At 43.6% G+C, this 72,089-nt stretch overlaps 1 protein-coding gene and 1 long non-coding RNA gene across 2 annotated transcripts in view; one reads left to right on the forward strand and one right to left on the reverse strand.

Annotated features, from left to right (window-relative positions):
* Window positions 1-7,594: 7,594 nt before the first annotated feature.
* LOC143768821 (uncharacterized) lies at window positions 7,595-22,540 on the reverse strand. The gene is made up of 3 exons (XR_013214050.1): window positions 22,449-22,540; window positions 10,964-11,035; window positions 7,595-8,733 (listed from the first exon to the last, which is right to left on the reverse strand). It is a non-coding gene; the product is annotated as an uncharacterized LOC143768821 (long non-coding RNA).
* A 44,523-nt stretch (window positions 22,541-67,063) lies between these two features.
* The window catches only part of TNFRSF18 (TNF receptor superfamily member 18), a 21,870-nt gene continuing 16,844 nt past the window's right edge, over window positions 67,064-72,089 (forward strand). The window contains exons 1-2 of the mRNA XM_077257452.1: window positions 67,064-67,330; window positions 70,911-71,054. Of these exons, the coding sequence (XP_077113567.1) occupies window positions 67,171-67,330; window positions 70,911-71,054 (304 nt within the window). The 5' untranslated portion in view covers window positions 67,064-67,170. The remainder of the gene's footprint in view (window positions 67,331-70,910; window positions 71,055-72,089) is intronic.

Consider the following 72,089-nt stretch of genomic DNA (forward strand, 5'->3'; position numbering starts at 1 on the left):
TAAGTGAATGCTGCTGGGCGTGTTGTAGGGCATGGGGGATCGGACAGGTTCCCTTTAAATACTTATTAGAAAGCAGCAAAAATATTTCTCTGTATCTTTCTGCCTTTCTTTCTCTCACCGTACTAACCCCACCTCCCTAACCCTTCTCTCTCAATAGGTTTCCCTAGGCAGCTTTAATCTGAGGACTCATCACTCATCAAAAATATTTTAGTAGTATTTCTACATTCACAAGGCAGGGTGGAGGAGAAGCAGTTGTTGTAAGTGGAGAGTGAATCATATTTCTCTGATAAGATATAATACAAAGTTTCTTATATTTGTTTGTACTATAGGTTTTCAGAAACAACAGTGACCATTTAAATATCCATTAATAAAATAAATACCAATTATGGATTAAAATTGCTTACTGTGGTTTCCACCTTTTTACTTGAGTATTAAAGGGGTCTTCCAGTTTAAGCATATATTACTTTTTTGCATAAAAAAGTAATACATTTCTTAAGTTTATTTTCTGCACTAACAATTTCAAAATCTCTGTCTATTAAAGGGAACTTTCATTATTCATTCCAAGTATATATGTATGTACATCACATGACAACTACAAATTCTACAGTCATAGTACAATTATCTGAGAACTGGAGATGAGCGAATTTTTGTGATTGCAATTTATATGTAATTCTGCTCAAATTTTACAAATATGTGGATTCTGAAGAATAATAATACAGTCTGCACAAATTCAGCAAAATGATGGCCAATTGGCTTTTCCATCTTGCTGAACAGTAGAGGGCCAGCAAAAGGTTATAAAATAAACATACCTTACAACTCACCTCTCCAGATGCCCGCACTTCTCCCTGTCTGCTGTCAGGTTCTCCACACCTCTGTTAAGCCACATCTCCTACCCGGTATTCACCCTGGGCCAGCAGTTTTAACCATGAGTAGGCAATGGCAGACACTGCGCATGTGCAGTGACGTTTGGAACAAGTTCTGGCTTGGTGTTCACTCTAGGCTGGGAATTTCAGCACTTTTGGCCAGAAATTTCGGCAGCAAACAGACCCCGAGAGGTCACTGCGCATGTCAATGACTGTGATGCTGATTCATTTCTCATGGGCAAGCTATTAGGTGGGGAAGTCAAGGAGTCCGAGGTCAAAAGCCGGAAGGGTAAGTCAAGGACAAAGGGATAAGACAAATGGATAGTCAGAGGCAAAGTCCAGGGTCATGTAACTAAGGTCAGAGTGCGTCAAAGGCAAAAGGAGCAATACAAACAAGTAGTCAAAAGACAAATCCAAGGTCCTGCAACAAAGTACAAGAAATCAGAATATAGAGTACACAACAACACACTACTGGGCAAAGCTATAACTGGCAATGGTTTGACTTATTCCAGCCAGCTAAGTAGCAAGGTAATCACCCTGAATCATACTGACAGCCAAGCATACCCCTGCCCCAGATTGGATGACTGGGCAGTCACTTACAATTTGTTACAGACCAGCTCGCCCTTGATACCATAGGGCAGCTGAGCTGTCACTCACAACATCATTAGGACAACAAGCCAATGTGGCATGATGGAGGTGCAGAAAATAGAACAGCAGACAGGGGGCAGTTGGGGCAGCCGGAGGTGAGTAATGAGGTTAACATGTTATGTTAATTAGAGAAACCCTAGAGAATAAAATTGAACATTCAATTAAAGTAGAGTATCTTTTCTGTGTATTACATTTCCTTGGAAAATACTCACCACTTGTTGGATTCAAATTTTATCATATCTGCTCATCTCTACTGAGCACCTCAGTGTCCATAACATGAACTGTAGTCAATGAGATAGGTGATAATTGCAAGGTGAGAGGTGGTTTGACCCCTCTCAGTTACTATTAGGGGGATCCTATTGTCAGGACTCTGAACATTTTTTATTACCTTTTGTGCATTACTGCCCTTTTCCAAGATGTCATCTTTGGTCTCATGTGCACTGTGTCTTCCTGCTATAAAACTCCACCCTAGCCTTCAGTCTGTGCTAGAGTATTCTGTCTAGCATCCAGCTCCTGACCCCTGGTTACTCCCTGGCTCTATACCTGCTCCTGTGAACCTGTTATCCTGCTACTCTGCTCTGAGTTCCTGCTGCATACACCAGTTCCAGTAATCCTCCTTCACCTGCTGCTCGTGTTTACTTCCATCTGCATTTGCTGGACATGTAAGCTGTTGCTGCTCTGCAAGAACCTGAGACTATTAACCAGGCCTCCATGGTTGAGCTAAGATATTAATTGAACTGCCTTACAAGCATATCTATCTGTGTTTTGGACTAAGCAAGGACTTATTCGTGTCAAGTATCCTCAAGCATAAATGTGCTTCATAGACTTTCTGCGTGATTGCATTTTCCTCTGACGTTTCCTATAGACTGCTAAGCTGCATTTAATATTTACTCCAAGTGTTGTGGACTTGAGTTTCTCTCTGCACCTGTTTGAATCACCGTGTGATAATATAGACTTTACCACTTATAAAACTGTGTCCTGTAGTTGTCTTGTTCTACGCAAAGAATCTCCTGAGTTATCCCCTATAATTATTACACCTATGTGCTCCCTTTTAAATGGGGCTTCAGTCTTACCACTTCATTCAAAGTTTATGAGACTAAAAAATAAATCAGCTGTACCAGCCATGTCTCACTATCACATGGAGATTGAATGAACTGGCAGGCTTGGGGGGATAGGGGGGTTCTCAGCCTTTAGACTACCACTAATTTAGCAGTTGTCACCTATCCTGTTATTACCAAAATACCCTTTTGAAGTGACTATTGGCTCACAGAAAACAGAGATTTTCACTCTAAACTCTCCAGGATAGCAGTGATTTGTGCTTCTAATTGATAAGGAAAAATAAATTAAAACATTCCCTGTACTATGAGTACTATGATTGTGATAAGAATGAGGTGGATCCGAGTCCCATTTACCGTACATAGCAACCAAAAACAGATTAAACACGGAAAATTTACACAAGTAAAAAAAAAATAGCAAAAAAGTGTTAAACTCAATTCTATGCAACTCATCAAAGTAAAGTAGTAAAGATAGTGGCGTCACAAATGTATCACCCACACAGCTCTACACATTGTAAAATGTAGGCACTGCTGGTTCCCACCCAGATAATTCAGCTTTCTTACAACAGAGATACTGTAGTTACTGCGGCACATTCATGTATACGATGGAAAGGATTAGAAAGATAGCAATAAACCCTTTAAACAGGATCATTGCCAGATAGATCAATGCCACGTAAAAAATTCCCAGTGTTGGACTGCTGGGCACCACTAATTACCCAGGTAATAAAAGATAGGTGCAGAGTGCTGGCAAATTTCTGCAATTTTATTGTCTCATTTATAATCCTAAACTGTTAAGAAAACCATTTATCACTGCAAATAGCCATTTTATCAAAATCATCCAGCGTGTGACATTACGACACCTATCCACATGGTGTACTCAAAAGATCCAAATAGCTAGGACTGTCCTGAACTGTTAGGCTGGTTTGGTTGATCCATATGGTAGCTCTTCACCTGAAGTTTAAAGGGGTTATCCAGGACTATTACTTTTTTTTTACTATGGGTCTAAGAACTAATAGGCAGTTAGCTGCTATCTACCTACCTGTTGTGCCCAGCACCCATCTCTGCTGACAACAAGCGGTCACAGACCACTCTAGTCAGTGATTTTGTGACTTCCTCTGATGTCACGTTGCTAGAGCAAGACTTCTCTTTCACTCTGTTCTGTTGATGGGGCATGACTGCTGACATCATGTTAATTGACAGTCAGCTCCCCACTGCCTAACTGCGGGGAGCTGGCTGTCACTCAGCATAACATAGGCAGACACGCCCCATCCACAGAGCATCCCAAAAGAAGTGTTGACTTGGAGCGGCTTGTTCATCGGCAAGAGCACCAGGTAGGACAGGCAGATAGAAGCCTCTGTTAGCAGCTACCTGCCTGTCTGTTTTTTAGATCCATTAAAAAAATAAAAAAATAATACTGGACAATCCCTCTAAACAGTCATAATCTTCTTATTTTTTCTATAGCGCTATCATATTACGCAGCGCTTTACATACATTATCATCACTGTCCCCAAGGTGGCTCACAATCTACATTCCCCATCAGTATGTCTTTGGAATGTTGGAGGAAACTGGAGAATCCGGAGGAAACCTACACAAGCACGGGGAGAACATACAAACTCCTTGCAGATGTTGTCCTTGGTGGGATTTCAACCCAGGACCCCAGCGCTGCAAGGCTGCAGTGCTAACCACTGAGCCACCGTGGTGCCCTGTCATAAGCCAAAATGGCAACCTGGAGGGGTCAACAAGGCTTGACAACACAAGGAGTTGAAGCAGGGCAGATCTCAGAGTGGTGCTCAACCTTAAAGCGTGTTCTTACCCACTCATACAATTATTAGGCTATCCGCCCAGGAGAAGATTCATATTAGGTTAGGTACCCAGCAAAGAAGGTCACCTAGTCGATGGCTGTTGGGTATACATGAATTGGCCAATTTATGCGCTAAGTATCTTTATTTTAATTATTTTTCTAGAGCAACAATGCAATTCCAATTTCATATATTCCATATCTGCCTGCTATCGTGTTACAGAGTGCAGCTTTAATTTGTTAGTTACAACCTTGCACTGAGACATTAACTAGTAAAGAGAAGAAGTTAGACAGCATCCAAGCTGATGATGGAAAAAATCAAGTCTTTATTCTGACATAAAAATACAATGTTTTGACCTGTTATAGGTCATTTTCAAGCTTAACAAAGATCTATAACAGGTTAAAAAGTATTTGTATTTGAAACATTGAATCTGCATCGATCCTCTTTCAGGCTGCTCTGCTTCCTCAACCTCTCGTTCTTCTGTCTCTTACTCTGTGGCATGCCCACTTCCTGACTGCTGTCTTGCCCCATGCCACGTTTTGCTGCCTATGCCCTCTTTGATGGTCTTATTTGATGTGGTAAAGAGAACAATATTGTTGAATCATCAAAGTGTGAGTGATTTGGGAAAAAGTTTATCAACTACGTAACTATAAAACAACAGTGCATTGCTCTTTATTTTATCTTTACGATTGCATTATTTTTTTATTACCTTAACGAGCACTACGCATTTACAGTGAGGGTAGAAATGCTTAGAATATCTAAGATTATCTCTATTGATAATAACCAAATGAACTACTGATTATAAAACAATAAAATGCCAAATACAGAAACCATTTATTACGCAAAAAAAACTAAGGCAATTTGTGTCCGACATTTCAAAAAGATCAGATAGGGAGGTCTAATGACTCACGCAAGATGTTCTTTCCAAAGATCGTCAAGAATGATCATGAATAAAAAAAAGATTGGAAATAAATATTATTATCCAGAATGACAAAGCTTCAAGTAGTATAAAATATGATGCCCTTGAGGACAGGCCTTTCAGATGTAAGCCAAGGGTCTAAAGAGCAATTCTGGGAGTAGAAAGAGAATGGTCTCGATTACATGGTGGGTTGACGAGACTGATTTCTCCATATCCAAGAAAAAAGGTCCAATTATTCTGAGTGTCATCAGTTTTTCTCAAACATGTAGAGAAAAAAAAAGTCTCCATCTTCTATATTTGGTCAGTTAGATTTTTTTCACAGACCCATAGACAATGCATTGCCGATTTTTATCCGAAACACGGGTCAAAATTGGACATGTAACAATTTTTTTTCTAAGGAGCACTTGTTCTGAGGAAAAAATTGGACATGTGCATAGCCCCATAAAATCACATAGATACGAGTGCTATCTGTAGAAACCATGGACAGCACTCGTATGAGAAAATTGGTCATGTGCGCGAGCCCTTAGGCTTATGACAAAGAGACTCTTGACATGTGGTAGGAACTGTGATGAGGTGGGAGACTGATCGGTGACGGTGTGAGTGCTGTCTTTGTGAAAAAAAAGCAGAAGTGCTTATTTGGACCAGTTTGTTTGATCTGCAACGTTCAAGTACAATCCCTCATTTGAGAGCTGGAACGATGAAGCATGATATGCCTGTTAAAGCAACAGAAACATATTGCATTGTGTGCTTTTGTAATATTTCGAGAAGTGTCGAGATCTGTACTCACTCTGCTGTGGTTGAGGTAGGCACAGGAAGCGGTTTTGTTGAAATGTCCAAGCAAGTTTATTAAAATGGCATACACTGCTCTGGATAGAAAACAAACGAACAGCCCTTTCCAGCACAAAGTGACACAAACAGAAAATAAACAGTCCATTTAGTACTGCAAGTCTGCCCGGCTCAGGTCAGTGTCATTAGCAACACACACTGGAGGTCTCCACGCCTCCAGTCACAGACACTGAATGAGAGACTCGGCTTCCATTTTATCTGCCAAAACACACCCCTGGGTTGGGATATATGAACAGTCGTTCCCACTCATCTCTTATGGCTGCTCGTAAAACCTGACCCTGGAATGGCCAAATAACTCTCTCAGCACTATAGGTGCTGGAGCAAACTTCAGAGCTCACATTACCAAAGCTAATAGCCGCAATGACACATATCTCCCCTCAAGGACTTGTCCGGGGGCCATCTCACAGACGGTAAACTCATAAAATGTACGTGTACTGCAGTTGTCTTGTTTCTGAAAGGCAGAACATTCCTTCTGGTGTGTGTTATGTGGATACATGTTTATAGTAGAGTCATGTGAAATTACAGTCAACCCAATAAGAGTTTAGGCAACTTAAGCAATTACTAATGAGTTTAAATAAACAAAAAGAATGGCTAAAAAAGCAGGGGTAGGTTATATTTACAGTTTCTCATACGTTTCTGCACATTTCTCATTCACATGTTGGGTAATTTTTCAGTACAGAAAGTGACCTACTTAGTGGGATCTATACCAGATATTTCCTGATAACTTCAACTGCGAAGATGTTCAATCGATTTGAAAAATGCCCAGGCAAACACAGTGCCTTGAAAAACTATTCATACCCATGAACTTTTCCACATTTTTTCACTTTACAGCCATAAACATAAATTTATTTTATTGGGATTTTATGTGGTATACCAACTCAAAGTAGCAAGTATTTGTGAAGAGAGTAAAGGAAATGATAGATGGGGGAGGTACGCTCTCTGTCCTGTAGAGTGTAAGCTCTTATGGTCAGTGGGATCCTCTCTTTCCTGTAGAGTGTAAGCTCTTATGGTCAGAGGGGTCCTCTCTTTTTCCTGCAGAGTGTAAGCTCTTATGGTCAGTGGGGTCCTCTCTCCTTTAGTGTAAGCTTTTATGGTCAGTGGGGTCTTCTCTGCCCTGTAGAGTGTAAGCTCTTATGGTCAGCGGGATCCCCTCTGTCCTGTAGAGTGTAAGCTCTTATGGTCAGCGGGGTCCTCTCTGTACTGTAGAGTGTAAGCTCTTATGGTCAGCAGAGTCCTCTCTCTCTCCTGTAGAGTGTAAGCTCTTATGATCAGTGGGATCCTCTCTCTCCTGTAGAGTGTAAGCTCTTACGGTCAGCAGAGTCCTCTCTCTCTCCTGTAGAGTGTAAGCTCTTATGATCAGTGGGGTCCTATCTCTCTCCTGTAGAGTGTAAGCTGTTATGATCAGTGGGGTCCTCTCTCTCCTGTAGAGTGCAAGCTCTTATGTTCAGTGGGATCCTCTCTCTCCTGTAGAGTGTAAGCTCTTATGGTCAGCGGGGTCCTCTCTGTCCTGTAGAGTGTAAGCTCTTATGGTCAGCAGAGTCCTCTCTCTCTCCTGTAGACTGTAAGCTCTTATGATCAGTGGGGCCCTCTCTCTCCTGTAGAGTGTAAGCTCTTATGGTCAGCGGGGTCCTCTCTCTCCTGTAAAATGTAATCTCTTATGGTCAGTGGGGTCCTCTCTCTCCTGTAGAGTGTAAGCTCTTATGGTCAGTGGGGTCCTCTCTCTCCTGTAGAGTGTAAGCTTTTATGGTCAGCGGGGTCCTCTCTCTCCTGTAGAGTGTAAGCTCTTATGGGCAGTGGGGTCCTCTCTCTCCTGTAGAGTGTAAGCTCTTATGGTCAGCGTCAGCGGGGTCCTCTCTTCCATGTAGAGTGTAAGCTCTTATGGTCAGTGGGGTCTTCTCTCTCCTGTAGTGTAAGCTCTTATGGTCAGTGGGGTCTTCTCTCTCCTGTAGTGTAAGCTCTTATGGTCAGTGGGGTCCTCTCTCTCCTTTAGAGTGTAAGCTCTTATGGTCAGTGGGGTCCTCTCTCTCCTGTAGTGTAAGCTCTTATGGTCAGTGGGGTCCTCTCTCTCCTGTAGAGTGTAAGCTCTTATGGTCAGTGGGGTCCTGTCTCTCCTGTAGTGTAAGCTCTTATGGTCAGTGGGGTCCTCTCTCATTTTCCCCTGTAGAATGTAACCTCTTATCATCATTGGGGTCCTCTCTTTCTCTTTGTCTCTCTTTCTTCTCTCCCGCAGGTGTATTTCCAGAACAATTACAAAACTATCTTGTATTGAAGTTTGAGCAAATTTATTCACCATAAATCAATTTTGGGGTTGGAAAATTTGGTAAAGTTTGTGTGTTTGGCTTTCAAAAGATCCACTCATCTTCAGTCCCCACTTCTTATAATTTTCCACTACTTCTTTTAATAGACTTTCTTAGTCATTCCACAGTTTTGCTTGCTGATGCTGATGCATTTTCTGAATATATTTTATAGCTGTGTGCTTCACCTGCCTGTAGATTCTCCTTGTTGTTTGCTTTTCGAGAAGTCACAGCTGGCTGATAATTTGCTTGCTGAGTACCTTTGGCAGCACAGAATAAGTAGACGTCAGGTGGCCGGCATCCAGGAAACTGTGGACAATATCTACATTTCATTCTTGCTTCTTTATATCTGTAGTTACACAGTTAATACGTATATGGGGATCATTAGACTACAGATTGTCATAGATTTTAGCTTGATTACATGTATGTTTTTGACAACCACAAGCAGTTAGTATGTATTAATGTAATCTTAAATGATGTTTAACTTATTGAAATCCGGCAACTTGTTTGTAAACAGAGGCCTTCTCAAAAAATGGCCGTCCAAATAATAAATGAGCAGCGCAAACCTGCTAGAGATGAGTAGAGGCTGGATAGTCGATTGATGGACCCCCCACCATTTACCGTAACAGGGCAAAATAGCAGCGGTTGTCTTACTGACCATTATTGAAAGAGTTAAAAAAAGAAAAACTTTAGACTAAAGGTTATAGCTGGTGGTTGGACTAATTGCATAACTACAGTGCTGTGTTCTTTCCCACGATACTGCCTGTGGCAATAGGTGTTGTATTCTCATTAGCCCAGTATCAGTTTCCTTACTTTTTAGGCTTCTTTTACAAATACAGGGTTTTACGTGGCCCATTACTGTGGGCCTTTTTGGGGGGCCTAAATGCTGCAATTTTCACACTCTGCCGCAATAATGGACCGCAAAAAACTTGCGGATCGACATTTTTCGGGTTTCCAATACTATGTAAATAATATAGGAAAAAATGATGGTGTTCCGCAAAACCAGAAGTAATGGTGCACCGCAAAAGCAAGCTTCCATTGTTTTTGCGGCCCCATTGATCTTCAATGGGGGCCGTGTCTGTAAGCCGTTAAAAAGATCGAGTAGTCACATGGCGCACCGTGAAATTATTGTGGCTCATTTTTGAAGCCCCATAGAAATCTATTGGGGCCGCAAAAATGGGCCACAAAACAAAGGTATGTGTAAAAGAAGCCTTAGAACACAAAACAGAAAAAAATAAGAGAAGAAAAAATATCCTAAAATATTTTTAATGGGCACCTGTCAGCAAATTTTTACCAAAAGGGTGATTTCACATTGCGTTTAGTTATACGGTTGGTGGTTCCGTGGGGGCCGTATGTCCAAACCCCTCTGCAAAATGGCTTATGGACTTTTGCGTTGACGAGGCCATAGATTATAATGGTCACAGAGAGCTGGTGCGCTCTGCAGTGCAATATGTTTGGGTATGTATGTCTAAAGGAGGCGGACCCTCAGACATAGTAGACTGCGTATGGATGTCCGCCTCTAGTAGACGTATACATCGGAAAATGGGGGTGCTGAACGGGTACCTAATGTGAATGTGAAAGCATCCTTAGAAAGTAGTGACTAGAAGTGATTGCAACCACTAAGTTCACTGCCTCTCTGGGAAAATAAATTGATTCTGCATATAGCGTCTATGACATTTTCAATTGGACATAGCTGCCTTCCACTACCAAACTCTGACAACTAACCAGGATGAGTGGGATATTTAAAGGGGTTGTCCAGGCTTGGGGTACAAGCCTGCAGTCAAACAGTGTGATTGTAGACTTGTGAATTCTTACAGCACTGTGTCAGGATCCTGCGGTTCAGTCACCAGGAGCAGGTGGGCACGTGACCGCAAGTATGTGATTTGCATATATGCAGTCACATGCCAACTAGATGTGTACTAGATGTGTACGGCCTCATTCAGTGCAAGTTAAGTGATTGAGGCCACACACGACTAGTCTGAATGTGGCCAGACTTATGCAAACCGCGTACCTGTGGTCACTTTACCAATACCGGATCATCAAATCAGATCGCAAAGTATGCGCTGTGATGATTCACAAATCTGCAGTCGCATACAGTGACTACAGAGTTCTACCCCAAGCCTGTACAACCCCTTTAACAACTAATCCTTCTTAAAGGCAAAGTGAAGAATGCTATACCCATAAAGACATAAATCGTAAAACTTTAATTGCGCTTTGAAAAAACTTCAGTCACAAAGAAATCAAATTTAACCTGAGTCTAACACAGGCTCCAGCGCCAGCAACAACTGCATTTCTCTGACTGTAGTGTATCGCTATGTTAAAGTCAAGAAGGTCAGACACCATATACGAGAGGGAATGTATGAGGAAGTTGTACATTTTATATTTGCAGAATTTCCACATTTTAAAAGCTGGTTTCTGTAATAATTACTAGAGTTTTGCAATATTTGCAGCTACATAGGTGAGTCCAGAACCAGTAGCATGTCATACATACTATGAACATACAGCGTATTAGCACATGACCTCATAGTATTGTTCTTACCCATTATCGATCCTGACTAATCCAGCTGATATGTACATGAGGTCAGAGCTAGTATGTGAACAATGAGCTCAGCTGCAGACAAGGACAAGGGGAAAAGGTCACGAGAAAATGGTTTTGGTTAACATTTTAAAATTCAAATCAATTTTATAAATGTTCATTTTATTTTACTTTTCCACAAAATTATATTTATTTTAAATAAAAGCTGAAATCTTCTAATTCTCTCAATGGCCACTAAACCTTCCACTAGATTCATACGTTCTGTTCTCTAGTGATGTCAGCAGTCTTATTATAATAACACACTGATAACACCTCTATATACAGTAGATAACACAGGATCCACCATTCACAATAGGTGATGTCACAGCTCACCTCCTCCTCCCGTACAATGACTGATAACACCTCTATATACAGTAGATAACACAGGATCCACCATTCACAATAAATGATGTCACAGCTCACCTCCTCCTGTACAATGACTGATAACACCTCTGTATACAGTAGATAACACAGGATCCACCATTCACAAAAAGTGATGTCACAGCTCACCTCCTACTCCTGTACAATGACTGATAACACTTCTACATACAGTAGATAACATAGGATCCACCATTCACAATAGGTGATGTCACAGCTCACCTCCTCCACCTGTACAATGACTGATACCACCTCTATATACAGTAGATAACACAGGATCCACCATTCACAATAGGTGATGTCACAGCTCACTTCCTCCTCCTCTTGTACAATGACTGATACCACCTCTATATACAGTAGATAACACTGGATCCACCATTCACAATAGGTGATGTAACAGCTCACCTCCTCCACCTGTACAATGACTGATACCACCTCTATATACAGTAGATAACACATGATCCACCACTCACAATAGGTGATGTCACAGCTCACCTCCTCCACCTGTACAATGACTGATACCACCTCTATATACAGTAGATAACACATGATCCACCACTCACAATAGGTGATGTCACAGCTCACCTCCTCCACCTGTACAATGACTGATACCACCTCTATTTACAGTAGATAACACAGGATCCACCACTCACAATAGGTGATGTCACAGCTCACGTCCTCCTCCTTTACAATGACTGATAACACCTCTATATACAGTAGATAACACTGGATCCACCATTCACAATAGGTGATGTAACAGCTCACCTCCTCCACCTGTACAATGACTGATATCACCTCTATATACAGTAGATAACACAGGATCCACCACTCACAATAGGTGATGTCACAGCTCACGTCCTCCTCCTTTACAATGACTGATAACACCTCTACATACAGTAGATAACACAGGATCCACCATTCACAATAGGTGATGTCACACAGCTCACCTCCTCCTCCTGTACAATGACTGATAACACCTCTATATACAGTAGATAACACAGGATCCACCATTCACAATAGGTGATGTCATGGCTCTCCTCCTCCTCCTGTACAATGACTGATAGCACCTCTATATACAGTAGATAACACATGATCCACCATACACAATAGGTGATGTCACAGCTCACCTCCTCCTCCTGTACAATGACTGATAACACCTCTATATACAGTAGAAAACACAGGATACACCTTTCACAATAGGTGATATCACAGCTCACCTTCTCCTCCTGTATAATGACTGGTAACACCTCTATACTGTATACAGTATATAACACAGGATCCACCATTCACAATAGGGGATGTCACAGCTCACCTCCTCCTCCTGTATAATGACAGATAGCACCTCTATATACAGTAGATAACTCAGGATTCACCATTCACAATAGGTGATATCACAGCTCTCCTCCTGTACAATGACTGATAACTCCTCTATATACAGTAGATAACACAGGATCCACCATTCACAAAAAGGTGGTGTCACAGCTCTCCTCCTCCTCCTGTACAATGACTGATAACACCTCTATATACAGTAGATAACGCAGGATCCACCATTCGCTATAGCTGATGTCACAGCTCACCTCCTCCTCCTGTACAATGACTGATAACATCTCTATATACAGTAGATAACACAGGATCCACCATTCACAATAGATGATATCACAGCTCACCTCCTCCTCCTGTACAATGACTGATAACACCTCTATATACAGTAGATAACACAGGATTCACCATTCACAATAGGTGATATCACAGCTCACCTCCTCCTCCTGTACAATGACTGATAACTCCTCTATATACAGTAGATAACACAGGATCCACCATTCACAATAGGTGATGTCACAGCTCACCTCCTCCTCCTGTACAATGACTGATAACACCTCTATATACAGTAGATAACACAGGATCCACCATTCACTATAGGTGATATCACAGCTCACCTCTTCCTCCTCTACAGTGACTGATAACACCTCTATATACAGTAGATAACACAGGATCCACCATTCACAATAGGTGATGTCACAGCTCACCTCCTCCTCCTATACAATGAATGATAACACCTCTATATACAGATGAGAACACAGGATCCACTGTTCACAATAGGTGATGTCACAGCTCACCTCCTCCTCCTGTACAATGACAGATAACACCTCTCTATACAGTAGATAACACAGAATCCACCATTCACAATAGGTGATGTCACAGCTCACCTCATCCTCCTGTACACTGACTGATAGCACCTCTATATACAATAGATAACACAGGATCCACCATTCACAATAGGTGATATCACAGTTCACCTCCTCCTCCTGTACAATGACTGATAACACCTCTATATACAGTAGATAACACAGAATCCACCATTCACAATAGGTGATGTCACAGCTCACCTCATCCTCCTGTATAATGACTGATAACACCTCTATATACAGTGGATAACACAGGATCCACCATTCACAATAGGTGATGTCACAGCTCACCTCATCCTCCTGTACAATGACTGATAACACCTCTATATACAGTAGATAACACAGAATCCACCATTCACAATAGGTGATGTCGCAGCTCACCTCATCCTCCTGTACAATGACTGATAACACCTCTATATACAGTAGATAACACAGGATCCACCATTCACAATAGGTGATATCACAGCTCACCTCTGCAGCGCCCCCACACCGCCGCAGGGCCGAGGGGTACCCGGAGCCGGGCCTCTAGGTCTCAGTCCTGGGGTTGTCACGGTGGCTAGACCCGGTCCGTGGCCCTGTCTGTCAGTGGGGGACGTCTGGTGCAATAAGTGGTGTTGTAACGGTGCAGTTGTGAGGTGCAGGTCGCGGTAAATAACAAGGACACCAGGTTGCAGTCTCTTTACCTCTTTACTGAAGGTTTTTGGAGACCTCAGTCCAGAGCGCTGTTAACTGGGTTGTCAGAGACCGGCCGGTCCAAAGGCACATCAGGAGTTCTCTTTACAGGTGGGAATCAGTGTCTACCTGCTAGCGCTGGGTGTTGTAGTTCTTCCCTGCTGAGCTCCCGGGATAGTCCTCACAACTGTTTCTGTCTGTCTCTGATGTTCGTTTTCTCCGTCCTCCAGATGATATGGTAGGACGCACCCGTATGACGGGGTAGGCCTGGAGTTCTTCTGGGACCCTAGAGTCGCCCCTCTCCCACAGCTGCCTCCGTTGTCTGCTTAGGTGTTAAGTGAGACAGCCAACCTATAATTGGCTGTCCGGCCGTGGTTTGCAGTGTACTTAAAGTCTCTTACTTGCTCGGCGTTCCGGCCACCGACTGTTTGCGCCTCAGAAGGATGTTGCCTCGGTCTAACAGCACGACTCCTTCTGGTATTAATTCCTCTTTGCTGTATTCCCGTTGTTCACTGGTTTGTTCTGCTCTGAGGAGTCTGCCAGGATCCCATCCCTGACAGGTCCTCTCACTAGCTCTTCCCAGCTACTTCTCCCTGTCTTCCTGTCCAACCCCCAGTTTTACCAGAGTTGTGAGGAGTGGCCTACTAAATAGGACCACCCCCCCTGGTGGCCGGAGTGTGAAGTGTGGTGTGAGTGTACCTGGTCAGAGAAACTCCTTAGTGCAATCAGACGTACCATAGCTCCCCATAGTGGCGGAGCCACAGTACTGCAACAACCAGGACTCTGGGGTGCTGCACTCCCCCCCGGTTAAATCCAGTACTCCGGGACTGGGAAAACAAGAACAATAATACATGTTAACAGGAAACACACAAATTTTTGAAATAGCATAACAATTGAACATAACTATGCTTCCCTTTACGGGAGGTGAGGATTCTTGAACGTTGCAAAAGTTAGGTCATGCACAGTTTATGACTCTCAGTTCAGTGGTTGAAACAGCGGGGACCCCGGGTAAACAAAGGGGTCCCCCGTATGAAAGTTTTTTGAGCAATTCACCGTCCATTACTCTAGTGTCCATTTAAAAACCTGTAACAAAATATATGCATACAAACATTTTCAATTAAATAGCAGCCCTTATCAATACCTCCAAGTTTTGTAGCGGAGGGGAGTTTGATTTTGAGTGCTGCGTGTGGACCTTCACAGCGCAGGGGTTGCTATTGGCCTAACAGGGCCCGCTATGCTTGCTACTGCTGGTGTAGTGCACTGTCTTCTAACTACACTTCTAGTGAGTCTGGGTAGCACTGGCAGGTTGGGGCTCTCAGAGCTGCGGTTATCAACAGTGGGTACAGCAGATTCACTGATAGCAGAGGGAGGATTTGCCGGCTCAATGGTTGGCATGGCTTCATCAGGTAAGGCTTGTTGAGGTAGCGGGGCCAGATGATCTGGTACCACCATTGGTTCTGGTGGGTCCGGCTGTTGAAACATTAGAACAGGCACCGCGATGGCTTGGTTTATCTGAGTCCAGGATTGGGGAAAGTCACCAAGGACGGTATGGAACATCTTCTCCTTTTCCACCGGCGGGGAGATTTCTGGGGCCGTGCCCCTCTCTTTCAACTTATCGGGGCAGACCTTAAGGTGATCCCTGGATACCGCTGTCGAGGTCTCCCCTCTGTCCTTGCTGATGAGACAGACCTTTGTGTTGTCGAAGTCGGATGGCAGGATGGTATACGGTTCCGCTTCCCATTGGTCATCGAGCTTATGTAATCTCCTCTTTCGTTTAAGTACCTGCTCACCAGGTGACAGGGGAATCGCAGGAGCGTGTTGATTGTAGTCCTTTTCTTGTTTCTGCCTAGCCTGGGCGAGACTTCTCTCTACACACTCCTGTACTTCGCGGTATCTTTGCTGCCTTTCTGTATCCCAATCTGCCTCCGGCGAGGTATCTTCGGGTACTAGGACCCCCATGTCCAGATCAACGGGTAATCGACTAGACCTTCCTCGCATCAGGTACGCTGGAGTACAGTTGGTGGAACTTACTGGGATGTGGTTGTACATATCCACCAGGTCAGGCAACTTTGTCGGCCACAGGTTCCGTTCCTCCACAGGCAAGGTCTTCAATAAATCGATCACTACCTGGTTCATCTTCTCGCACATCCCGTTGGTTTGAGGGTGGTACGGGGTGGTTCTGATCTTCTTACACCCGTACAGCTGGCAGAATTCTTGGAACACTTCTGCTTCAAAGGCAGGTCCCTGGTCGGTCAGTACCTTCTCTGGGTAGCCATGGGGTCTACAAAAGTGCTGCTGGAAGGCCCTGGCGGCAGTCCTGGCCGTTAGGTCTTTAACAGGCACAACCACCAAAAACCTGGAGTAGTGGTCCACGATGGTAAGGGCGTAGATATAGCCCGACCGGCTAGGTGTCAGCTTCACATGATCCAGCGCGACCAGTTCAAGCGGCCGTTTGGTGATGATAGGCCGCAGGGGAGCCCGTTGACTGTCACGGTCCTTTCTGCGCAGACTACATGGACCACACTCCCGACACCACTTCTCAATGGTTCTCTTCATGCCAATCCAATAGAACCTCCCTCGGAGTAGCTTCTCCAGCTTCTTCCATCCGAAGTGCCCGGCTCCATCATGGTAGGCTCCCAGAACCATGGGCGCATCTCGCCTTGGCACCACTATCTGCCACACCAATTCATGAGTACGTGGGTCGATGCTCCTCCTGCACAGCTTGCCATCATGGATAAACAGCTTGCTTCTCCCCTTCCACAGCTGTTGGGTTTCTTGTGGATCATCTGGGCCAGGGTGCAACCCAGCCTGCGTCAAGAGCTCCTTCACCTGACGGACCGCGGGGTCACTATCCTGGGTTTCTGCCCATCCATGGTGGGGCAGGGGATTCAGCGTGGCATCCGGTTGGTTCTTGTGCCTGTTCTTCACATGGTGAGAGTGCTGAGTGGCTTTGGGGCGATGGAAGGCAGGCAGCTCCACCTCTTCAAGTGCCTCTGGGTCTTCTCCCACTTCTGGTAAATTGGGCATTCGGGACAGAGCATCGGCATTGGCATTCTGGTGTCCTGCCCGGTATTTGATGGTGAAATCATAGTTGGACAGCCGGGCCATCCACCACTGTTCCAAAGCCCCGAGTTTGGCAGTACCCAGATGCGTTAGCGGATTGTTGTCCGTGAAGACGGTGAATTTCGCGGAGGCCAGGTAGTGCTTAAACCTCTCTGTCACTGCCCAGACAAGGGCAAGGAATTCCAGTTTGAAGGAACTGTAGTTATCAGGGTTCCTTTCCGTGGGACGGAGTTTCCTGCTGGCGTAAGCGATCACTCTTTCCTTTCCTTTCTGGACTTGAGACAGCACGGCTCCTAGTCCCACATTACTGGCATCTGTGTACAGCACAAACGGTTGGTCGTATTCGGGGTAAGCCAGTACCTCTTCTCCCGTCAGTGCCGACTTCAAACAGGTGAAGGATTCCTCCAGCTCTTCGTTCCAATCAAAGGGGGTGTTCCTCCCCTTGGTCTTCTTTGGTTGGCCCACCAACAGGTTTTGCAAGGGTGCGGCCTTCTTGGTGAAGTCCTTAATGAACCTCCGGTAATAGCCTACCAGCCCGAGGAACTGCCGGACTTCGTGGAGGTCACTGGGCTTTGGCCAGTCCTTAATCACTGTGACCTTGTCGGGGTCTGGGGCCACTCCTTCAGCGCTCACCACATGGCCCAGGTACTGCACTTTAGGTTTCAGCAGATGACACTTGGACGTTTTCACCTTTAAGCCGAAGTTGGATAGGGCTTCAAACACCTCGGCCAGGTGCTTCAGGTGGTCTTCGTAGGTCTTAGAGAAGACAATGACATCATCCAAATATAGCAGCACGGTTTCAAAGTTCAGGTGTCCCAGGCAGCACTCCATCATCCTCTGGAACGTTCCGGGAGCATTGCACAATCCGAAGGGCATGTAGTTGAACTCACAGAGACCCATTGGCGTCGTGAAGGCCGTCTTCTCCTTGTCCGTCTCCGCTACAGGAACCTGCCAGTACCCACTGGTGAGATCTAAGGTAGAGAAGTAATTAGCAGATTTTAAGGCAGCCAGAGACTCCTCTATCCTAGGCAGTGGGTATGCGTCCTTATGTGTAATGCGATTCAACTGCCTGTAATCAACGCACATCCTCATTGTACCATCTTTCTTTTTAACAAGGACTAACGGAGCTGCCCAGGGGCTACAGCTGTCTCTCACCACCCCAGCCTCCTTCATTTCCCGCAACATGTCCTTGGCACACTGGTAATGAGCTGGGGGTACAGGGCGATATCTCTCTTTTATGGGTCGGTGATCTCCCGTGGGGATGTGATGTTGGATCCCTTTCACCTGCCCAAAATCTGAGGGGTGTTTGCTGAATATCTGCTCGTACTCGTGTACCACCCTGTAGGCCCCCTGTTTCTGATGGGATGGGGTAGAGTCAGTGCCCACATGCAATTCCCGACACCAGTCCTTCGAGGGCTCTGCAGAACCTTTGTTCTCCGCCAAGTTTGACGGGACCAAGGGTTCAGGTGTCTGTATCACATTATTATTAACAGTGAACAATTTGGCGAGCGTGGTATACTTGGTGAGGTGAACCTCTTCCTCCCCACAATTGAGGACACGTACGGGCACTCTCCCCTGACGGACGTCGACCACCCCCCGGGCTGTCAGAACAGTAGGCCTATGGTCTGAATATACGGGTTCTACCAAGGCCTGGTAGTCCCTACCCCTGAGGCCTATGGCTGCTCGACACCATATTAACATTTCACTCTTGGGGGGTATCGCGATGGGGTTTGAATCACTCACAGTGACACGACCAATCTCACCACCAGTCAGCTCTACCTGCTGTCTCTGCATCAGAGCTCTGATTTCCTTCTGCAGGGCACGTTGCTCACTGTGGCCAGCAGTTTCTGCCACCTGTTGCAACAAAACAATCACTTCTGCAAGACAATTTTCTATAACATTAGTACCAAGAGTCATCATGGGATTACATTCTCGACGATCAATATCAACAATCACAATCCCTTGGGCTTTCAATTCCACCCGCCCCACTTTGATGGTGACCTCCTTATACCCCACTTGTGGCAACGGCTGACCATTACTGGCGATTATGGTGAAATCATCGTCAGGGCCACGAGTAATATCAGCGTCCTCCCAATACCGTTTGTAGAGCACGTAAGGTATAGTCGTCACCTGAGAACCGGTGTCCAGCAAAGCATTCAAGGGGATTCCATCAATCACTACAGGGAGAACTGGTCGTCCTCCAATATACTTGGTTCTCCAATGCTGCGGGCCTGACCGTCCTACTCCTGGGGGTTGGCCCTTTGCCCCAGGGGTTGCTCGTTTAAAGGACAGTACCTTGCAAGATGGCCCACCTGGTGACAGCGGCGGCAGATGGGTCGTCCATCCTGGTGGAAGCGATCGTCGGGCCGGCTCCTGGTCGGCGGAGTCCTCCTCTGTCGCATCCAAGGGACATCCTCCGGGCTGGAAGCCAACTGGATCTTCTCTTTGGGGGCCTCCTGTAGGGACTGCACCGTCCGGGCCAGGGCAGCAACGCTCTTGGTTAGCTCTTGCATCTGGAGACGGAGTCCTGCAGGGGAGTCGTCCTCGAAGCTCTGGGCGTCGGCCTCCGCGGCAACTGGGGTATCCGATGCCACCTCCTGGTGGTATGTGAGAGCGGGGCGCCTGGGTGGTACTGCGCGGCTGGGCTGTCGCTCCTGCAATGCCTGGATAGCTTTATCTTTAAACTGCGCAAAAGTCAAGTCTGGATTTTGCATGGCCAGGAAGTGCAATTGGCCCCGCTCGTGACTGCACAGGAGCCCCTCAATGAACCGCTCCTTCAGGATTTTATCCTCATCCTGCATGCTGCCGGGGTCACTCTGCTTAATGGCCCGCATCGCTTCCTGGAGATTAAGGGCATAGTCCCGTAAGCTATCCTGTGGCCTTTGTTTGCATCCATAAAAAGTCAGTTTAATTTCTGTAGCAGTGCGAGTATCAAAGGTGGCTTTAAGCTTGGCAAAAATCTGTTGTGCAGTTTCTTTATCCTCAGCGGGCCAGGATTTCAATTCTCTCAGAGCCGCCCCAAAGAGTTGGCCGGCTATCATATGGACCTTCTGAGGCTCGGTTAGGGGATAGAACTCGAGCAGGCTGCAGAGCCCCTCTTTAAAGTCAGTGAACGTATGCGACTCCCCAGAGTATCGCGGAAGCCAAGCCGCTCCGGGCAGGTACGGCATAGAGAAGGGCATTATGGCTTTTGTGTTAGCGGCAGTGTCCGGCTGGTTGGGAGGAACAGCGGGTTCTGCGGCTACCGGTGGTGATATTAGGGCCGCGGCTCCGTCCGCTGCGGGGACCGGAGCTGCCCCTGCGTCCGCGGCTGTGACCGCCACCTCCTCTCCTCCCGACTCAGACATGGCTGTCCCTTCCTCCCACGAACCTGCTGGAGGTCGGAGTTCCTCTTCCGGGATTGGCGCTTTACCGCGCTTTCCGTTCCGCGCTTCTTTTGGCTGATTCCGCCCACGTAGCTAAGGCTCCTCCCTCCGTGCGCGGCAATGGCGAATTTTTGGCGGTAAATGGCGATACACAGTCTTTTCAGTAAAGTACAATTCAAGCGCAATAAATCACAGTTCCAAGGCACACATGACCTGATTCTTCAGGCTTAAGTAGATCCTGTTCGTGACGCCAAGTTGCAGTGCCCCCACACCGCCGCAGGGCCGAGGGGTACCCGGAGCCGGGCCTCTAGGTCTCAGTCCTGGGGTTGTCACGGTGGCTAGACCCGGTCCGTGGCCCTGTCTGTCAGTGGGGGACGTCTGGTGCAATAAGTGGTGTTGTAACGGTGCAGTTGTGAGGTGCAGGTCGCGGTAAATAACAAGGACACCAGGTTGCAGTCTCTTTACCTCTTTACTGAAGGTTTTTGGAGACCTCAGTCCAGAGCGCTGTTAACTGGGTTGTCAGAGACCGGCCGGTCCAAAGGCACATCAGGAGTTCTCTTTACAGGTGGGAATCAGTGTCTACCTGCTAGCGCTGGGTGTTGTAGTTCTTCCCTGCTGAGCTCCCGGGATAGTCCTCACAACTGTTTCTGTCTGTCTCTGATGTTCGTTTTCTCCGTCCTCCAGATGATATGGTAGGACGCACCCGTATGACGGGGTAGGCCTGGAGTTCTTCCGGGACCCTAGAGTCGCCCCTCTCCCACAGCTGCCTCCGTTGTCTGCTTAGGTGTTAAGTGAGACAGCCAACCTATAATTGGCTGTCCGGCCGTGGTTTGCAGTGTACTTAAAGTCTCTTACTTGCTCGGCGTTCCGGCCACCGACTGTTTGCGCCTCAGAAGGATGTTGCCTCGGTCTAACAGCACGACTCCTTCTGGTATTAATTCCTCTTTGCTGTATTCCCGTTGTTCACTGGTTTGTTCTGCTCTGAGGAGTCTGCCAGGATCCCATCCCTGACAGGTCCTCTCACTAGCTCTTCCCAGCTACTTCTCCCTGTCTTCCTGTCCAACCCCCAGTTTTACCAGAGTTGTGAGGAGTGGCCTACTAAATAGGACCCCCCCCCCTGGTGGCCGGAGTGTGAAGTGTGGTGTGAGTGTACCTGGTCAGAGAAACTCCTTAGTGCAATCAGACGTACCATAGCTCCCCATAGTGGCGGAGCCACAGTACTGCAACAACCAGGACTCTGGGGTGCTGCACCTCCTCCTCCTGTACAATGACTGATAACACCTCTATATACAGTAGATAACACAAGATCCACCATTCACAATAGGTGATATCACAGCTCACCTCATCCTCTTGTACAATGACTGATAACACCTCTATATACAGTAGATAACACAAGATCCACCATTCACAATAGGTGATATCACAGCTCACCTCCTCCTCCTGTACAATGACTGATAACACCTCTATATACAAAAGATAACACAGAATCCACCATTCACAATAGGTGATATCACAGCTCACCTCCTCCTCCTGTACAATGACTGATAACACCTCTATATACAGTAGATAACACAGGATCCACCATACACAATAGGTGATGTCACAGCTTACCTCCTCCTGTACAATGACTGATAACACCTCTATATACAGTAGATAGCACAGGATCCACCATTCACAATAGGTGATGTCACAGCTTACCTCCTCCTGTACAATGACTGATAACACCTCTATATACAGTAGATAACACAGGATCCACCATTCACAATAGGTGATGTCACAGCTCACCTCCTTCTCCTACAGTTGATGTCAACTAACAGCGCCGTCTTTGAAACTTGTGGACCCCAGAGAGCTGCCTGCCACCAGACAGAGTGCTCTCGATATACAGGATTCTTACCAGTTATAGGAAACCTGTTTATCGAGGAATATGATCTTATGAAACCAGAAAACTAATATCGAAACTGAACCGGCTGGTTGGAGCTGCCATTATCCACACGCCATTGTTCTATGAACGGAATTCTATACATTCAGTATACGCTGCATCGCTGCTGTTCATAAACAATCAGATTCCTCAGATGCGCGAATCGCAGGGTTATGTGCTGGCATTTTATCATTAATTTTTCTTCATATATTTTTTTATTTTATGGCTTGACTTTAGACTTTTCTGCAGCGGGACATATTTATGTATCTGTCCTACAGGAAACCAATGACTTTGACCTTTCAGATTTGCACCTTTATCAATCGAAAGGAAAACTACAATGGCCGATTCTGTAATTGTTGCATTATTTGGGTTGTACGGAGCAAAAACAAAATAATAGGCAACTTTTCGTTTTCTTACCGAAAACAGAAGTCTCTGGTCTACTAATCACCATGTGGTATCTCGGCTCAGCTGTCCAGTATCGGACCCTCACTCTTTTCCAGTGACTAACAAAAGGGATAAATGCAAATCCTAATAAGTCCCTTGTCCTGGGCTCTAAAAGTGTATTAACCAATATTTTCTGTAATTATAATAATAATTACAATAATAATAATGGTATTGATTATTGAAAATAACCTGTAATATTTAATATGTTGTGTAGCAATTGACATAAATAAGATTATACATATTACACACTTTTTACAGCCTTTAATGTAAAAATATCCATCATAGAAGTTATAAAAATAAATGTATATGTCGGAATATTTTTGCTACCGTGCAATTTGAGAACAAGGTGGATATAAATGCTAAGTATTGTCCCTTATTTCCCTTTATGGATACCGCGCTCTCAGGGTAAATTTGAGAACCTGCGGTGTTACCTGTAGGCCAGTCCTTTATTATGCCACCACCTTGTGGTTTTGCAGCAAATTACAACTACAGTTCAACAGATTGTTAAGGGCAACCTTAACATTTTGCAAAACAAATTCCACATTTTTCCTCATCATTCAGAGAAAACAGTAGCAGGTATCCAATTACCACTATTAATACTTTATTATCACTTGTTACTGGTGCTGTGGTCGACATATTACATGCTGAAGCCCTGCGTGCAGTGTAACGGATTTATAGCCTCGCGTGCAACAGTGGAAAAAGGTTTTTCCACTTTAATTAAAGTGGTCCCCAAATGCTCTCAAACAGTTTCAGCACCGGACCCTGCTTTATTCTCATATAGACACCTCTAAGTGCTGTGGTCCGCGTCATATTTCTTTAGTAGCCCAGCGAACACCTGAGCCATCATCATCACCCAAGGTCTAATAAGGCCATCTCAGAAAGCTGTGTGCTATTTGACTATTCAGTAAGCTTTGTATTCAGTTGCCATGTCATGAAGTTTGACTCACCATCCATTTCTCTTAGTTGGCATTAATCTCTTCAGAAAATCACTGTCAACTATTTACATGTACTTTATGGCTTAGTCCTGCAGTTAACCGTTTGTCTGCTGTAAGCAGAATAAACTCTTCTCTTAGGCTGTTCTCACTACAGTACAGCTTCAACAGTGTGAATCTTCTCCATAAGCAAGTATTTGGTACGCCTGATCATCACTGCTACCTGCAGCTAATTATTTATATGCTGAATAATTATTTATCTCCTGCAAGTATAATATTTTTTTCTGATGCTGTTCACACTACAGCGCTGCTACAACAGAGTGTATCCTCTCTGTAAGCCAGCATTCATTTAGCCTGTTCAACACTCCTTCCAAAGAAAATGTGACTACAAATAACATACAGCTCTGCCTTTCACTATTTGCTTGCTACAAATACTGGACTGACAATACATCCACCATTCCAATTTATATCTACACTTTATTTCTTCTGGTGTTTCCTGTACCGCTGTCTTCCTGCCATCTTCCATACTCGACTGTTCTGATCTTCGCAGATCCACGTGCCATCTGGCAAGTCCTACCCACTGCACCATTGCCATAATTTGTTTTTCTTACTCTGACCCATGGCTTAGAAAATCCATCTCACCTAATGAGCCCCTAACACCTGGTTACATTAAATATTTATTATGTTCATATAATATTCACTTTCACATTTGCGATTTTAATACTATACATCATGTATTTGTATATTTTTCCTTATGAGTAATAATAATTTGCGCTAGTTCATTTTATCCCCCTTTGCATTGATTTTTTAACATTTTTAATTTGCTTCCTAAATATTTTGCCATTTTTTTGCTGTAGAGTCTGTGCAACTTGTATACATAGCTGGCTACGAAGTTGCTTCTGACATGAATCCAAAAGCAAACTGGCTAAAAAAAAAAAAAATCCCATCGTTCACCTGTCCTGTCGTCTCCAAAACCTCCGTGCCTTCTTTTTTTCACCCATCCCCGATACTCTTTGGCCTCTTCAATCCAGTCCTTGGCTTTCAGCTTAACTAGGCCTTTGCTGTCACTGCGTAACATGCTGTCATGGCTTAACGATACGACGCGCGTCGCCCGAGTGACAGGACTGCGCGCAATAAGATTAGAAACCTAGTCGATCCGGATGCCAATGCCTGGAGTGAAGAGACCGAAAAGGATGTGCCCAATGGGAGAAGGGGAAAAAAAGAGGCGAGGACTACGGGAATGGCAGGACAGGTGAGGGGTTGGATGAGAATGTTTTTTTTTTTCTTTTTTTTACTTCAGTCATTTATTATGTTTTGGGGTCTGGAGAGACCCATAATATAATTAAATAACTTTGCTTCAAATCAAATTTCCTTGTAGAATCCGTGAAATTTGGTGAATTTGACACTCAGCAAATCCAATCAGCTCTAACGCCTCTTTCACACTTGCGTCGGTACGGGTCCGTCGCTAAGCGTCGGCACGCCATATCGACGCACGTTGTGAAATTTCTGCACAACGTGGGCAGCGGATGCAGTTTTTCAATGCATCCGCTGCCCATTCCAAAGTCCGGGGAGGAGGGGGCGGTGTTCCGGCCGCGCATGCGCGGTTGGAAATGGCGGATCCGACGTACGAAAAAACGTTCCCTTGAATGTTTTTTCGTGCCGACGGTCCGCCAAAACACGTCGGATCCAGTGCACGACGAACACAATGTGTGTCCATACTTCGCGATCCGTCGGCAATACAAGTCTTTGGGAAAAAAAACGCATCCTGCAGGCACATTTGCAGATGCGTTTTTTTTCCCAAAACGACGGATTGTGATGGAGCAGCCACAACGCTAGTGTGAAAGTAGCCTAACTGGTACATGAGATCTAGCAAAGTCAGCAGCATCCTGGAGTCACAGACCTCACATCTCCCACATATTACTGGGAAGGACACATCAACAAAAGAAAAGCCAGAAATTAAGAACCGGTAACCAACTTAACATGTCGGGTCTAATAATGAATCAAGAAATGCACGGCGCAGCTCCGTTCAATGTGCAGCGGCCGCTCCTGGGACCAGCAGCTCCTTTATAATAGAATTGGATCTGTTCTGCAGCACTCGGCAGCAGCCACTACACATTCATTAGAGTTCTGTTCAAAGTGTTTACAACCAGCTGCCACTAGAGCAGGGACACAGATCATTATCCCTTAAAGTTAAAGCATCTGTTGGGTGCGGTAAGGTAAACATCTCATATGGAGGTAATTCGATAGCTGGACCGAGTAACCACTTAAAGTGAATGGGACTTAGGCCGGTTTCACACGTTAGTGGCTCCGGTACGTGAGGTGACCGTTTTCTCACGTACCGGAGACACTGACACACGTAGACACATTAAAATCAATGTGTCTCTGCACATGTCAGCGTGTTTTCACAGACCGTGCAAAAAACGGAGACATGTCAGTTTTCGTGGGAGTGCACGGATTACACGGACCCATTAAAGTCAATACAGTAAGCGCTGTCCCTCCAACGTGGTGCTGAAGCCGCCATTCATATCTTCTCTCCAGCAGCGTTCGCTGGAGAGAAGATATGGAAAATCCTTTTTTTTTTTTTTTGTTCGTGTTTAAAATAAAGATCCCTGTCCCCTCCCACCCCCCACCCCCTGTGCGCCCGCCCGCTGTTACTAAAATACTCACCCTGCTCCCTCGCTGCATCCTCTCCTCTCCGCACCTTCTCCTGTATGAGCGGTCACGTGGTGCCGCCCATTACAGTCATGAATATGCGGCACCACGTGACCCCTCATACAGGAGAAGCCAGGGGAGAGGATGCAGCGAGGGAGCCGCGTGAGTATTTTAGTAACAGCGGGCGGGCGCACAGGGGGTGGGGGGTGGGAGGGGACAGGGATCTTTATTTTAAACACGAACAAAAAAAAAAAAAAAAGGATTTTCCATATCTTCTCTCCAGCGAACGCTGCTGGAGAGAAGATATGAATGGCGGCTTCAGCACCAGATGCAGGGGACAGCGCATATCTCTAGCGCTGTCTCCTGCACGCTCCGTGTGGTACCCAGTCGGCACACGGGCGGCACACGTGTGCAACACGTGTGCCACACGGATGGCCTACGTGAGCTCACGGACACACGGACACGGATAACTCCGGTACCGATTTTTCCGGTACCGGAATTATCTGGACGTGTGAGACTGGCCTTACTTAGATTGTTACCTTGGAGTAAGTAATATATCCTATAGGTCTGCGCCCAGATAGAGACCCCCCAACCTTAAAAGATCTAAAATTATTATTTTTTTACACTGTCATTTACTGACAGACTTTTCCCTTTTTGCTATACATGTGACAGGCGGTGTGGGTGCACAAGTCATTTTTTCTACCTCATATCCTCTGAGTAGTTCAGTTGAAAAGCCACAAACCTCATATTCCACAACAGACACTATATATAAGGCTCACGAAGATGATCTGCCAGAGATGGTAGCATCACCTTCCCCCTAAAAGTTCCTCCTGACACACCGATACAATCTGATATCATCAGCTCAATGGAATTCACACAGGAAATAAAATCGTCAGTGTCTTGTAAAAATAATATGAAGGCGCAATGGTAAAGCTGTGCATTTACTATTAAGATTCAAGAATCTAAAATCTATAATATTTTTCTAAAAAAAAACTCAATTTCTCCCAAACGAAAAATTCCTATTCAGAAGTTGTGCATTCCACAAATCATGGGCCACCATCTGAAATTCTGTTTTGTTTTGTTTTTTATCTGATGGCTCTAAGGCTACTTTCACACATCAGGTTTTTTTGTTTCAGGCACAATCCGGCACATTTTTGAAAAAACGGATCCGTCGCGACTCGCAAATAGTGAAAAACTGATGTGACAGATCCGTTTTTCTGCTGGATCCGGTTTTTGTTTTTAACCCGGGGATAACCTCCTGTTCGAGAGAGAGACCCAAGAATGGAAACTGTGCTTGATTTGTAAGGAGAATGCATCTGTTTCATCCATTTATCGCTGGAACCGTCGCTGGGCGTTTTTTCCCCGGACAGAAAAAACATTCCTCTGTATGTTTTCTCCATCCACTGGAAATAGCTTTTTTGACAGATGCGGCAAAAAACTGATCAAACGTGTGGCCATCAGGCGCAATCCGGTGCTAATACAACTCTATGAGAAAAAACTGGATCCCGCAGAAAAAAAAGGATCAGTTTTTTTCAAAACTCGCCAGATTGTGCCTGATGGCAAAAACCTGATGGGTGAAAGTAGCCTAAGAGGTTTATAATTGGCTTAGGAGGTTACAAAACACATTACAGACCATCCCCTGAGGTTCTCCCTGTTTTCTAGTCTCCCTATTGGTGGTTGAACACACATTACAGCCCCACTCCTGAGGTTCTCCTTGATTTTCAGTCATGTGTATTTTGATTGAACACACCTCACAACCCCTCCACTGAGGTTCTCCCTGTTTTCTAGTCATCCCTATTTGTGGTTGAACACACATTACAGCCCCTCTCCTGAGGTTCTCCTTGATTTTTAGTAATCTGTATTTTTGATTGAACACACCTCACAACCCCTCCCCTGAGGTTCTCCCTGTTTTCTAGTCATCCATATTGGTGGTTGAATACACATTACAGCCCCTCTCCTGAGGTTCTCCTTGATTTTTAGTAATCTGTATTGGTGGTTGAACAGAGGTCCTTAGAGAAGGAATAGTGTTTCCCACAAGACTCCCTATAAGGAGCCATGCTGATGGGTGTCTGCTAGCTCCTAGAACATTGTTCCTGTACCTGGCTTCTATGTCACATGGTATGATACATGTCTGAAAAAAGGAGGGATAATTAAATTGATACAACATTACTGTTACGATCCTGGATTCACATTAGTCTCAGATACCTATTGTGAATCCTTTCTAAAGTGGTTAAAATTTAAGGCTGCATTGAGAAATGTCCGATCTATCAAAATATAAAATAAATTAATCCGAACCGTTAATCAGCGTACCGAAGGCACAATTCAAAACACCCGAATTATGTTTTATTGGCCTCCGCAACACTGCAATAAAATGCAATACGAGGCGATCAAAACATTGTATGTACCCAAAATGGTATACCGTAAATAAAATCATAAGCTAAGGGCGCAAAAAGTAAGCCCTCAGCAGCCCCAGATCCCGAAAAATGAAAACGCTATAAGCCTTGGAAAATGGCAACAGAAGCAAAAAATCTTTTTACATAAATGGCCGACTTTTTTTTTCACGACTTAAATAACAAAAAAACCTGTATATATTTTGTATCTGCTTAATTGAACAGGTCTGGAGAATAATATTGCCAGGTCAGTTTTACCATATAGTGAACATGGTAAATGAAAAAAAATATTTAAAAAAACAATTGTGGAATTGCACTTTTTTTCAATTTGACTGCACTTGGATTTTTTTTTCCATTTTCCAGTAGACTATAAGGTAAAATAAATGTATGTTACGATTCCTCCACTCAGTGAGTGATTGCTATGCTGCCAATGGAAACTGTGTCTTGCTGAAGTGTCATTGTTTTGCTTGACAGCTTGGCTGTCCAATCCTGTGACAGACGTGCTGAGCTGTCGACGCTTTGATTAACAGCTCAGCTGTCCAATCTGTGACTGGGAGGTGCGGGACTTTCTCCAGGTGTTTGGTGTTCTGGAAATGCCCAGCTATTTAACTGAGCTGTCTGCCCTGATCCCTGCCAGATGTAGTTTGTGCTTCCTGGTGAGTGTTAGCCTGATTCTGTTGTTCTGATCTTCTGTTACCTGACTTGGACAGTATTGTGACTATTCCTTTGTCTTGTTCTTTGGTTTTGATCTGCTGTCTCTTGATATTGACCCTGAACTGTGACCTGACTTAGTCCTTTCCCTTCATTGTCTATGTGCTCTCTTGGTATTGACCCACGGAACATCTGACTTTTCTGCTTCTCATTTTTTTCCGTGAGTAGTGACTAGCATCACAATGTAGTAATTAAAAAGTATAACTCATGCCATGAAGAAAAAGCCCTTATACAGCTATATTGATGGAAAAAGAAAAAAGTTATTGTTCTTGAAAGAAGAGGAGAGAAAAATGAAAAACTGGAAAATTGCTCAGTGGTGAATGGGTTAATGGGAATTTGGCAGCAGAATTTTGCTATTTAATCTTAGATAAGCATGAAGTAGGGACAGAGAGTCTAATTCAGGTTGTGTTATTCACTGGACTACTTGTTATTGTTTCAATAAAATCAGTGATTTATCAGCAGGAGATTATCACTAGAGGACTAGTTGTCTTGTGCCATGTAGTCCTCCTGCCCCCAACACTGATTGGTAGCTTTCTGCCAATCAGTGGTGTGGGCAGGGTTAAAGAGAGCTCAGCATTCAGAAAACTGTTAGATCTACAGCAGAGAAAACTGTGATTTTATCAAAATTGCCCCCTCAGCTCAGTAAGTGACACATCACAGGATACAAGGTCTCTCTCTATACATAATGCTGTTCTCGCATAACAGTAAAAACCTGGTGACTGATTCCCTTTAACGATGTAGAAATGCTTGATTTTTTTTTTCTACTCTTTAAGGAGAAATGTTGCTAAATTTTGGAAGAGTAAAGACAATGGTTTAAATTGAGCCGGATTATTACATGCAGCCAATATTGACTGAGTTGTGTTCTAACATCAGGTGTCAAAGTAATTGTGGAATTATTGCGAAAATGTCCAGATATGCTTGGCACACTAGGTACATAGAAGAATAAATTAGGTGACACGCCACTTTTATCACTTTGGTATAAACACAACATATTTCCCTTTTATAGTGTCATTAGTAAAAGTATAGCGATCAAGCTTGGACTGGCCCATAGGAGAACCGGGGAATCCTCTGGTGGGCTCTTGTGCAGAAGTGGGCAACTGTTGTGAATTCGGTTTGTGGGCTCCCCCGGTGGTCTGTTATGGTAGTGTCTCTTATGGGCCTTCCTCCATCTCTGATTACCTGTCGCCACCCTCTTGGGGAGTTTCCTATTTAAGGCTGCTTGGCTGTTAGTCACATGCCGGCCAACAATGTGCTAGTAGCATTCTGTTGCATTCACCTGCCTCAAGTTCCAGTTCAGCTAAGTTGAATTTTGTTTCTTGTTTTGCTATTTTTGTCCAGCTATCTGCAATGTGACTCTTCAGTGCTGGAAGCTCTTGTGGACAGAAAATTACTACTCCAGTGGCATGAGTTGTCACTGGAGTTTAAAGTAATTTCTGGATGGTGTTTTTGAATAGTGATTTTTAGGTCGACCGTGAAGTAACTCTTTCCTGTCCTTCTGCTATCTAGTAAGCGGACCTCACTGTGCTAAATCTGCTGTTCATCCTACGTATGTCATTTCCTCTGAACTCACCGTCAATATCTGTGGGGGCCTACTATCATCTTTTGGGGTTCCTCACTGGAGGTAAGGCAGGCCTGTATGTTCCTCTTATAGGGGTAGTTAGATCTCCGGCTGGCGCGTGGTGTCTAGGGCATCGTAGGTACATCCCCCGGCTACTGTAAGTGTTGTGTCAGGTTCAGGTCACGGTCGACCTTAGTTTCCATCACCCGAGAGCTAGTCCGTTTTGTATTTTTTTCCCATGGTCATTGGGGTAACCATAACAGTTTGGCCGGCCTGTAAAAAATCTATGTGTTAAAATATGCACTAAAGTAGGAAGGAGAAGAAAAGGTTTTTTTTTCTGTGTTTAAAAGTGCACCTTAGTTTGATCATTTGTATTCCTTGCTTAAACTGCAGTCTTCAGCCTTTTTTTTTCTCCTCTCCTCTTAACCTCTGAATGCTTGGGTTACACCCATCTGAAACATGGATCCACAGAGTTTAGTTGCGGGTTTGAATAACCTTGCGACAAAAGTACAGAACCTACAAGATTTTGTTATACGTGCTCCAATGTCTGAACCTAAGATTCCTCTGCCTGAATACTTTACCGGAGACAGATCCCGGTTTTTGAGTTTCAGAGAAAATTGCAAATTGTTTTTGTCTCTGAGATCTCACTCTGCTGGTGATCAGACTCAACAAGTTAAAATTGTTATCTCTCTACTACGCGGCGACCCACAAAGTTGGGCATTTGCATTATCGCCAGGGGATCCTGCGTTGTTAAATGTAGATGCGTTTTTTCAGGCTTTGGGGTTGCTTTATGAGGAACCTAATTTGGAGATTTTGGCTGAGAAAGCCTTGATAGCTCTTTCCCAAGGGCAAGATGAAGCTGAGATATACTGCCAGAAATTCCGTAAGTGGTCGGTGCTTACTAAATGGAATGAGTGCGCTTTAGCAGCTAATTTCAGAGAAGGTCTCTCTGATGCCGTGAAGGATGTCATGGTGGGGTTCCCTGTGCCTACAGGTCTGAATGATGCCATGAAATTGGCTATCCAGATTGATCGGCGTTTGCGGGAGCGCAAATCTGTGCACCATATGGCGGGGTCTTCTGAGGAAGAATCTGTGCACCATATGGCGGTATCTTCTGAGCAAAAACCTGTGCACCATATGGCGGTGTCTTCTGAGCAAAGACCTGTGCACCATTTGGCGGTGACCTCTGAAAAGGCATTAGAGCATATGCAATGCGATCGTGTTTTGTCTAGAGGCGAACGTCAAAATTACAGGCGCAAAAATGGATTGTGCTTCTACTGTGGAGATCCAGCTCATGTTATATCAGCATGCTCTAAACGTATAAATAAGGTTGATAAAAAGGTTGATAAATCTTTTTCTACAGGTACCTTGCAGTCAAAATTTCTTTTGTCCGTGACATTGATTTGTACCTTATCATCTGTGACTGTGAATGCTTATGTGGATTCTGGCGCCGCTCTGAGTCTCATGGATTGGTCCTTTGCCAAGCGTTGTGGGTTTGATTTGGAGCCGTTGGAAGTTTCTATTCCCCTGAAGGGTATTGATTCTACACCTTTGGCTAGCAATAAACCACAATATTGGACACAAGTGACTATGCGTCTTACCCCAGACCATCAGGAGATTATTCGTTTCCTTGTATTATATAACCTACATGATGTCTTAGTGCTTGGATTACCATGGTTACAGATTCATAATCCCGTCTTGGACTGGAAATCTATGTCTGTGTTGAGCTGGGGATGTCGGGGTATTCATGGGGATGCACCTTTGGTTCCTATTTCTTCATCTACCCCCTCTGAGATCCCAGCATTTCTGTCAGATTTTTATGATGTCTTTCAAGAGCCTAAAGTTGATTCTCTCCCTCCCCACAGAGAGTGTGATTGCGCTATTGAATTGATCCCCGGTAGTAAGTTTCCTAAGGGTCGCTTGTTTAATTTGTCTGTACCTGAACATACTGCTATGCGGGAGTATATCAGAGAATCCTTGGAAAAGGGTCATATTCGCCCCTCGTTGTCTCCACTAGGGGCAGGATTTTTCTTTGTAGGTAAAAAGGATGGTTCATTGAGACCTTGTATCGACTATCGACTTTTGAATAAGATTACAGTTAAATACCAGTACCCGTTACCTTTACTGACTGATCTGTTTGCTCGCATAAAGGGGGCTAAGTGGTTCACTAAGATCGATCTACGTGGTGCGTATAATTTGGTGCGGATTAAGCAGGGGGATGAGTGGAAGACCGCATTTAATACGCCTGAAGGCCATTTTGAGTATTTGGTAATGCCTTTCGGTCTCGCAAATGCCCCTTCCGTTTTTCAGTCCTTTATGCACGATATTTTCCGTGAATATCTGGATAAGTTTATGATTGTGTATTTGGATGATATTCTTGTTTTTTCGGAGGACTGGGAATCTCACGTGCAACAGGTCAGGAGAGTTTTTCAGGTTTTGCGAGCTAATTCTCTTTTTGTAAAGGGCTCAAAGTGTAGTTTTGGAGTGCAGAGAATTTCCTTTTTGGGATATATTTTTTCCCCTTCATCTATGGAGATGGACCCTGTCAAGGTCCAGGCTATTTGTGATTGGATGCAACCTACTTCTTTGAAGAGTCTGCAAAAGTTCTTGGGTTTTGCTAATTTCTATCGCCGATTTATAGCGGGTTTTTCTGCCATTGCTAAACCTTTGACTGATTTGACCAAAAAGGGTGCTGATGTTGCTAATTGGTCCTCTGCGGCTGTGGAGGCCTTTCAAGAGCTTAAGCGCCGCTTTTCTTCCGCTCCTGTGTTGCGCCAACCTGATGTGTTACTTCCGTTCCAGGTTGAGGTGGATGCTTCGGAGATCGGAGCAGGTGCAGTTTTGTCGCAGAAAGATCCTGACTGCTCAGTAATGAGACCATGTGCGTTTTTCTCCCGAAAGTTTTCGCCCGCTGAGCGAAATTATGATGTGGGAAATCGGGAACTTCTGGCCATGAAGTGGGCGTTTGAGGAGTGGCGTCATTGGCTTGAGGGTGCTAGACACCAGGTGGTGGTCCTCACTGACCACAAGAATCTAATTTATCTTGAGTCGGCCAGGCGTCTGAATCCTAGACAGGCGCGCTGGTCGTTGTTTTTCTCCCGATTTAACTTTGTGGTGTCATATCTGCCTGGGTCCAAGAATGTGAAGGCGGATGCCCTCTCTAGGAGTTTTGAGCCTGACTCGCCTGGTGATTCCGAACCTACCGGCATCCTGAAGGATGGGGTGATATTGTCAGCTGTCTCCCCAGACCTGCGGCGTTCTTTGCAGGAGTTTCAGGTGGATAGGCCTGATCGCTGTCCGCCTGGTAGACTGTTTGTCCCTGATGATTGGACCAGTAGAGTTATCTCGGAGGTTCATTCTTCCGCGTTGACAGGTCATCCTGGAATTTTTGGCACCAGGGATTTGGTGTCTAGGTCCTTCTGGTGGCCTTCTTTGTCTCGAGATGTGCGCATGTTTGTGCAGTCTTGTGATGTTTGTGCTCGGGCCAAGCCCTGCTGTTCTAGGGCCAGTGGGTTGTTGTTGCCCTTGCCTATTCCTAAGAGGCCTTGGACGCACATCTCTATGGACTTTATTTCTGACCTTCCGGTTTCTCGTAGGATGTCTGTCATCTGGGTGATTTGTGACCGTTTTTCCAAGATGGTTCATTTGGTACCTTTACCCAAATTGCCCTCCTCCTCTGAGTTGGTTCCTCTATTTTTTCAGAATGTGGTGCGTTTGCATGGTATTCCTGAGAATATAGTGTCTGACAGGGGTACTCAGTTTGTGTCTAGATTTTGGCGGACGTTCTGTGCCAGGATGGGTATCGATTTGTCTTTTTCGTCTGCATTCCATCCTCAGACTAATGGCCAGACTGAGCGTACTAATCAGACCTTGGAGACTTACTTGAGGTGTTTTGTGTCCGCTGATCAGGATGATTGGCTTGACTTTTTGCCATTGGCAGAGTTTGCCCTTAACAATCGGGCTAGTTCTGCCACATGGTTTCTCCATTTTTTTGTAATTCAGGGTTTCACCCTCGGTTTTCGTCCGGTCAATTGGAGTCTTCGGACTGTCCTGGAGTGGATGCTGTGGTTGATAGGATGCATCAGATTTGGGGACAGGTTGTGGACAATCTGAAGTTGTCCCAGGAGAAGACTCAACAGTTCACTAATCGTCATCGGCGTATTGGTCCTCGTCTTTGTGTTGGGGACCTGGTGTGGCTGTCTTCCCGATTTGTTCCTATGAAGGTCTCGTCTCCTAAGTTTAAGCCTCGGTTTATCGGCCCTTATAGGATTCTGGAGGTTCTTAATCCTGTGTCCTTTCGTTTGGACCTCCCAGCATCTTTTAATATCCATAATGTTTTCCATCGGTCATTATTGCGGAGGTATGAGGTACCGGTTGTTCCTTCTGCTGATCCACCTGCTCCTGTGTTGGTTGAGGGTGAATTGGAGTATGTGGTGGAAAAGATCTTGGACTCCCGTGTTTCCAGACGGAAACTTCAGTATCTGGTTAAGTGGAAAGGTTATGGCCAGGAGGATAATTCTTGGGTGACAGCATCCGATGTTCATGCTCCCGATTTGGTTCGTGCATTTCATAGTGCTCATCCAGGTCGCCCTGGTGGTTCTGGTGAGGGTTCGGTGCCCCCTCCTTAAGGGGGGGGTACTGTTGTGAATTCGGTTTGTGGGCTCCCCCGGTGGTCTGTTATGGTAGTGTCTCTTATGGGCCTTCCTCCATCTCTGATTACCTGTCGCCACCCTCTTGGGGAGTTTCCTATTTAAGGCTGCTTGGCTGTTAGTCACATGCCGGCCAACAATGTGCTAGTAGCATTCTGTTGCATTCACCTGCCTCAAGTTCCAGTTCAGCTAAGTTGAATTTTGTTTCTTGTTTTGCTATTTTTGTCCAGCTATCTGCAATGTGACTCTTCAGTGCTGGAAGCTCTTGTGGACAGAAAATTACTACTCCAGTGGCATGAGTTGTCACTGGAGTTTAAAGTAATTTCTGGATGGTGTTTTTGAATAGTGATTTTTAGGTCGACCGTGAAGTAACTCTTTCCTGTCCTTCTGCTATCTAGTAAGCGGACCTCACTGTGCTAAATCTGCTGTTCATCCTACGTATGTCATTTCCTCTGAACTCACCGTCAATATCTGTGGGGGCCTACTATCATCTTTTGGGGTTCCTCACTGGAGGTAAGGCAGGCCTGTATGTTCCTCTTATAGGGGTAGTTAGATCTCCGGCTGGCGCGTGGTGTCTAGGGCATCGTAGGTACATCCCCCGGCTACTGTAAGTGTTGTGTCAGGTTCAGGTCACGGTCGACCTTAGTTTCCATCACCCGAGAGCTAGTCCGTTTTGTATTTTTTTCCCATGGTCATTGGGGTAACCATAACAGGCAACACTGTATGAGCAGTAGTTAGCACAATATACTTGATCCGCTTTATACAGACAAAGGCAACATCATTCATTTAACAAACTATCCAGGGTATTATATAGAAGAATACTTACATTTGTAAATGAGGCTAATGAACTATTTGCATGGAACTGAACAGCGGCCCCCCCCAGAGTCAAGGTTATTGATGGGCTCTTGGCCCCTCAGTCTGACAATGATAGGGATATATCCTATGCACACATCGCTGATCAGAAAATACCCTGGCAGAATAACTCCGACACTGCATGGAAATCTGTTCTTCCTTTATGGCCACAAAAACCATAAGTGGTTACAGGTTTAGAGAAATTGCTTAGCAGATGATTTCTTACTGGCAGCGATGGGTGGAGTTGACACATTGGTGGGCGATGAATGCTGTACTTATGTGTCTGATAACTCCAACCTTGTGGCACAGCATCACACTGCTGAGACAACCCCTTCTTGTTCCTCATGTTTGGCTACGTTAAAATAAAAATACCTATACTCGCCTCCCGTGTCGGTGCCGTTCCAGCAGTGTCAGAACTCGTGTTCCTGGGGCTCATGTGAGATTATTACGTCACACAATCTCTGCTTCCAATCTGACCCGGCTTCAATTTCTCCACCTTCACACGTATTGAACATCCACATGAAGCCAGGGCAACGACTACTAACAGACTGCCTCTTGATGTTTGATTTGTCCAAAGGTGGGGACAGTGAAACCGGCGCTGATTGGGCTCTGAGCTAACGTGTCATAACAACCTCATGTGAGCCCCAGGAACAAGAGTGTCGACACTTCTAGAACAGCACCAACATCACAGGTGAATGTAATTGTATTTATTCTAACGTTACCAAACAAGGAGGATGAGAAGGGGTTATCTAAGTAGTGGACAACCCCTTGAAGATGAATTAATGGCATAAATGTTTATGGGTTAATTTAATAAGAGTTTGGTTAAAGATGTCGTCCTCCTCCTCCTCTCTCTTAATATAAGGCAGTTATATTATATAGCACTGTGTACTTACAATTGCTCATTTTGCTTTTCTACCCAGTAAATTCTTCTCTTTTCTCTGCTCTATGTAGAAACAGGAAGTCTCTTTTCCCTGCGTGAGTAATCCCCCTCTTCAACTCCTGACCCAGCTATTCCGCACCTCCCCCCCCGCCTCGCCAGGGACTTCTGCAGTGATAACTCATGCATTGAAAATTTACCTCCTGTTAGTTATTAATCATGTGAGGTATACCTAATGGAAAAGAGAGGAATTAACGAGGTAGAAAGGCAAAATGAGCAATTGTAAGTACACAGTGCCATATAATATGATGACTGCAATACATTAAGAAGGTAAAAACTGGGGGTGTGGCTTAGGCACCATCAAGGGAGGAAGCTTCTTCAAGGAGCTCCTGATCTCCAGCCTGGAAATCAACATCCATCGGCCACACTGCTTCTGTAAATCATCTTGTCTTACAATCTAAGGGTATGTGCACACGTCAGGATTTCTTGCAGAAATTTCCTGAAGAAAACCGGAAATTTTCTGCAAGAAATCCACATTTTTTTTTTTTGTCAAACATAGTGCTTGACAAGTGTGACCAACTTTTTACTATAGATGCTGCCTATGCAGCATCAATAGTAAAAGATAGAATGTTTAAAAATAATAAAAAAATTTTAAAAATGGTTATACTCACCTGCAGACAGCCGATCTCAGCGGCGTCCGTTCCTATAGATGGTGTGTGTGTGTGCAGTACCTTCGATGACGTCGCGGTCAAGTGACCGTGACGTGACCGCGACGTCATCGCAGGTCCTTCACACACACCAGCTATAGGAACGGAAGCGGCAGCATGCACCGCTGAGAGGCGGGAAGACTCCGGGGGCCATCGAAGGTGAGTATATGACTATTTTTTATTTTAATTCTTTTTTTTTTTTTACCAATTATATGGTGCCCAGTCCGTGGAGGAGTCTCCTCTCCTCCACCCTGGGTACCAACCGCACATAATCTGCTTACTTCCCGCATGGTGGGCACAGCCCCGTGCGGGAAGTAAGCAGATCAATGCATTCCTAGGTGTGCGGAATCCCCGCAATTCCGCAAATTTAATGAACATGTTGCTTTTTTTTCCGCGATGCGATTTTTTTCGCGGAAAAAAATGCAACATTTGCACAAGAAATGCGGAATACACTGTAAATAATGGGAAGCATATGTAAGCGTTTTTTTTTTGTGTTTTTATAGCAAAAAAACGCGAAAAATACTGAACGTGTGCACATGGCCTAAGCCTCCATGAGTGTGCTGCACCTGGTGGACCACAAGAAAATAGCTTTTACAGACCGTGAAGGGATCTCTGGAGCCTGAGCCTCGAGGCCTGGTGAGTGTAACAGGCCTGTGCTTCCCCTGTGGAGGAGGGCCTGTAATTTTCTCTCTGCACCTCTCCCTTCCCAAACATCTAACAGCAGAAACACCAGCACTTTTATCATCTTCCAGAGGTTTCCTTAATCCTCCGCTCACAGCCAGATCTATTAGGAGATTCCCCCTGAGCAGAGCTGTGATTACAGCCTGCACACACTTGCAATAGCCCTGTTCTCACAGTGGGGGGGCCAGAACAGATCCTCCTTTGCTGAGCAAACACGACTTCAGTGTGAGAGATAAGGGAGGCTGACAATATCCCTTCTATTCAACAGAAGCTGATCTTCTACCACTGTCACTCTCCTCCATAAGAGAAGATAAACTACTTCTTTGGAATCCCATCCCTTTTCCAGCAGCAGCACCCAGGAGAACAATAAGACATATATCAGAGACAGTGTGCTTCCTGTATGTTTTTCCTCTGCTTCTACAACATCATCACTGAGTTATACCCTCAAATACACTGTCCTGGGCTTGTCCCACACCTAACCTTGTCATGCTGGACCTAAAATGAGGTGACAAGCTTTGGCACCACCAGACATAACGCGGCTCACACCGGCTTTCACTGGCTCTCCTGACTGCTGAGGCGCTTACCGCTAGCACCGCAGCATGACTGGGCACATGATGACCCGAGGCAGATCTCATAAGAAGGCCTCTCCTCCTCGCCTGCCAGACTTCTTTTCGCGGACTCAAACCGCACATGCCACAGTGAAAATGGCGGCGGCTTCTCCCTCCAGATCATCACACTCCTCCCGCGGCTCCCGGGATTCAGAAAGAGGGGAGACCTCAGCGGGAGCACAATATAGCAGCTCTGCACCTATGACCAGGGGGGATATGAAAGAATTTCTCACATTTATACGCGCCTCATTAAAAGAGGATATGCAGGACATGTTGAAGGAGATAAGAGGAGATATTAACTCCTTAGGGGCCCGCACGGATCATTTGGAAAACAAAATGTCCGAATATGTCTCTGTAATTAACGCTCTGGTGGATGAAAACCAAGCTATAAAAGGCAAGTTAGCAGGGGCGTTTGATAAATTGCACGACTTAGGGTATGTGTCCACGTTCAGGATGGCCGGCGGTATCGTCGGAGCGGCAAACCCGCTCGGCGCTAAGCCCTGCCCCTTTCTGGGACGCGATGCCGGATGTGTTCATTGCACACATCCGGCATCATCGCACCCCTCGCATAGGGCCATGTGTTATTCCTTGCGGCGATGCAGCGTCGCCGCAAGGAACACGGACATGCTGCGATCTTAAAAGACGTGCAGCATGTCCGGAGTAGCAGGGACGACGGATGCGTGTTTCCACGCATAGTGGACACGGGATTTCATAAAATCCCCTCCACTATGCTGGAACATCTGGATGCTGCGTGTTTGACGCTGCGGCCCCACGCAGCGTCAAACACGCAGCGTTTCCTGAACGTGGACACATACCCTTAGATGACAGATCCAGGAGGAACAATATTCGTGTGAGAGGAATCCCTGAGAATGTTGCAGATAAAGATTTAGCTGCTTTCCTCCAGAATTTTATGCAGGCTGTCCTGTCTTCACTTTCCTCGAGAGATCTACTGGCGGACAGGGTACATAGAACACCCAAGCCCAAGCATCTAGTTCCATCTCTTCCTAGAGACATCCTTGCATGGATTCATTTGTACACTACTAAAGAGACATTTCTGCCTCAGATAAGGAGCCCCCTGACCTACCCCCTGAATTCCGGGATCTCCAGGTCTTCCCGGGTTTGTCAGCTGCTACCCTGGCCAAAAGGAGAGAATACGCCCATGTCTGTAAAGCATTGAGGGACATCAACATACGTTACCGATGGGGGTTTAATCCTGTGCGTTTGATTATCACTTATGAAGGAAGCACGGTCGCCTGCTCCTCGCCTAAACAGGCAGAGGAGAGGCTTACGGCCTGGAAAATACCCTTTGCTCCCAGACCTGCAGATACAGGAAGGAAAATGGCCTCAGACTGGTCTACGGATTGACAGTGCCACACGGACGGTGTCTGGATTGCTGAGCTGTCCTACTGCACCCCTCAGTGGGCCTTTGGATTGTGAACCTCTCACTTCCACCCCTCCACGCAGATTCTGTTCTGTGGACTGTCAGAACTGTTCTGGACATTCCTACGAGGATTCCTCGTATATTGACCTATGTTTTGGGGGGTTTTTTTGCTTTTTTTTTTTTTTCCTTTGTTTTTACTACTTTTTATTTTTTGGTTCTTTTTACTCTGTCTGGCATACATTTAGAGTCTCCTCCCGATGTGACTACATACTTGCCCTTCCCTTTTCTTCCCTCCAGGTTTTTTCTCTCCAAATCCCCGGGCATTCTCTGTCTATATTGATTTTTGATTGTTATTATGGAACTGGCAGTTATTTGTATATAAGTTTCGGTACACCGCCAGTGGGGTCACTGAGTAATACCAGCAGTATAGACTTTAGTATAATGGTACCATGAGTTTACAAATTCTTTCTTTGAATGTCAGGGGTTTAAACTCCCCTGAGAAGAGATCTATGATGTGGAGGGAGGTGAAGCGGTCGAGGGCAGATTTTATTTGTTTGCAGGAGACCCATTTGTTGGTCGAGGATAATTTTAGGCTCCGTCATCCCCTCTTCCCACACATTCTATTTGCTAATGGCCCAACCAAAAAGGCTGGTGTGTGCATCATGGTGAGAAATACAATCGCTTTTAAATTGATAGCACAAAATAATGACCCCACGGGTAGGTGCTTAACTATCACGTGCCTATTGAATGGTGAGTTACACACGTTGACAAATCTTTATGCTCCCAATGAGGGACAAAATTCCTGAGAACAACCCTTCATGAAGTCTCTGCGAATGTGAAGGGCAGCAATATAATATGTGGTGACTTTAATCTCCCCATGCATGTGGACCTTGATTGCTCTTCTGGTAGCAGACGACCTAGAGGGGACTTTACTCTCCTCACAGGCGAATTTCACCTGCATGATTATTGGAGATATTCGCATGCATCTGAGAGGGATTATACCTTTAAGGGTACCGTCACACAGTGCAATTTTGATCGCTACGACGGTACGATTCGTGACGTTCTAGCGATATCGTTACGATATCGCAGTGTCTGACACGCAGCAGCGATCAGGGATCCTGCTGAGAATCGTACGTCATAGCAGATCGTTTGGAACTTTCTTTCGTCGCTTGATCACCCGCTGACATCGCTGGATCGTTGTGTGTGACAGCGATCCAGCGATGCGTTCGCTGGTAACCAGGGTAAACATCGGGTAACTAAGCGCAGGGCCGCGCTTAGTAACCCGATGTTTACTGTGGTTACCAGCGTAAAAGTAAAAAAAAAAAAACCGTACATGCTCACCATCTGATGTCCGTCCGGTCCCTTGCCGTCCGCTTCCCGCTCTGACTGTCTGCCGGCCGGAAAGTGAGAGCAGATCACAGCGGTGACGTCACCGCTGCACTCTGCTCTCACTGTACGGCCGGATCTGTCAGATCAGGAAGCGGACGGCAAGGGACCGGACGGACATCAGATGGTGAGCATGTACGTTTTGTTTTTTTTTACTTTTACGCTGGTAACCACGGTAAACATCGGGTTACTAAGCGCGGCCCTGCGCTTAGTAACCCGATGTTTACCCTGGTTACCCGGGGACTTCGGCATCGCTCCAGCGCCGTGATTGCAACGTGTGACCGCAGTCTACGACGCTGGAGCGATAATCATACGATCGCTGCGACGTCACGGATCGTGCCGTCGTAGCGATCAAAATTGCACTGTGTGACGGTACCCTAACTCTTTCAGGCATTCCACATACTCCCGTATTGATTATTTTCTAATAGATAGTGCAACCTTGTCCAGATGTAGATCCGCAACTATAGGCTTAATAACGTGGTCTGATCACGCTCCCATCACTCTAACTCTTACTTTAGCACACCAAGCTAACCCAGCCTTTAGGTGGCGATTAAACGACGCATTGCTGCTGAATGGGGAGGTGTTAGATAGAGTCTCTTCGGAGTTGGAACATTACTTTCAGATAAATGATAATGGAGAGGTTTCTGATGAGTCCTTATGGTTGGCGCATAAAGTAGTGATTAGAGGTGTGCTTCTCCAACAAGCTTCCTACCTGAAAAGGAAGAGGGAGAGTGGCAGAGAGGTATTACTTTCCCACCTGCAATATTTAGACAATATCAACAAGTCTGCTCCCACGCCTTCTATCTCCGAGGAGATCTATCAGATTAGGTTTAAATTGAGAGAAAATCTCCTGGCCACATATGCACATAACATGAAGAAATTCAAGACTAATCTATATGCCGCAGGTGATAGGGCAGGTGCACTCCTGGCACGCAGAGTACGTAAGAGGGAAGCTAAATCAAGAGTGGACCATATCTTAGATAAAAATGGGAAGGCCCTCAGGAACACTCAGGACATAGTCCAAGCTTTTGCAGAATATTATACCGGCTTGTATAATTCAAAAGATGACCCTTCTACTCCCCAACCGGATCACCAATCCATTTATAAATACAGTTAGGTCCATATATATTTGGACAGACAACGTTTTTCTAATTTTGGTTATAGACATTACCACAATGAATTTTAAACAAAACAATTCAGATTCAGTTGAAGTTCAGACTTTCAGTTTTCATTTGAGGGTATCCACATTAAAATTGGATGAAAGGTTTAGGAGTTTCAGATCCTTAACATGTGCCACCCTGTTTTTAAAAGAGACCAAAAGTAATTGGACAGATTAAATAATTTTAAATAAAATGTTAATTTCTAGTACTTGGTTGAAAACCCTTTGTTGGCAATGACTGCCTGAAGTCTTGAACTCATGGACATCACCAGACGTCGTGTTTCCTCCTTTTTGATGCTCTCCAGGCCTTCACTGCAGTGGTTTTCAGTTGATGTTTGTTTGTGGGGCTTTCTGTCTGAAGTTTAGTCTTTAACAAGTGAATTGCATGCTCAATTGGGTTGAGATCAGGTGACTGACTTGGCCATTCAAGAATATTCCCCTTCTTTGCTTTAATAAACTCCTGGGTTGCTTTGGCTTTATGTTTTGGGTCATTGTCCATCTGTAGTATGAAATGACGACCAATCAGTTTGGCTGCATTTGGCTGGATCTGAGCACACAGTATGTCTCTGAATACCTCAGAATTCATTCGGCTGCTTCTGTCCTGTGTCACATCATCAATAAACACTAGTGACCCAGTGCCACTGGCAGCCATGCATGCCCAAGCCATCACACTGCCTCCGCCGTGTTTTACAGATGATGTGGTATGCTTTGGATCATGAGCTGTACCACGCCTTCGCCATACTTTTCTCTTTCCATCATTCTGGTAGAGGTTGATCTTGTTTTCATCTGTCCAAAGAATGTTCTTCCAGAACTGTGCTCGCTTTTTTAGATGTTTTATAGCAAAGTCCAGTCTAGCCTTTTTATTCTTGACACTTATGAGTGGCTTGCACCGTGCAGTGAACCCTCTGTATTTACTTTCATGCAGTCTTCTCTTTATGGTAGATTCGGATATTGATACGCCGACCTCCTGGAGAGTGTTGTTCACTTGGTTGGCTGTTGTGAAGGGGTTTCTCTTCACCATGGAGATTATTCTGCGATCATCCACCACTGTTGTCTTCCTTGGGCGCCCAGGTCTTTTTGCATTAATGAGTTCACCAGTGCTTTCTTTCTCTCTCGGCATGTACCAAACTGTAGATTTTGCCTCTACTAATATTGTAGCAATTTCTCGGATGGGCTTTTTCTGTTTTCGCAGCTCAAGGATGGCTTGTTTCACCTGCATGGAGAGCTCCTTTTACCGCATGTTTACTTCACAACAAAACCTTCCAAATGCAAGCACCACACCTCAAATCAACTCCAGGCCTTTTATCTGCTTAATTGAGAATGACATAACAAAGGGATTGCCCACACCTGTCCATGAAATAGCCTTGGAGTCAATTGTCCAATTACTTTTGGTCCCTTTAAAAACAGGGTGGCACATGTTAAGGAGCTGAAACTCCTAAACCCTTCATCCAATTTTAATGTGGATACCCTCAAATGAAAGCTGAAAGTCTGAACTTCAACTGCATCTGAATTGTTTTGTTTAAAATTCATTGTGGTAATGTCTATAACCAAAATTAGAAAAATGTTGTCTCTGTCCAAATATATATGGACCTAACTGTATCTAGACTCTATAAAATTACCCCGTATTACATCTGAGCAGCTAAACTACCTTAATTCTCCCTTCACAGATGTAGAAATTAACTCGACAATTAAACAAACTAAATCTCATAAGGCCCCAGGCCCAGACGGGCTGACGAATGACTATTATAAATCCTTTTATCTGTTGCTGACTCCATATTTGCAGAGATTATTCTCGGTGTGGAGAGACTCGGGTACTGTGATGGCTCCTGGTGTGGAAGCTACCATATCTACCATACCCAGGCCTGGGAAACCCCTCACACACCCTGGTGACTGTAGACCCATTGCTCTGCTCAATTTGGATGTCAAAATATTCACTAAAATTATAACATCCAGACTAAAGCTTATTATCCCAGCTATAATTTCACCAGACCAAGTGGGTTTTGTGGACGGACGTGAGACGAAAGATGGGGTGTGGCGCATGCTGAATCTGATTAAAATAGCCGAGCTGTCTGGCCTACCCAGTGCATTCCTGTCGCTTGATGCTGAGAAGACTTTTGACAGGGTGCACTGGGGGTATCTCCGGGCAGTATTGGAAAGGTTTGGACTGTCGGGCCCAATATTCTCAGCAATCTGTGCTATGTACTCGACTCCTTGTGCCAGGTTCTTGACGTCCGTTTTTTTATCTGGTCCGTTTCAGATCACGAATGGCACTCGTCAAGGTTGCCCACTCTCTCCTATTATTTTTGCACTGTGCATGGAGCCGCTTGCTGAACGCATAAGAACCTCTATTAATATCACCGGCATCAGGGTTGGACAGATGGAGCACAGAATTGGCTTGTATGCTGATGATGTTATTCTATCCTGTGTCAACTTGGAGACATCCTTGACAGCTATTACCTTGGAACTTGGGGAATTTAGTAATGTGTCATACTACAGGTTGAATCCCACAAAGTCCTTGTTGTTTCCGGTGGCGGTTCCATGTGCGGCCAAGTCAAAAATGGAGGCTGAGTTTCCATTTAAATGGATGACAGAGGGTATCCCATACTTGGGAGTTATATTGATGGGCTCTGAACAGATTGTCGAGAAGAATTTCTCTAAATTGATCACACAGGTTAGGGCACAACTTGACCATTTTCACATAGTTATGACATCCTGGATTGCCAGGATTAATGTTTTCAAAATGATGATCCTGCATCTCCTTAGGTGTATGTTAGGGGCCGAGTTCCTGCCTCTTCACAAGGGGAATCTCAGGCCATCTCCGCTGCGGTCTCCCAATCATCTCCAGCCGCAGTGGAGCCTGCTCAGCGGAGACATCGGTCCCTGCATCTCGCTCAGTCTGACTCTGTACAAAGAGTTACTGCTGCCTTTCCTGCTTCTGCCATTGAAGTCAGTGCTGGGCAGCGGCGAGCAGACGCTTCTGGGACTAAGTCCTGCTTTTCTTGTTCTGAGCATGCCCAGAGTAAGATCTCTCAGTGGAGATGGAGGGTCACATGATCAGATACTGCAGCTAAGGCCATTGGTCCTTCAGGAAGGTCCTGTAGGTGCTCACGCTCTGTGGCAGCCTCTCATTGGTCCTTCTAGGAAGGTCCTGTATGTGCTGCAACTATTTAAGGCTCGCATGGCCAAATGGCCATGCGCTAGTATTGTTCTATGTTATGTGCTTTGCGCCAGTGTGGTCACGTGAGAGTGTGTTCAGGGACCCGGCTGAAATAAGCCCCTAGAATGCTAGCACCTCCGGCGAGGAGTTTTGTATGCATGCGTGACCACTGACTGCCCTCTGTTTGGGCAGTTAGACTTCACAGAGGCACATGCTAACAGGGCACAGTGCTTTGCTTTCATGGCTACTCAGTGAATTAACTGAGTTAGTCCATACCGCCATATAGTGCCGCCGTTTGCTAGCAGCAGGTACTCCTGCACGGTGGACCCCGGCTGCGAACACACCAATATCAATAAAAACATCTCTATTTACTCAGTGTGTTCCGCTAGCCCCCCTATTCCCCCTACCGTACCTTCCCCTACTTCCTACTTTTTCCTTTCTGATTGGTTTTGTTTTTCTCCTTACTTATTTCTGTTCATTTTTAGTTGACCTCTGTTACTGTTATTACTGTTTGACTGCATTTTACTGTTTTGGAAATCTTCAATAAACACTAATTGATTAAAAAAATTAAAAAAAAAGAAGGTAAAAACTTTGATGGGAGGATAATTCCATTTCTTCTCCTATTCTGGTTTAACCCCATCCTCCACTCCCCCCTGGTGCATGTCTCCCTGTTGCATGTCTCTGTAATATGTGTGAGTATATTTGTATGTTTGGTATTTTCCTTTATCCCTGTTTGTATTACCTTGTTAGTCTGGTTGGTGTATAACAATACCTTACTACTCCCCTCTTACCTGGGTGGTGGAAGGGTACAGACTGAGGGCAGATTCAGGATCTAAAGCAAAGTATGTGGCCCCGGTGTCTTCACCATCAAATGTAATCCGGTAAACAGGGCAACCTAGGGCACCCCTAGCATTAGGGAGAGGGAAAGAGCCCCGGGTTCCGGGACAGGTACCAGGGCCCAGGTGTGATTGTAACCCCTGCACCTATTGCAGCTATGTCCTTGCCTAAGAGGCCTCTCTGCCACATCAAAAAATGAGAATAATATATTGCCCGTGGTAGGTGGGGAGTTCAGTTACCGATTTTGCATTGGGTATATGCTTTAATTGATGCTTGAAATCCCTACAGTATGTGCCAGCAATAAATCAGTATATTGACTGATGATTAAGAGAAAATCAGAACAGTAAAGGTATCAAATATAAGTAAAAGTTAACCAGGCTGAAGAACTGAGGAAAGAAATCAGCATCAAACAAAAAGTCAGAAAATGATGGTAAAAAAACTCTGTCATCAAATTCATCAGATCCCAGCTGCATTATTAGTTTTTTTATAGTGTTTCTATTTTTTTCCAGGTTTTCCTACTATAGACGACTATATCTGATTCACTGGACTATATGTGATCCATTTTATTAATAAAAGTAAGATAAATATTGGTAATGTTTGCTGCATTTCTCTTTCCTATGTCACCATATAGGTGTCATGCATACTGCTCATTCCATTGTTCTGCACACATTTTAATACATTTGGCAAACTGGAAATATTAGGCTAATAGAAAGAAAGGACTGTACTAAATATCAGTCTCCTGTCTCTATTGAATAAATGTCGAAACAGCAGCAGCAAGGAGGATAATATACATCAATACTAAGCAGTGTTGCTATAAATCCTGCTCTGGGATAAGATAAACACTTATTAAAAGCAACAGCATTATCGTTATTGTTTACTCTTTATTTGCTGTTTTGTTAAGATCAACCTACAGATTATTGGTACTAGTGACTGTAATGATGATTCATTCCAAAACTTTCACTTTTTTTATTATTTGAAGCGTGTTTTGGAAAGTAGTTTTGATATAATTTCTAACCTTTTTAGACATGCATGTTCCTGTATAAAAGAAAACTAATTATCATGCAAAAATTGACAAACACAAGACGGATTTCACCATCCAAGGTATCATGATAATAAGCACAACGGCGCCAACATGACAATATCTGTAGGTTATACAGCACAATCCTGCTGACATGTTCCCTTTAAAAAATAAAATACCCTATAAAATACCCTAATAAAATGTTTTATAAAAACAATCACATTGTCAATTTTTGCATGATAATTAATTTTTTTATACAGGGACATCCATGTCTAAAAAGGTTAGAAATGATGTCAAAACTACTTTCCAAAACATGTTTCAAGTAATGAAAAAAGGCGAAAGTTTTGAAATGAATCATCATTACAGTCACTAGTACCGATAATCTGAAGGTTGATCTCAAACAAGTTTTTATGCAGAACTGTCATATTACACTTGTAAGCTGCTTCGGCTTTTATCAGAACTTGGTGTATCGCTTTTTCCATTATTATTCTTGCCAACTGTCCCAAATTTTTAGTTTCAGACCTGGTAAAAATTCAAGTCATTTCCAGACCAAAAAAGGTGCAGTAAAATGAATCCTGCCCAAAAGTGGGTGTTCCTGGCAGACTGGGGAGTTCTGGGGCGTGGCTTTGTGTGGAACTTAAAGAGGACCTATTGCTTGAGGAAAAACAATAGATCAAATTCTAAGAATTTTCTCATACACATATTATTAGCAAATCTATTTCAGGGACATAGGATTTTCATTTCAAGTGAGCCCAACATCTGGTACTAACTATGAGGAGGGGGAGCTGATTCTTGTGCTGCCAATCGGAAGCAGCAAACCTAAAAGTCACTATCGACCCTCTAACGTGCCTTGTCATACAACTTCGGATAAAAGTCATATGACAAGACTCGTTAAAGGGTTGATATTAACTTTTAGGATTGCAACTTCCAATAGATGGCACTAGAGTTCAAATCCTTTTCCTCTCTTAAATTTGAATATTTATTTTTCCAGAGGAGCATTGCATGGCTAATAAGACTCCTGATGCTGGCATGCCAGACCAGGGATGTCACTCTCCACAAGAAGAAACATTGCCCCTTAGATCTTGGTCCATTGATTAAATTGGGAAAATTGATTTAGTTTTTTTTCTCGCAAATTTCCGCCAAAAAATATGAAAACATGAACTCACAATGAGCTGTTTCTAAAGAAATAGATACATTAAAGGATTAATCGATACATTAAAGGATTAATCTATGTGGGAGGTACAGTTCCTTCAAAAACATTAAGCCAATTTTCTGATTGCATACAGTTTTCAACAGCCAAACTAAGAAGTTGCAAAATAAAAAGTTTTACCTCTGTGGGCTCCTGTTGTTATATGCTGCACACCATTCTCTCACACACAGTGATATCTCCCAACTCATAGGCAGGAAGTCTCACAAAGCTATCAAGTGAGACAGTGGAGAGCCCGACTGCAGCCAAATCTAGCTTCTCTCAAAAATCGAGGTTTTATTACTACATTAGAGGCTACATTGTTAAAATATATACTGTATATTAGAGAAAATGTTATAGATGTTAATCCACTTTTACATAGTTTCCAGGGGAAAAAATTGTATTTTTAAAGAGGAAGATTAGTAACCGCAGCTATGGATTCTTCTGCTTGTTTAGTTTGCTCCGAATGTCTCGTACACATAAAGGGTTTTTTCAGTCCCAAAAAAAGATGGTATGCTGTGGTGCATGAGAGAGTTGTGCTGCATGTATGATAAAGTCATTGACGTTCTGGGACTCCGTCTTCACATTATACTGTAAGGTCAGTGATGTTAAGGCTACCACAAAAATTGCATTGTTATCAGTCCTACATGTTTTTTTAGATGTATTAAGCAGGATGTAGCTTGACACTTGTGGCAGCGAGAAACTGTAATTCCTAGGCACTGTAAAACACAGCAGACAAGAAAGTGGGCTATACAGTGTTGTAGGGAACTTGGCCCCTAAAGAACCATACTAGCACTGTGCCTGAGAATATAACTTTAAGTTCATATGCAAATAAGGATGCTTCAGTGCACCCCGGGTATGGCAGAGCATTTGGTGTGCTGCAATGCCTCCTCATTGGCATATTGGGGCCTTTCCTCCATTTCGGAATGACAGTGCTCACTTCCTAAGGCAAACACTGTCTGAATACTGCATTTTCATCCCTGTCTCTTCTCTGCTGAGGCCGCTCACTGCACTTTCAGGTGTATTAGTGTAGCGAGCAGCGTAAGAAGAAAGGAGACAGGGAGGAGCACACAAGCAGCCGCACACGCACAGACAGCATTCAGGCAGTGCTCACTCTGAGATGCAAGTCCTGTCAATCAGAAGCAAGGGAAGGACCCCAATACGCAAATGAGGAGGTGTAACAGTGCAGCAAATTCTCGGCCTCGCCAAGGGTGAACTGAAACCTCCTCATTTGCATATAGTTATTTTTCTGCTGTATAGCCTCTTTAAAATACATTTTGGGGTGACAGACACCCTTTAAAGGGAACCTGTCACAAGGTTTGGTCGATATGAGTTACGGCCATCACTTTTTAGGGCTTATCTACAGCATTATGGACCTGGAAGAGAAGAAAAACTTTTATTATACTCACCTGGGGGCGGCCCAGTCCGATAGGTGTCGCAGGTCGTGGTCCGGTGCCTCCAATCTTCTTACAATGCTGCCCTCCTGTTTGCTTCACAGGCTCCCCAGCATCGTGCTCCAGTGCAGACCTACTTATCTGCCCTGTTGAGGACAGAGCAAATTCCTGCAGTGCACAGGCGCCGGGCCTCTCTGACCTTTCCCGACGCCTGCGCACTGCAGTACTTTGCTCTGCCTTCACCCAGGCAGATAAGTAGGCCAGCACAGGAGCGCAATGCCGGGGTGCCTGTGTGGAAGCAAGCATGGGGTTCAGACGTAAGCCCCGACGGGACTAACAAACATGGGATGAAGTGTGGTGTTGAAAGCTCTCTAAGATGTTCTCAGACATCCATTCTCAGAAGTCCTAATGCAATTCTAATTTTTCTAATTATATTTTACTTGTATTTTCACAAAAAAAATTGAAAATTGATTAAGCATAATTATGAATTCAGGAGTAGCAAGCAGTGGAGTCGAAGGTTTTGGACTTTCCCCCAATGGTCACTATTTCTGGCATAAGACTTACAACAATAGAGCTTCTTATTAGAGGCCTAACCAATACATGGTTTCAAGATTACGAGCTGCTGATTCCTGAACTGCGTGACACGTAGTTTCACATTAAGACAAATTGTCTGCTTGTGCATTTTTAATATAAGAATATTGTGGTGAACCAATGTATGTGTCAGTCAGTTGGATTTATTCTGTGAAATTTTATTCACACGGTGAGACTAGGTGAAGCGGCTGATGACCCAGCAAAAAAAAATGAGTCATTATTTTAACAAGAAAAAATATTTCTTTTGCAGCTGAGACAAATCTCTATTAAGTGTCAATATGCAAGAGCTTATAATACTACGTTTAGATAGAAAACGGTTTTGTAGAGATATGTGAAAATGTTGACATTTTGGACATAAACCTCATTGATCGCTATTGTCTGACAGTATGGCTGTCTTTGTTGTCCATAGCAACCAATTGGAGTTCAGCTTTCATTTTCCAAAAGTAGTTCAAGAAATGAAAACTGGGCTTTGATTGGTTGCAATGAAGGACAAGGACAGTCATACTATTGGACAGTTTCGATAACTTAGGCCCTGAAGTGTCTTTGGATTTTGCATTCATGCTTCCCTATTTATAAAAGTATGTGGAGACCCATTATAATTTTTAAAGGAGATGCCTGGTGAAAGCAAGTTATCTACCCAAAGGACAGATGATAACTTATTGATCGTGGGGGTCCAACCACTGGGACAGGCTCCGATTGGCAAAACTGGGCACATTTATCTCCATTGAAAAATGAATTGGCAGTGCACAACTCTATTTATTTTCTATGGAGCTGGCTGAAAAAGTTGAAACCAGCGCTAGGCAGCCCCATAGTAAATTAATGGAATGGCGGTCAGTCAAGAGCAGTGCCGTCTTTTGTAATGGGCCGAATAGTGTCCCATTCTGGCGATTGATGGTGTTCCCTGCAATCAGACTGCAAACCAATTAATAAGTTGTCACCTATCCTGTGGATAGGGGGTAACTTGTTTTCACAGGTCAACCCCTTTAAGTTGAGGTACTTCAGCCAAGCTCATTGTAAACTCATACATGAAATTAAGTACAGTCATACAAACTCCATAGACACACATTGACAGTGGTACGGGTTGTACTCAAGAGTAAATGTTGAACTGTCATAGGATGCCAATGGAGAATGAATGGATTTGCTCCAACCAGACATCATAATGGTGGATTATTTTAAAGGCCAAGAAGGGGTTAAAAAAATGATACTCACCTTTTCTTACACCCCCTCTACCACCAGCACTGTTGGGGCATCTGCCTGGTCTTTTTCTTTTCTATCATTTGACTCACTGCATTCTGACATCAAGGCCAGTCTAAAGCCTATGATTTGCCAAACGTGGTCATGTTGGCGAGGGACCCTGCATGTTAAGACGTATGTTGCCCCTTCACGTAACCACATTAGATCAAACTGAGGCCTATGATTGGCTCCATATGGTCACATGAAGGTGATTCACATCATGATGTGCATCTCTCTCCCCATGTGTTCAAACTAGATCAATCTCAGACCTCTGATTGTCCTCATGTGGACCCATGGGGAGGGAACGGATGTCATGACATGATCTTATAGTTCAATCACAGGCTTCAGATTGACCTGAATGCCAGAATCGAGTGAGCCAACTGATGGAAGACAACTGAACAGCTGGGAGAACTCGGTGCAAAAAAAATTGCCTAATTTTGTTACATTACTCGCTGCAGAGTTTCACTTCGCCTCTGGAGATAGCATAAAAAAGCACTGGGCATCTGGATTTTATAAAATGGGTTTCCATGGTTGAGCAACTGCCCGCAAGATCACAATGAGTAATGCCAAGTGTCTACTGTGGAGAAGTCTACACATGCTCTCCACAATGATGAGTCGACTGTCTGCCTGGAAGTCTAATGGATGGATCTGCATTTTGGCTGATGTTTGAGGAACTATGTCTTTCAGAAGGCATAGTGCCCAGTGTTAAATTCAGTAATGGGGGGGATAATGGTTTGGGTGTGTTTATCAGATGTTCAGCTAGGTCTATCATGTCCCATGATCCATGATGGATAATGTTATTTCTGCATCATAGAAAGACATACGATGCAGTTTTATGCATCCCACTTTGTAGCAACAGTTTGGCAAAGGCGCTTTCCTCTTCCAGGATGACTGTGTACCTGTGGATATTGAAAAATCCAAGAAACAATGGGATAAGAAATTGAGTGACTGCACTGACTTTAACCCCATTTAATTCCTTAGATAAAGTGGAGAGCCGGATGCGGGAAAGAGCTTCTCATTCACCATCAATATCTGACCACAAAAATGCTCCTTTTGGACTAATAGGGACAATCCAAAATCTTATGAAAAACTTTCCTCAAGAGTGTTGAACTGTGTTAATTGCAATAAGATGCCCAACTTCATGTTTACACCTGTGGTTTCGGCATTAGATACCCAACAAGTTTCTTTGAAGGGTGCCGTAACTGTTCCTATGTTTCCGGTAAGTGCTCCAATTTCTCAAGATAGCAATGCTATCAGTGGCGTTATTAGAATCCGAAGGGCCTCAATGCAAGATTTGAACTGGGCACCCCCCGCTGCATGTTGGTCAGATGTATGGGCCCTTCTACTATTCTAAATCGTACAAGAACATACAAGTTGCACATCCTCCCCCATTGTGTAGTAATGTCCCCCATCTTGGGCTCCTACCTGGTATATGTCTTTCTTATCCTCGTCCCCATCCTGGTATATATATCTTGCATCATGGTACCGTATTTTTCACACTATAAGACGCACTTTTCCCAAAAAAAATTTTGGGGGAAAACGGGGGTGCATCTTATAGTCAGACTATACTTACAATTACAGTGGCAGCAGTCCCAATCTTACTCTGCAGCCTCCCTTCCCAGGCTGGTGTGGCTCTCTGTTGCAGCGGTGGCCTGTTGGGTGGCGGTGGCGGTACTCCGTGGGATGGGGATGGTGGTGGTCTGTGAATGCCCGGAGACCCATGCAGATCCATTCCTGTGATGCGGTGGCCTCCGGGAAAATGGCCGCTGGGGGTGGCGCATGCTCAGATTCAGATCTCGGCAATGAGATCTTGTCTCCCAAGATCTTGGGACGATATCTCATTGCCGAGATCTGAATCTGCGGCCATTTTCCCGGAGGCCACCGCATCGCAGGAATGGATCTGCACAGGCCTCCGGGCATTCACAAAATGCCGGTGGAGCCCCACCACCCTACAGACCACCACCACCACCGCCCTCATCACAAAGTACACTGCCACCGCCACCCACAGGCCACTGCCACCCCACAGGCCACTGCCACCCCACAGGCCACTGCCACCCCACAGGCCACCACAGCCCCACAGAGCACAACAGCCCCACAGGCCACCGCAGCCCCACAGAGCACTGCAGCCCCACAGGCCACCGCAACCCCACAGGCCACCGCAGCCCTACTGGCCACTGCAGCCCCACAGAACACTACAGCTCCACAGAGCACTGCCGCCCCACAGAGCACCTGTTACAAAATGCCGGTGGAGCCCCGACACACCACAGCAGCACCACCACACTAGCCTGGGATGGGATTTCCCGGACGGCACTGCACCAGCCTGGACAACTGAACAACCCCTGTGAGGCTGTGATCACTCCTCCACCTGTGCTGAAACCCTTCCCCGGTAAGCTGAATTCTGACTGTAAGATGGATCCCCATTTGACACATTGTTCCCTATTTTCCTTCTGAAATTTGGGGTCCGTCTTATGGTCTGGTGCGTCTTATAGTCTGAAAAATACAGTATCTATCCCCCATACTGGTATATATGTTAGTTATCTTGGCCCCAACCTGGTATAGATGTCCCTCATCCTGACTACATCTTGGTATATATATATCCCCCATCCTGTTATGCGTGTTCCCCATCCTGGTATATATATATATCCCCCATCCTGGTATATGTCCCCCCATTCTGCCGTTGTTCTTTCATGCATAGAAGAAAAAATGATTCTACTCACATTCCCTCCACTCCCCGGCGGCGTGGCATCCTCTTCTGAAGCCAGCACCTGACTTCAGCATGCAGACAGGAGCACATGATGTCAATGCCATATGAACCCAATCACGTGCATGCCGACACCAGCTGCTGCCTTCTGTTTGGTCGGCAGAATTATTGCAGCGCTGAGTTGCAGTACACTTCAGATGAATGTGCATCTGAGGACAAACATCCAGTTGAAGTTTGCGCTACTGTTGGCGGGTCCCTCATGACCTCAGCAACCACGATCGATACGCCTTGGAATGCTACACAATATTGTGCAATTCACATCACTACATGTGGGTGGCCGCATATAGACACATATAGCATAAACATCTACAAACAGAGTATTGTAAAATACTTAATGAATTGTACGTTTTTTAACCAAAAAAATTGCCACTTAACTAATGAAGTTTCTACATTTGAAAATTAAAAAGTTTCAGTATAGGGGAATCTTTAGGGTCCCGAAAAGTGCAGACAATAACTCTAAATTTAAAGTAGCTCCATACGCAGGAGAAGCAGCAAGCGTAATATTTAAAACATATTTAAACAAAAATAATAAAAACTTTTAATTTTTTCCCCAAATAAAAAATCAAAAATAAATAAAACATATTTGCTGTTGCTACAGCAAAAAAGCCATACCCGTCAGATTTCACCTATATAAGCAAAGGAAAAAAAAAAAGCAAAATACCAGTACTGACGGGGTTTCTGGCACTCCATGGCCTCCCAAAAAATGCATAGAAAAAGTAATCAAAACATATGCAAACCACAATAATAAAATTAAAACTGCAGCTAAATTCACAATAAAATACAGAAACCCTCACACACATCCATCATCTGCAAAGTAAAAAAGTTACTGATCTTAGAAAGTGGTGATACAATCCTCTTTTTTGTTTTTACAAATTTCTCAATTTTTTTCACCACTTAAAACATAAAAGACACACATTTGGTAGCCCCACAATTATAACGGCCCGAACAATTGTGTAGTTGAGTCACTTTTACTGCACAGTGAACAGTGTGAAAAAATATGGAAAAATTGCATGGGTTTTTTTTCACCTTTTTACCATACTTTGAATTTTTGTACATTTTATGGAAAAATTAACTGTGTTATTAGAAAACTACAACTTTTTGTACAAAAAAACAAGACCCCTTATGGCCATAATGAAGGAAAAATAGTAATAAAAAACATATTACAATCGGAAGAATGGAAGGCAAAAAACAAAAGTGCAAAGCCAAAAATTGGATGGGGATGGAAAGGATTAAAAGATCGGCTCATTTTGCAACAGAAAGTACAGTATAGTTGGCACTTTACTAGGAAAAACGCAATATAACAGACTACAAATGGTACAACTAAAAGGCTATGTTCCCACGATGAGTTTTTGGTGACTTTTATAAGCTGCATATTGTCGAAAAGATGCAAGTAACCTATTTTACTTAACTGGTGCCGAAATTCTGCAACATCAAAAATCACCAAAAACTTATTTTGGGAATATAGCCCTATAAGGATGCAATGAGCTCCAGAACTTTATTGTAAGTTTTTACTTTATCATCTACTTTATGACATTAAAATATTAAATAATTCTACTGTAGAAGCCATAAGTGTTCATGTGGTCTGAAACAGGAGGAGTATGCTGTGGTTAAAGACTAAATGAATAGAATGTATGTCTTTACAGCAAAAAACCCTCATGATTCAAGAAGGCACTCCTGACCTTTGGAAGCTAGCGTCTCTGACATATGGTTTTATGAGGTGATCAAGTAGATAGTAACTCAACCTTTACATTTGTGTGAGATTTATCAGGTGTAAATCATAGACATACGTAATACCACAAATATTATGCTGCATTTGCAGTAAAAAAAAAACAACAATAAAAGCAAAAGTATAACTTAACCTTATCCTTTAAAGCAGTTGTAAACACTAAAAATGCTCAAAAGAATTATTTTAAAAAATTCCTTCCTTAATCTCTACCTCTTCTTCATTCCTATTTTAAAGGAATGAGAAATATTTGCAGAAATCTTCTGTGTCTCAGAAGATCCACTAATTCCGTCCTCCCTGGACCTCTATATGGGTAAAAGACAATTGGCTGCAGCAGGAGCCTCCCCCTTCTGTCCAGTCTACAGTAGAACCAATGATTTCTTGGCATCTACTGACTGACTGCAGCACTCACGTTCCGCTCCTTGCCAATAGAAGAAACCAGGTGTTGACAGCGGAGCATAGGAATGCTGTTGGTCCAGTAGGTGAGTATAATTGTTTTCTTTTCACTTTACCACCACCCTGGCCAAATTAATAAAGTATTTTAATGGAATCTGTCAGCAGGTTTTCACTTTGTAATCCTAGTGCAGTATGATTCCTACGTAGTGTCATTTGCTAGGCTTTTTTTTGCTTCTTTAATGCAATCAGTATTTTATCAGCAAGAGATTATCATGACAGGACTAGGTGCCTTGAGTCTCCTAGTTCATCCAACTCCTACCACTGATTAGCAGCTTAATATCAATATACAATGTACACGGAAAGCTGCCAATCAGTGGTGTGGGTGGGGTCATACACAGAAAGCAGCCAATTAGTGATGTGGGTGGAGTTATACACAGCTCAGAATTCTGAGCACTGCAAGATCTGCAGCACAGAAAACTGTGATTCTATCACAACTGCTGCAAAGTGGTACAATGCTGTAATCATGGTCTCTGTTTCTACATCATCATGATGTTGGATTACATGGCAAAATCTGCTGACAGATTCTCTTTAAGAGCATGGGATATCCCCTTTAAAATAACTTACAGCAGTTAAAATAAGTTCATAGGAGGAGCCAAGAGAACCTTCAGGGTTAGAAAAGTATTTGTGTAGAAGAATGGGCCAAAATCACACATGAGCAATGCATGTGACTAGTTTCTCCATACACAAGGTTTCTTGTAGCTGTCATCACCAGCAAAGGCTTTTGTATGAAGTATTAAGTTAGTTTTAGTAAGCTTGTTCAAGTAGAGATTGTCAAACCCAAACAGTAAAGTTCAGGGTCTGTACAGAACACTTACTGTTCGAGCACGGACAAGAAGTCTGTTTTTCTGTTTGGGTTTGGCACCCCAAACATCTGGTGTATCTGATGCTGTTATCTGCATGACAGTGCTAGAAACATCTGCGGCTCTGATCGGTGGCAAGATTGTTACTAACGGTCAGAGAGCTGCGGTTTTCACGCTGACAGATGACAGCGTGAGCCAGCAGCTGTGTCCAGGGGTAAAACTATACCACCGGTCACAGGCATCGCCTGATTGGAGTACTACTCCCATCAGCATACCCCTGCTGTATCTGCTGACAACGAGAGCAGGAACCAGCTGATGGAAGTATGGGAATATATATATTTTTTTTTTAGGCCAGTCTCAAACATCCAGATAATTCCGGTACCGGAAAAATCGGTACCGGAGTTATCCGTGTCCGTGTGTCCGTGAGCTCATGTGGCGCATCAGTGTGGCACACGTGCGGCAGCCGTGTGCCGCCCGTGTGCCGACTGAGTACCACACGGACCGTGGAGGAGACAGCGCTACAGTAGGCGCTGTCCCCAGCGTGGTGCTGAAGCCGCCATTCATCCCTTCTCTCCAGCAGCGTTCGCTGGAGAGAAGGAATGAAAAATCTATGTTTTTTTATTTATTTGTTGTTAAAATAAACTTCCCGGCAACCTCCCCCCTACCACCCCCTGTGCGCCCACCCGCTGGTATTAAAATACTCACCCAGCTCCCTCGATGCTTCCTCTCAGCGCCGCAGCTTGTCCTGTATGAGCGGTCACGTTTTGCCGCTCATTACAGTGATGAAAATGCGACTCCACCCCTATGGGGTGACATGTGCAGAGACACATTGATTTTAATGTGTCTACGTGAGTCAGTGTCTCCGGTACGTGAGAAAACTGTCACCACACGTACTGGAGCCACTGACGTGTGAAACCGGCCTAAAATGGCATGGGTTTCCCTCTATTTTTAATAATCAGCATGGCAAAGCTGAGGGCTGCAACCCCAACAATTTTCACTCAGTTTTATTTTCTTAGCTGGAATTGCTTCTTATCTAATGGGGTTTGCCTATTAGATTATGTAATTTTAAGATAAGGATTCAATAATATTTAAACTTTGTTTTAATTTTGAAAGAAAAAAATGTTCTCTAATGGGAGGGGGGATTTAACGTCAACATATTATTGAGGTAAAGAGTGGTTTAGTCACACAAAGGGGATTTTATAACTGCTGGTCAATCAGGCATAGTATTTACTGACAGAATGAAGTTCTCATATTAGTCATAATTTTATGGCTTTTCGCAGCATGTGGTTTCTTCTTTTGCAGCTGCAGTGAAAATAATATCTAAAAAGGTGAATTTTTCATTGCCAGAAGTTAATAAAGTTCGTTGCTTGTGTAAAAAGTGGCATGATGAGTACAATTTGTAAAGCAAAAAGGTCAAATACCCACATGGACGTGAAGGGTTTGAGGTGTGGTAAGGATTACATTTATTGGTGCATCCATAATGTTACCAGATTGCCTTGTCCTGTGGAAGTACTTGCAAGACGATTAAAAACTGTTCCCTAAACACCCTCTTACAATAGACTTGGACATTCAACTTTTTGACCATCTTTTGTTCATGGACAGAATGGTGGCTCAGTGTTCAGCATGGTGGCTCAATATTTAGGACTAAAAAGGATGGAAGACAAAGCCTTCTTGATCACAATGTTTGGTGCCCATAAAATATTATAAGCTTATACTTAGCTCCCGTGACGGCGCCGTTCTAGTGGTGCCGGCACTCGCTGTCCCTGGGGCTCTTGTGCAGTTGTTGTGACACATGAGACCAGCGCCCATTCAGCATAGCAGGGTCAATACAGGAAGAAAGACCCAAGAGTGGAGAGAGAAGAAAAATGAAAAGCTACAGCCTTTAGTTCCAGGACCTAATGCTGCCAAGGAGAGACCTGCTGCAAACTCCTCCGATCAAAGGGTAATCGAGCCAGGCTTCTTCCTTCTAATCCTTTTTTAAAAGTTTTCTTGCCTGATTTAAAAAAAAGTATTTTGAGTCCAGGTGAAGCTTCAGCTCTAGCTGGACTCCGAAATGCTCATTTTAATGTCAGATATTCTGACAATGATTTTCATAGTAAGTACACATGTACAGACCAGTATTCTGTTTGGAAGTGACGGTTATTCTTGTTATTTTTATGTGTAGGTGCTCTGACTGAGCACTCCACCCATCAGCCCAGGAGAGGTATCACATTAGGCAGGTTCCCAGCATAAGAAGATCGCCTTGTCGTTGGCTGCTGGGCATGCATGAATTGGACAAATTATGTGCTAAGAATCTTCCCTTTTTCCTATTTTCTAGAGCAGTAACGCAATTAAAATTTAATATATTTCATGCTTACATGCTTTAGAGCGCAATTTTATTTGTTAGTTAGCTAAAAGAGCTATTTAATAATGTGTGCAGCTTGTATTGTAAAATGTGGTGACTTGTCCACTTTTAGGGGAGTAGGACAATGAGTTGATGATGAAAAAGTAGCCTTTTAATAATAATACATATCAGCAGCGTAATAGTGTAACTATCAGGGTAGCAATTATAGCGGTTACTTTTGTATTGAGGGTCATAGATGAGGATCAGCAAGTAACCACTGTGAATGGAGGGATGTTAGGAATGTTTTATATTGTGTTCAGGGCCTATGCCTGCACATTGGAAGAGTGCATACAAATATATCTTGCAAACGCATGCAACTGAGCGTAGGGGTTGGTTGTGAGGATCGCTTTGGTTACTTACCTTGGTCTATTTATCCTCAACGAGTCATTATAAGGCCAATGTTTAGTTTCATTTGCATGGCAGAACTTCACAGGAGACCATCATTATACTGTGATTTGAACTTGGGGTCTATTCCCCATAAGGGGGCTTAAAAATAAAATAAAAAACATAAATAAATGTTTATTAAAAAAGAAAAATCTAAAACTTTGAATCACCACCCCTTTTTTCAGTTTAAAAATTAAAAAATAAACATATTTGGTAGTGAAAAAAGTCTGATCTATCAAGATATTCAAATGTAAAAATTGGCATTTTTCTCTTGTTGCATCTCCCTAAAGATGCAATAAAATACCATCAAATCATCCTAAAAATAGTTAAAATACGTCAGCTTGCCACGCAAGAAAAAAATCCCTTGTACTGACCCCACTTTTTTTCTTTTTTGGACTAAAATATATAAAACCTTTACAAGTTTGGTATCATCACAATTACCCTGACTTGAAGAATTACATTGCCAGGTCATTTTTGATGCACAACGAATGCTGCAAAAAGAAAATCCAAAACCAATGGTAGAATTTTTTCTTCATTTCGCCACCCTTGGAATATTTTCCTCTCTTTTAGTATAATTACATGATAAAATTAATGGGATCATTCAAAGCTACAACTCTTCCTGCTAAAACGAGCTCTCATATGGCTATGTGGATGGAAAAACAAAGTTATGTTTATTGGAGGAAGAGGAGGAAAAACTATAATAATTGAGGAGTCATGATGAGTTTAATTTAAACTTCTGTAAATCGAAGTTTAACACAGTTTAAACAAGGCCATATGCACTTTGCCATATTTTCCAGTTTCTTACCGCACTGCTATCCTTTACAAAATATTAGCCAATGTAATCAATGTGACTTAGATGAATTGTTAGGTTTGATGATAGACGTGATGCACTATGTAAAGTGAAGTGAAATTGAAACTTACTGAGTCATTGTCTGGGTCTTCTGCACATGGTCTTATTCATCAGCGTATAAAAAAATAAGTCATGCAAACTGGGTTAAGTTAAATCTTGAGACTCCCTGATTTCTCGAGACCACAACGTCCAATTTCCTTCTGAAAATGCGTGTATGTTTACCCGTAATATACACATTGTGAGAGAAGTGGTTTATAAAAAAAAGTGGAAGTGCCATGTGAAGGTGCATGTCTTGGGTTTGGGTTAATCCCAAAAAATTAAGTAATCCCTTCAATTAATCCCTCCATAGAATAGGAGATAACTTGATAATCACTTGGGGACCCCCAGCAATCTTAAAATTGGTGCTTTGGAGACACGAGTGCAGTGCTCTGCTGTCCTGAATGGAATGGAGGTGCACATATTCATCCTCCGCTCCATTCGTCGTTAACGTAGCTGGCGAGAAAAAATTAGTACAGTGCTCAGCTTTCACCAGCACTTCCAAAAATAATGAATGTCACAGAGGTCGAGCATGTGTACTTTTGCTGCATTCAAGATGAGACTGTGAATAATAGAGAGATTCCATTGGTCAAGATAGAGATAAGAAAGGTGTCAGCAGCAATGCCAGACTGTCAAATGAGGGTACAGAGATGCCCAGAGACGCAAAGGGAGAGATGGGGAAAGAGGGAAAGGGTAGCTCTGACGATAGGGAGAGAGAGAACTTGGTGACCACCCCTAAAGACTCACTAATTCTGAACCCTAGGCTCCCTATCGCCCCAGACAGGTTATTTCCCCCGTGTACCATCACATGCCTAAGCCCTGGCTTCCCCTGGATAGTATGATCGACTTCCCCTGACGAAGGCACGCCACCGAAACACCATCATCAGGGTATTGGTAAGTTTCAATCCTCCTATATGTTGATGTTTTCCCTTGTTCAATGTTAACATGTCGCCCTTGATTTGTGCCACTATAATACGGGTACACCACTATGGTTGGATAAAACTTAAGCTGATTGCATAATATCAATAGTGTCCTTTTACTTTTGTTGGAACTATTATAGCGATTAGGGAACATCTTGAGGTATAATTATTATATCATTATATTCTTAATACTACCAACCCTGTGATGGTGCCACTTTACATCTGTTTGGCTCAATTACAAGCACGTTTTGGCTACTGTGTTTTAATTTTATATGTATGTTTTTAAGTACAAATAAAGATTGTTATAGTGATTGTTCTATATACGCTGTTTTTTTATATGTTTACTTGTGAGTAGCGTAGAACAGGTCTTCCTACATATCTTACTTGGACGCAATAGTTTTCTGAATACTTTTTTCAGTTCAAACATTGTGCGAATTGTGCGTATTTTAAGCTAGAGGTAACCATATGATGTTTAACATCCAGAAAGAGACAGACAGCGGAAAAACATACAAACAAATGGAATTCCACAGGTGTCAAAAAGGAACACAACTTCTCCATGAATACCTTTTCCAGAGAAGTAATGCACAGGATAGAAACTCTATAGCTGGCATGGGAGGAAGCTAGGAGAGGGTTTATATAATGAAAGTAGAGTAGTCCCAATTAGTTGCAGCTGACACAGGGACCAGATTAAATAAGGAATTATTAACCCCTTCCATACCACAGGAAATCATAAACCTGTTTAACTAATGAATGGCGGCACAGCAACCAAAGAGGACCTGTCATCAGCTAACCCAGTGTTTCTCAACTCCAGTCCTCAAGACCCCACAACAGGTCATGTTTTCAGGATTTCCTTAGTATTGCACAGCTGATAATTTCATCACCTGCTCAAGCATTAATTCCATCGCCTATGCAATACTAAGGAAATCCTGAAAACATGACCTGTTGTGGGGTCTTGAGGACTGGAGTTGAGAAACACTGAGCTAACCGCTGTGATCTTCTAATGCCAGACACACCACAGGTCCCAGCAGGTTGTGGAATATTCATGACACAGACTCAGTGTGATTAATCAGTAATATACAGGATCTGGCATCTGTCATCTGCTGCATTTCAATTGCAAGCTCGCCTTTTTTTTTTCATTTTAAATTTACTAGAAAGCAGCAGCAAGCCAGCACAAATATTTTTTACAGAAAAAAAATCTGAAATCCATGTCAATCAGATATAATGTGCTTGCTTGTCACAAGATATTGTTTTTTTATTTATTGTGAAGAAAGGGGAGGGGTATGGAAGAATAATTAATATTTTAAAACCCAAAACAAAATTCCCCAAAATTTAGACATTTATCAGTGACTGTATACCTCACAAAGTGTGCGTGTAACAAATTATTATTTTCACATATGTTTTACTAGTTAAATTTTACATCCATTATCCAAAAAAGTGGAAAAGGTGGCACTCACCAGATAAAATCCATGCTTTATTAGACAAACTTGTAAAATTACATCTTCAGCTGGAGGGAGGGCAGCGGAGTGCGAGGACGAGGGGCTGTTTTGCGCTGAATAGTGCTTCTACGGGTCAGAGCCCTGTAGAAGCACTATTCAGCGCAAAACGGCCCATCGTCCTCATACTCCACTGCCCTCCCTCCAGCTGAAGAAGTAATTTTACAAGTAAAACATGGATTTTATCTGGTGAGTGCCACCTTTTTCACTTTTTTGGATACTACATCATTGTTTCTTCTATGGTGAGCACCCGAAGATTTGGGTAATTGAACCTAAGGCACCTTTTACACATCAGTTTTTTGCCATCAGTCACAATCTGTTGGCTCGACGGACCGACGGATACATTGCAGATTGTGAAAAACTGATGCGACGGATTCGGTTTTTGACAGATCCAACTAGTAGATCTGGCTAATTGGATCCTAAATAAATCGGAGCATGCTCAGTTAAAAAAAAAACTTAACCCATTGCCGGATTCGGTCATTTGACAGATCCGGTGCCCATAGGCTTCCATTCAAGCAAATGATGGACTGCGACGGATCCATCGCTGTCCGATTTTTCGACGTACACAAAAAAACGTTACTTTGTCCGTCGTCTCTGGCCACTGGATAAACAATTTTTGATGGATCCAGTGAACGACGGATGAAACGTGAGGCCATCCATTGCAATCTGTCGCTAATACAAGTCTATGAGAAAAAACAGATCCGGTGGCATCAGTCACCGGATCCGTTTTTTTCAAAATTTGACGGATTGCTACTGATAGCAAAAAACTGATGTGTGAAAGGGGCCTAAGCGGTATTGTTTTCAGCATTGTTTATTTATTTCTGACAGCCAGCAGCGATGCACTGCTCTTTTGAACTTTGTGACATACAAATTTTACATCCGTATATGCCCTGCTGCACATGCTGGCTTTTTGGATGTGTACCTACCTAGCGTTTGTTATTATGTCATTTTTGAGTAGAGGGTTGAATTTTGTTAAAATAGAAAAAATGTTTTAAAAAGTTGACATTTAACTGTGCATGTATACTTTTGCACACCTGTTTCACAAGTCCAATTTGACAACTGTTCTTCCCACACGTATACTGTGGTCTGCTGACACATTTTACTTTCTGTACGTGTACTTATCTAACATTTGTTATTACTTCCTTTTTGTCAAGGGTTGAATGATTAGGACTGAAAAGACTATTAAACATTAATTATAATGTTGTACAAAATGTATGGTAAAAGAGAAAGTGGCACTAGCAATGGAAAGGGTAGGGTAAAAGAAAAATAAGCTACCCTAAGAATGTGGCAGCAGGAGAAGCACTACCACCACTCTCGCCAGCTGTCAGGGCAGTAGTACTGCCACAATTGGTCTCCTTTGCTTCTGGTGAGCATATTAGCTACTGCATTCCAAATATTCATAATCGCGTACATGTTATGGAAGAGAACCCAAAGATGGGCAGAGTAAAGTACTGCAGTGAGCAGGTGATGGGAAAGGTCAAAGAGCCCCAGCGTATTCGCACTGCAGGACTTTGCTCTGCCCTCAACATGGCAGAGAAGTCTACCTGCACAGGAGCGTGATGTCGAGGAAGTCCATGCAGGGATGCGTCATCCACCCAAAGCAAGAAAGATTGGAGGTGCCAGGACCAAAACCAGCGACACCCCTCGGACCAGACCACCCAGCAGGTGAGTATAGTAAGTCATTTTCTTCTCTTACAGGTTGGGTTGGGGGGTTATATACAGCATTATGGAATACTGTATATCAGCCATGAAAGGTGGTGGCCATATATCATGTTGGCCAAACCTGGCAACAGGTTTGCTCTAAGAATATTAGAATTTAGAAACCCAAGAACTGGATAGTTCCTTGCTCTTCAGACAATGCTATGTCATTCATCTCACTCTATTCTCTTAATCATTCAAAGGGGAGTTTTACCCTCTTCTAAGTGCAATAACTCTGCTCCAGTTGCCTCAAAAGTTCTCACGAACTTGGTATGCCACCTCTTCTGGGCATAACTTCCAGTAGTGTTTGTTGCCAGGCACCATGCACTTTTCCAGCTTGAAGGCAATCTCATTACACACCACCAAACTCCGCTCTAGCTGCTGGCCGTGCATTGACGTATGACAACTCACAGGGTCATTCTCTCTGCCAGGCACTACCATGGGGGCTTTTCTTGCTCACTCTCAAGAGAGGCAATACTTTGGCTCTCTTCTGGTTACTCTCCTTGCTTGCTATCTTGCTGCTTTCAGCTCCTTTCTGTTGTGGCTTCCTCCTTGCGAACACAGGAAATTTGTCTGACTCTTAAAGCTTCCTCCCACCATGAGGATGTATAAAAGACTGACATTTGCTGTAAATCTTCCATTAGTAATTCAGTGAGTGATTCTGAACTGTGCATTGAGAGTCATGAAAATGGGTCTTACTTGGAGGATGGGTTCATTGATGCCACTGTGGTGTGTGATACTCATGGAAGGCATTGCTACACTTGCTGCTGAGAAATGCCCTGTGGATAATTACAGGGTGGTCATGAATGGACGTTCATTTTGCTGCCAGCCATGTGAACAAAGTAAGTATCATCTAGATGTCTAGATTTATATTGCCATAAATTGAATGATATTTTGCTTCCATCTTACATTTCAATGTAAATTTTTACATGTATAGTAGAATTAGATCTCACCAATCTGACCTGAATGAATCTTAAAACGGGTTCCTTGAAGCGTACGGCTGTCAGTGGACAAGTGCCTGGAATTCCTACTCATTTGTATGGGAATTCCGACTCCACTTATAGCAACACGTGAAGGAGACCCATTCTCAAGGAAGATCGTAGAATCATAGAATGTTAGAGTAATAGAATGTTAGAGTCATATAATCTTAGAGTTGAAAGGTGACCTCAAGGCTCATCGTGTCATCGTGAAGACCAATGATGGTCCCATTGGTTGCATTTACTCTACATTTTTTACATACAGTAGATATGCCACAAATGTTTAAGATTGAATACCCCTCTAAGGAAATTTGTGAAATACTTGAATTTATCACAATTTTCAGTCTGTGTCATAGCTTATTAGCAATTCACCTGCATTCGTACCTGAAATCTCCACAGTGTCTATGGATCTTATTTTTTTAAGAAAAACTTACTGAGTCATGTTGTTAATGAAGTTCATCTAAAAAAATATCCAGTGGCAATTTCTAGAAACATGAATAATGCTTTATTTTTATTTTTCAATTCATTTTATTTTTCATTGAGCCCCAGATAAGGTGATACAACACCTTTAAGATGCCGAGGAGGGCATTTAATTTTTAAAAAATCTTGTTTCCCATGTAACTGGTGGTGGTATATCACCCCAGTTGCAGGGGAAATGAGGCTTACTGGATTCCTAATAGAACTGTCTTGGTCTCTTTTGACCCAGCATCTCCTGCTCCCTCCCTATATACAACGATCACATGACCACTGTGCAAGTAGGATGAAGGGTAATCCATGCTTCTTATTACGGCATACACAGTGCTTGTTCAGTGCTGTGTTTACAGCAATCGAGAAGGCAGAGATGGTAATAAACCATCTCTGCCTTCTCTATTGAGAATTCGGCTGTATCGGACAACCGGATCCCTGCTCCCTCAGCTGCATGTGAAGCTGCACTACTATGCAGTGACATTTTAGAATGTCATTGCAGAATAACTCCTTGAAAAAAAATCTATAGTTTCATATGCATTATTGATTTTAAATATACATTTAAAAAAATTAAATGATGGTTACTCTTTAAACATTTCGGGGGGCCAATGGGCCACCTTTTGCTATGCATCATCTCTATTATCTTGAGGTTCATAGATATACTCCTGCACATATGATATAGTGAGCATAGTATGAGCCTAGGTAATATGCACATTATTGCGGTAATTTACATGATATGCATAAACCATTGACCTCATTACTGTGTGGTAAACCACTAGGAAATAATGCGTTTTATAAAGGGGACAGTAAAATGCGAAAACTTCTACTTTTTATTGTATACATTTTAATAACTTTCTAGAGGTTTTCGGCTGACTTTGCTGCCTCGTCATTCACTTCCAACTATTTGTGGTACAGTCCCAAGTCTATTTGTTTACCTGGAATCATACGCAGCGATTCTAAGCTTGATGGTCTGTAATTCAGAATTAGTGGGTGGGGGATTTTCTTACCAGTCTGTGTTAGAACAGAAAAAGTACGGCTGGTCATAGATGTAAAATAACCTTTCAGAAAAAAAAATCACCAATGTCTGATTCACCCAACGACATGGACAATTGAAAAGAGTGTTGTACTGGAAGAGCGTGACTGTTCTGATCTCTTTTATTAGAATACGTACATCCAACCTCCACAGTAGGACTGTCAGCACATATTCCTGGACATTCAGGAGCAGCTATATTTTCTATTACGTGTCCTTGTTTGATGCTTCCAAACCTCTGGACTCCAGCTGGAGTAGGAGGAACATTTTCAACATCTCACCCAACATTTCTGTCAATAGGGTATGAAATTCCAGACATGGACCCAAACTTTCTATACTGATTTTTGCTACATATGATGATTATTCTACCATTTTGGTAAAATACACCAAATGGATTGTAGCCCAATAACAACCAATCAGGCAATCTTGAAAACATAATTAGTTTCAAATGTTTTCATGATCTGAATACAGACTTCTGTATGTCAACTACTAATAGCCTAATTGATTAAAAGAAGGAAGATCATTGATCCAGTAACAGAGGTTCATTAGTGTGATGTTCTTCATTAAAGTCTACAGTTGATGCAGAAACAGCCAAGCCCAGTGGTAAAGGGATTACCCAACATTAAAATGGTTATCGGGACTTTGCTTGTCTTTACCTATGGATCTAAGAACGTATAGACTGGTAGTTGATAACTACCTGCCTGTGTTGCCCCGTGATGATTTCTGCCAGATCAGAGCCATTGCGGAGCACTTCTGCCAGCAATTTTGCACATTCCCATGATGTCCCACCTAAGGAGGGAAAGAAATATGTGCTCCATATTTGATATTGCTATTATTTAGTGGAAGAGATATGACAAAGAACCGCTCACCTAGATGGGTTGTGTGCAAAACAATATATGCAATAGTAGATCCGAATGAAGGCTTCTGCTTTGACCACTGAGCTCACACCGGATGGGTGGTGAAGAAGTGAAGGAACAAAAAAGTGGAGTGAAATCAACTCCAAAACACGTTGCATGTACCCATAAATAAACTTGTTATATTCTCAAAATTCGTGATACCTTTGGCAGTGCCTGGGATATACCACTCCACTCTTTTTCGTTCGCAATGCCACATCAACAGAGGAGCTTCTTCTGATCTGCTCTGCTCTGTTGACAAGGCATCACTGCAGATGTCTCAGTTGCGTAAGTGCGGAGAGACAGCTGTCAATCAGCATGATGCCAGCAGTGACACTCCATCGACAGAGCAGAGCGCAAGAGCTTCTCTGTTGATGTGAGGTCAAACAAATCTGCAGAATCTGATGGCTAACCCCTTTAATAAACAGGGAAGGTGTATACAAATAGTATAAAATAGCCAAAGACTCTATGGTCACCTTACCAAATGTTTGTCTTCTGTACCTTGTCTGATGTTTCTTACCTCTAAACTACACGAATATCCTAGCATGTAGGTGCAGGCACAATGTGCATTTTTAGGTATTTTAAGCTACTATGTATTGGAATTTGATTTATTGACATATTAGTCACCCAAGTTTTTTTTATTTTAAAAAGTGGCCCATAGTCATCTAATAATAAAAGAAAAATTTGTACTCACTTACCGGAACTCCGCTGTCCTTTGGCACGGCTGCGTGTGCCCCAGTGGTCTCCTCGTTTCGTCTTAATGTAAGGTCATCCAGTGATGGCTACAGCCAATCAATTCATCAGCAAGAGGAGAAAGCAAACAGATGAACAACTTCTCTAAGTGGGGACTAAAAATATGGTCATGATACAAAAAAAGAACCTCAAAAATTCTATTCTGCTATTTCTTCTTAGCTATATTGTCTTTGGAGAAACGGTGTGTCAGCCAAGAGAGCCACCGCTATGGTTGGCACACCGATGTTATCATGTAATTTTAGATTCCTGAACAGCAAATCCATCTAGTACTGGAGAAATTAAATATTTTTATTTTTATTTGCAGGTGAAGAAACCCTTGCTTGTCGAAATTCAGACCAACTATTAGAAGAGTGTCGCTGCAGACAAGGCTTTGGCTGTAATTCTAAAAGTTGCAATTCATGTGTCAAGTTGCCAGACTGTAAAAAGAAATCTCAACTCAGGAGATCGGGTAATGTTTCTTCCTTTACTATTTTAGAATAGTGAAAACAGAAAATGGAGCTATTATAGTTTCTATAGAGGCGGACAACAGAATTCCCTAAATATACCTTGTTGGGCTGGGTTGGGGGGCAGGCAGAGTATGGAGGTACCTAGTGTGTCTCAGAAAGGGGCAGATTTATCGATAGCCGACACTTATGCTGTCAGTTCTCTCCAAATTCTCTTTCTTGCTGGATTGGCGCAAACTGAACCTCCAATTATTCAGATCTGAACTAGAACACAAATTTTGGGGGAAATTTGTGGCCAATTCAATTAGTTAAAAATAGAATGATTCTCTATCCAAGACACATAAGAAACTTTGTAATATACCTTAGCAAAAAATTATGCTTCTTTCTCCATTTTTGAGTAATTTCTTCATTTCTTCCCTGATTTTTAAACTCATTATTTATTTTTAAAAACTGTTAAAATCCTCGATATTCAAAATAAGTCTGTCAGATCAGAGTAGATGGATGAGATTATAGCTGTCTGTAGAAGTCTCTGGAGAGAGAAGATGGAGGGAGGAGCAGAAAGAAGCACAGACACATACCAATGATGCTGCAGCTTTCTAATAAATGTTTATCTTACTCTGGTGCTGGATTGACAGCTACACTGCTCAATATGATATCTGTATAATGTATTCCATCCATGCTACTTCTGAACATGTGCTGGATAGAGGCTGGAGAGCAGGAATCTCATTATAAAAGCTAGTCTCTACCTATTAGTTCAGAGACAACTGAATATTAGAGCCTGTGGAGAGGAAAACTGGTGAAAATGGAGGAAACAAGTCATATAATAACTGAACCAATGTCATTCCTCAAGTACACACGTGAAAGCTTATTCAGAAAAGTCACCTAAACTAACAGTTTTCCTTTGTTCCCCAATATGTGATGTCCATGTACATCACATGTTGGGTGAAGATTTATAGTGAGGCTTATATAAGGAGAGCCCACACTAAACAGCCAGCCTCTTCCTGTAAGAATTGCCACACCTTCCTTAAAAAATGCAATAA

The sequence above is a fragment of the Ranitomeya variabilis genome, chromosome 4 (genome assembly GCF_051348905.1).
Source record: "Ranitomeya variabilis isolate aRanVar5 chromosome 4, aRanVar5.hap1, whole genome shotgun sequence".
Lineage (NCBI taxonomy): Eukaryota > Metazoa > Chordata > Amphibia > Anura > Dendrobatidae > Ranitomeya > Ranitomeya variabilis.